General features: G+C 40.1%; 4 protein-coding genes across 4 annotated transcripts; 3 read left to right on the top strand and 1 right to left on the bottom strand.

Annotated features, from left to right (window-relative positions):
• The first annotated feature begins 45184 nt into the window (after positions 1-45184).
• LOC118235395 (insulin-like) lies at positions 45185-47554 on the top strand. The gene is made up of 3 exons (XM_035432654.1): positions 45185-45217; positions 45861-46062; positions 47292-47554. The coding sequence occupies exons 2-3, from the start codon at positions 45879-45881 to the stop codon at positions 47501-47503; spliced, it is 396 nt and encodes a 131-aa protein (XP_035288545.1). The 5' UTR covers positions 45185-45217; positions 45861-45878; the 3' UTR covers positions 47504-47554.
• Positions 47555-49089: 1535 nt separating this feature from the next.
• Positions 49090-53542, top strand: LOC118235397 (insulin-like). Its single transcript, XM_035432657.1, has 3 exons — positions 49090-49139; positions 49802-49997; positions 53263-53542. Exons 2-3 carry the CDS (start codon positions 49814-49816, stop codon positions 53409-53411), a joined length of 333 nt encoding a protein of 110 aa, XP_035288548.1. The 5' UTR covers positions 49090-49139; positions 49802-49813; the 3' UTR covers positions 53412-53542.
• A 2459-nt stretch (positions 53543-56001) lies between these two features.
• On the top strand, positions 56002-57682 carry LOC118235396 (insulin-like). The gene is made up of 3 exons (XM_035432655.1): positions 56002-56049; positions 56744-56939; positions 57375-57682. Exons 2-3 carry the CDS (start codon positions 56756-56758, stop codon positions 57521-57523), a joined length of 333 nt encoding a protein of 110 aa, XP_035288546.1. The 5' UTR covers positions 56002-56049; positions 56744-56755; the 3' UTR covers positions 57524-57682.
• Positions 57683-59268: 1586 nt separating this feature from the next.
• On the bottom strand, positions 59269-67416 carry nipal4 (NIPA like domain containing 4). The gene is made up of 6 exons (XM_035432053.1): positions 67110-67416; positions 65692-65943; positions 65079-65135; positions 64311-64401; positions 62919-63079; positions 59269-61263 (listed from the first exon to the last, which is right to left on the bottom strand). Exons 1-6 carry the CDS (start codon positions 67156-67158, stop codon positions 60644-60646), a joined length of 1230 nt encoding a protein of 409 aa, XP_035287944.1. The 5' UTR covers positions 67159-67416; the 3' UTR covers positions 59269-60643.
• Positions 67417-72089: the final 4673 nt, after the last annotated feature.

Below are 72089 nucleotides of genomic sequence, written 5' to 3'. Positions count from 1 at the left end.
AGTGTGTGTTAGTGAATGACTGCGTGAGTGTGTGTGTGTGTGAGTGAGTGAGTGAGTGAGTGAGTGAGTGTGTGTGAGAGAGAGAGAGAGGGAGGGAGCGATTAGGCCATTTATGGCTAGCTTATACAACGCACTCATAGTGTGTGCTGTTTACTGTGCATTTCTCCATTTCATCTTTCCTTCCAGTAAAATGAACTGCGCTCAAGATGTAATGGCATAAAAGCATCCAATCAATACTCCCCAAAAGGCAGACCCCTTTATTATTCTGATGGAGAAATCAAACGCGCAAACAGCTTAAGTGGTTGCATTAAACAAACGATAAAACTGACACCGTGTTCTATATTTTCAAAATCACTCCTCAGACTAACTGTGCAATTCCGTGTCTGCAATATAACGCTTTCAAAATTGGTCAGTGATGAAGACCATTTCCATTACATATCTTGTTAAAACCTATGACAATTTATTTCCTTGATTCCCTCAGCAAGCCCAAGCTTCCAATCTAAAACAACAAGAAAGCCAGAATCACTTGCCTTTCAGTAGGAGCTGTGGAATAGACAGAACATGACCAGTCCAGAGAAGTATCCATCCATCCATCCATCCATCCATCCATTATCTAACCCGCATATTGTAGTTCATGGTCATTAAGGGACTGAATATTATCATAGCATGCACTGGGTAAAAGGCAGGAATGCACCCTGGACAGGTCACCAATCCATTGCGGGGCACACACACCATTCACTCACACATTCATGCCTACAGGCAATTTAGAGTCTCCAATTACTCAGAAGAGCATTGCCTTGAAAATTCATTATTTCAAAGTTTTACTTCTCCCATTTGATCCATGCTTGTGAGAAATGTACAGAAATTCACTGGATTTCAAACACAACAAGCCCTCAAAATGCCATGTGCAGTAGTTTAAATTCAGTACGTACTACATTGTTTATGACATGAAATTACAGTTGTTGTTTTTTTTCTAATAGTATTAAGTATTTATGATATTTTGTTCGGTTTGATAGTTTGTTTTGAACATCAGATGAGGCAGTTATAAAACTGGAGCTGCTTCAACATCATAGAAAGAAATAAAGATTTTATACTATCGTTGGAGTTGGAGACTGTTTGAGTCAGACTTTTATAAGCTCAGTTAAAAAAAACTGGCCTTATGTCTGGTATTATCATGTCCAGCAGGGCTACCGGCCTTTTGTCGAGATACCATGCTGCCTTACCCTCAGAAAGGAGCCATTTTGCTTTTACCTTTTTCTCATTACACGTTCAAAACCACACCATCTACATGGGCTCGATCTGTGAACACAGCAGGAGGGGGGTTGAAGAATGACCTTTTAAAGTCTATTGGCTTCCTCTAGCTGCACTGCTCTGTATTTGAACCAGAAGCTACCCTATCCTCTGGTTGCAAGTGACCTTTTTTGAAAGCCATTGCTGTCACAGTGAATCAGGGATTCACTCCGGCGACTCACTATCGCTAAAAACCATGTTAGGGAACCTCTGTGAAACTTCTCTTGCCGGGATCCGATAAAACCGCTCCCTGAAGGATTTCTGTGTGAATTATTGAGATCGCCCGAGCGGGATTAGCATTATAGCGGGATTAGCATTAGCATTGGAGTCAGCGTTATAACTATCGTATTTGCTGCCTTGAATTGCCTTCCTGTGCACAGCTCATTGCAAGAAAAGAGAGAGAAGCCTGGATAGCTATCCATGAGTTATTGGCTGGTTTGAAATAAAGACTCATAAGTACCGCTAAAAAAAGAAAAGCTACTTAAGAGGTACCAGCCCACCAATCCAGTCTATTTGTGAGTGAATGAGTCAGAGAGTGTGTGAGTGAGTCAGTGAATTTGTCCGTTTCAGGAGCCGTGGAGCTTCAAGCGTCGAGGGCGAGGCGACAAAGGAAGTGGTGATGATTAAGGAGAACTGAAAGTACAGCATTTTTTTTTAAAGCTTTGGAAATAGTGTTCAGCATCTAGAGGAGTGATCTTTGATGCGGGTATCTGAGGAAGGGGTGTCTTGGGAGAGACTAACTGGGGCAGCAAGGAGAAAGTTCAGACCAGAAACCATCAAAGGACTGAGAACAGAAAACCCTTTCTGCTCACATTCACTGAGCAGAAGAAAAACAAAACAAAACCACCAACTGTTCTGAAGAAACCTGCGTAAGCGTTACCATAAACCACGGTGGCAGTGAACACTATTCAGCTTATCTAAATTTCCTCAGAACACATTAAGTTCAGGCTCAGGACAGGCAATTACATTCAGATAAGATACTGGTGGAAAATGAATCCTTGCGATTAGTCGTGCAAAGATGGTTTGACAGCCTTGGCTGCCTGTCCTCCCATTAGTGGACCATCTTTATGTTTATCTCTCCTTGTCTGTCTGTCTGTCTGTCTGTCTCTCCGTCCATCTGTCTGTCTGTCTCCCACTCTTTCTCAGCTGCCCTGCCACACCCTAATTTAAGATCTGAAGATTGCTCACAAGTCTGTAAGGCCTGGTTTCCCCAGAGCTCTAGCTCTCTCCACACCCTGGAAGGCAGATTCCCAGGCACCATTTTGGTTTGGTTTACTCAACACCCGCTCACTCCTTGCTATTGTCAGTGAACCCATGTACACACACAAACATAGACATACATTTCATATCCTTTTTTTTCTTGATTATTTATATAAATTGGATTAACCATTGCTTACTGTGTGGACTTGCTTTATGAACTACAGCAGCCATAGCAACAGGTGCAGATGTTTGGCTAATAGGTGGAGCTTCCTAACAAGACATCGCTTCTATATGTGGTAACACTCTGTAGAAGGGTTTTAAATTTAGACCAGGCCCTCAACTCCAGGCCCTGTGGGTCACAGTGTCTGCAGGTATTCGCTCCAAGCATGCACTGCTCCACCTGATTTCGCTAATGAGCTCACTTCCTGAACCAAGGAGGTAGAATAACTTGTGAAATCAGGTGGTGCTCTGCAGGGCAGTTGGCCTGCAGGATCTGGAGTTGAGTAGCACTGATGTACACCAGCAAGGCAGTCTAAAGCCAGGCTCCCCATCCAACCCCCCCCCCCCCCCCACCCAGGGCGGCAAATGATTGGCTATAGCATCATCCAGGGAGGAAGGGTTTCGGTCATCTCCTTACACAGCAGTGGCCTCCTCCGGCTCCCGCTGTCTGTCTGTGCCGGCTGCACATTAAATTACTTTCCGGCACAATGAGTGTGCGGATCGAGCCTGCAGCCCGCTGAGCGTAAAGAAGCCAAGGCTTACAGAGACGGCCCTTTGGAGGAAACCGGGAGGCTGTGCTGATTATACATGGGCCGACAAACACAACTGGATATGGAACATTGGGAGAAATGGAAAAAAAAAAAGAAACAGGGATTAACAAAAAAAAAAAAAAAAAACAAGTTCTAAGTAAAAAAGAGATATATACCACCGGCTATAACCAGTGCACAGGTACGTGCAGTGCAGGATGATAAAAACACAAAATGATCAGAAGTGTTGCAGAATATGTGATGCCATGCGGCAGCTGAATTGATTGAAAAATGCTTGACCCGCTGAGTTGTCTATTGATCAATAAATAGCTGATACTGAGAGTATGCTTCGTACAGTAGCTTGTGTTTCAGAAGCACCCCGATGCATTCAGAAACATGAAACGCCTCAATTATTTATTCAGCAGTCAGCTTACCTATAATCAGCAATTCCGTCTGTGTTCAGGCCCACAGTTGTATTCTGTCGCAATCTTCAGAAACAACTTTTCAGGGGAAGATTGTTTTGATCCTGCTTCTTTTCTTCCCACCTCCACTCATCTTTTCTTCTCTTTTCTTTCTGTTTTATTTGCCAAAGAATACATCTTTAAAGCGTATCTCGAGTCTGGGATTGTGAAAATGTATTGGTAATTTCCTCTTAGATAGGTCTGGAATGACTTTTTTGGTAGACCACGTTTCCGAACTATGCCCAACTATGGTCACCAAAAACATTGCAGAAAGTCACACATCAATAACATCATTCTCTGAGTCTGCTCTCGCGTCTTGGTTATATAAATTGCCATGCCCTGTTTTCCATTCAGGAGAAAAAAAATTACGTAAATGTTGAAAAATAAATATATTTGAACATGAAGTAACAACATATTTTATCCCTGCCTGATCTTCACTGATACAGTATGTCATAACAAAGAGACTTCTTCGTTTATAGTTATGCTATATTACAGCATGCTTGAAAATAACAAATTGACAGAGTCCCTTATATAGCAGCAGCATCAGGGGTTAATGTTTTGGGGTAAATAGAAAAAAAAAAAGAATGAGAAGATGAGAAAGAAGGAAATCATCTTAAACGTATCCTGGAAAATAACATACAATTGGCGATACAGGAAACAGCAGTTCAGACAATTTTAACATGATCCCATCCCTAAACCTTTAAAATTATATACCTGTTCTTGAAATAGCATACCTATTCTTTTTAGTTTAAATGCATTGCTGAAATGTAATGCCTATGCCTGATACTATATATCAGTTTTCAGAAATATATGTAAGGATACGGAAAGTTACGGATACGGATACTTCTATATCAGACAAAATGAAAACCTTTTTCATCAAGGATACAAAGCTGTTGAATCCTGGATTCAGCCAACCTGTGTCCCTAACTTTGCAAATATATAAAATCTTTAAAGTTTTTTTTTCTTTTCTCTTTACAAATGCACACTCTGATTTATTCATGAGTCAAATATTAAGGACAAATATGGATTTAGTCTATAGTCCATTCCTTGATCAATACCCCTATCCTTGACTCTGAACACTCAGAGGTAATTCTTTATGCTTATTTCTCTGCCTGTATTTGCAGACCCATACAGAAGGGAATTTTGCTTGTGCGTGCATGTGTGTGTGTGTGTGTGTGAGAGTGTGAGCGCGTGTTTTACAATGAGACTGATGAAACGGGAGCATTCACATCTCATTTTGGCAAGATTAGAGACAGAGAAGCACGACTCACCTCAAATCAGCCTTTAAAAAATAAATAGCACTTAAAAAAAAAAAACCCAGAAGTGACCTTCATCTTCAAATGTACTGCATAATTTACTGATTCATTCTTGTGGCTTTTCAAAGAGAGAAATGCTCAGCAAACAGTTATTGGTAGAACACAATGAGACATGTTGGCACATCCTCCTGAATGATAATGAATAATAATAACACTAATTTAAAAAAAAACCAAAAAAAAAAAAACACAAACTTCCAATCAAATTTGTTTGATTTTTGTAGCGGCCATACACTGCAGATAGTACTATCAAGTCATGCTGTTCTTAGTGTAGCAGGTTAATATTTCACAACAGCAACAACAATAATAATAATAATAATAATAATAATAATAATAATAATAAGAAGAAGAAGAAGAAGAAGAAAAGATTTCACAAGAAGAAGAAGAATTGGAAGAAGAAATTTTAAGATTCTTATCTGGGGTCGTATAAAAAACATCTGGGGTGACACAGAAAACAGGATAATAAAATAGGGCTGTGAGTGATGTGCATTTATTTTCGCCAAAATATTTTGTGAACAACGTGAAAACAGAAGCAAACCCAAAACCTTTATTCAACAGCAGAGCCCCTCCTTGAACTGTGGCTGAGGATGAGTTCCACAAGCCCAACTTTTTTCTTATTTTTTTTTTTACTGACATGCCCAAAAGTGCAAGAAGAGTTTGGCCTTCTGTTTTATTGGCACCACAAATCCAAACTTCCATTTGACGAGCTCCTCGCCATCGCTCAGCCTGCGATTTCCCATGAGCGCCGGCTTCTGCAAGGTAATTGCCGCAGAAACCAGAGCCGTTTAGAGCAGTTTTGGGGTGCATTACTTAGGCGCTGAGGCTTAAAAAAACAATTTAGACAGCAGGTTGTTAAATGGTGCGGTGATGAGCCCCCAGGGCTGGATCGCTACATAGTAATCTGATCCTTAAAGGACTGCTACACATACATCTGCTTGCTGCGATGCTGCCTACATCAGCATAATATAATCACGCTGCACTATATTTACATGTCACAGATCGCTTTAACTTATTCCACCAGTTTGCGCTCGAGACCTGAGAGAGAGAGAGAGAGAGAGAGAGAGAAAGTATGAGAGAGAGAGAGAGAGAGAGAGAGAGAGAGAGTATGAGAGAGAGAGAGAGAGAGAGAGAAAGAATTAACTTTACATAGGCCTACTAATTTTCTGTCTTTTCATTAAAACCCCATTTCTATAAATTGAGGTTTTATTTGAACTGGAAATTCAAGAAATTTGAGCTTCAGATTCTAGACATCGCAAGAGCGAGCGACATGAATTCATTTCTCTCATCACTCCGTGAACGATCTTGTTTAGAAAATTGAACATGTACTACAGTAGCCAGTGGTAAATGGCTTGGATATGCCCATGGTATTTAAAGTATGATATAATTATTTCTATGATAGTGTTACAATTTTATTCACCAGTTCTCAGAATGTATATAATGATAAATGTTGAATGGACACGTAATGGAGAATGTTTCATGTTCGCAATTTAGCACAATTCATGAAGCAATGAGTTAATTTAACACTTAGACAGATTTGCAGGGTATTGCTTTCTCGAGACTGCCCACTGCATCTCAAACGTCTGATTCTGGTGAATCATGGAGAGTCCAGTACGTGATGCACACTGAGACACGCAACTGAAACCTGACACAGGAATCCTCAAACTCCCACAGTAATTTAACAGGCTTGATATCGGTCTGTCCATCACCGCTGTCCCCAATTTCACACAGAGGTCTTTTTTACACGGCTTTTAAAAGCAATCGCTGCCCTTCTCCTTCACACCCAACTAACACAGCAGTAAATTTTAAATTATACCTGTCACTCTCTCTTACATATACAGCTGTTCCTTTAACACGGATCGCACCCCAACACTTCGGGGGGAAAAAAAAACAAAGATTTTAAATCCATTTTCTGGACAGGCCTGTTGAAAATATACAGATGAGGGCAGGGGTACAGCCAGGACCTAAAAAAATACTGAGGTCAAGTGACTCAGCGGGGGTGGGGGTTAGGCCGAGGCATGCTCTATTTTCCCCTTTAATTTGTTCGTTTAATTGAGATTCCTTTTTCAGTGTAAACGCTGTAGCCTACATGTGCCTCTGGATTAGCCTTAAATTAAAGAAAATACTAACGACCATTCATTCCCATCATAAAGGAATTGCAGCTGATTCTGTAGTGTTGCTCACTAAATAATTCAATCAAATATATGCTCTAGAAATGGACATGAAATAAAAAAAATACTGAGGACACAACCTCGGTATCCTCAATGGATGACAGCCTTTAGATTTGAATGTGTAGTATTTATTTATTTATTTATTTACTTATTGTTAATTTATAAAATAATGGATTATTTTTGATTGCCCTAGTCTCATGAATACTTTTTAACTTCAATTCGCACACATACCATGGTACATGGTACAGTCACTACTCACAGGATTCAGTATCAGACCGAAGAGCTCATTTCTACAGATTATGCTGACCTGGTATGATACTATAAAGAGAAACATGAACTTAATATATTTAATCATGTTCCCTGAATGCCTTAATTCCAAGCTGATCCATGCTTGTTTAAAGATAACATGCAGCTTGTGTCATGTGCAACACGAACAGCCATCTTACTGTACCACTCTCACACTTCTCCAAACCACAGGGCTGATTAAATTCTAAGAATTTTTTATTAAGGAGGCACTTTAGAAACGGACTTGCTGACTAAACCGGCAGCGTAGGAATGAGAAAAAAATGAGAGAGGCGGTTAAGATAGAGGTATGTGCCTCACAGCAGTGTCAGAATTCCACACCACGTTCCACTTGCACAAAAAAGCCCACCTCCACCTCCTGCACCAGATAATGAATATGCCAGAAACAGTCGAGATCCGGAGGAAACAGCCGCAGCCTGTCTGAGCTGGCCTGTCCTTTATCTCAGGGCTAAGTGGCCAGTGGTCTTTGTTAACTGCAGACACAGGGCAGCCCATTGGCCCCGTGTCTCTCTTAGTCTGGTCTGAAGGTAGCCCGCAATTCTGCGGTACCGTGATTTTAACACCTGCACGCTCATCCTTTCCCATCCCACAATGCACCTCACCGCCCAGGGAGTGCGTGACTGCCGCTTGTGAACCCGTGGGAGAAGGAGCGCGAGAGAGGGAAAGAGAGGGAGATGTGGAAAGAGAGAAACAATGACAGGGAGAAAGAAACAGCAGTGAAGGGAGAATAATAATCAAGGAGATGGGGAAGGAGGAGAAAGAGAGGGAAAAGGAAAGAGAAAGAGACAGAGAAGGAAATGGGCCTAAATCAGGGTTGTGGATAAGACAGTGCTGGAGCGATTACAGCAGAGGAAGACACTGAGAGACAGTGTGTGACAGAGAGAGAGATTTTTGTAATACTGTGACCCCACGTTTCAATCACGGACTTGTACAACGGTAGAAAAAAATGGCATTGAGCATTGTTTTTTTCTCATGTTCTTTGGCTGAAATAGCTACCCCCAAACCAGCCCAACTTGAAGTCCAGATGCTGGTGATCTCCCATTTGGATAACTCCAACTCCCTCCTGGCCAGTCTCCCTGCTTCCACAATCAGACCTCTGCAGCTGATCCAGTACATTGCCATTTTAGGGGTTTCTGACCTACACCTCTCCCCTCCTCACAAACCCCCACCTGCACATCCAGGGCACGTCTCCTGTTTGCTCTGGTCCTGGGCGGTAGGATAGAGCTACTGTGGTCAGGACAACGGAAGCCCCGCCCATCGTCTGACGCAGACGGTTGCAAACACCACCTCTTCAGACTGCACCACGTCTCCACTGACCCTCCTCAGGGATCCTCTTTATTTTTTAGGGGTTTTGTTTTGGGTTAATCATGTTCTAGGAATAGCTTTTGTGGAGGTATGAAAAAACAGAACACTTGTTTGTGCTAATATGCCTGGGTGCGGGGGATTTTGAGATAGAAAACTTGGCGGCATGCCCAGAGTCAGCCGGCACTTCACGCTAGTCCACTGTTTCTGCTTTGCCATGTATTCAGAAAAAAAATAATAAATAAAATAAAAAATTGCCATCGAGCCTTGCTACAGCAAGAAAATGTGCTAACAAATGGTGTATTAAATAAATACTTGCATAAAAAAATCACTGGAATGAGTAAAATGAATGCCTGTATTGTCTTCAGCTGAACTCTGAATGCTGTAGAAATCCTTTGTGAGTGTGTTCACCTCAGGCATATAATTTAATAAATGTGATTCTTCTGAATGGACCTCCAAAACAGAGAGTGAAAACTGAGATTTCTTCTACGCTGTAAAGATCAGCTGCATAGTGTTAATATTTTTTGCTTACAATGCTACATGGTTTGTTTGGCTAACTTTTATTGTTACAGATTGTAAATGGGACGTCCGTAGTCATATCATACTTTAATTCTTATGAGAGTCTTATGTTAGTCTGGTGTTCTCCAATTTGTTGTTCTCCAGTCCAGTCCAATCCAATTGATGTACTCCAGCTCATTGATTGTATTGTAATATAAATGCAAATGAAATCGTATGATGTTGGCATGCATATTGCTATGGACTATAGATTATAGTCTTTAGTACTATCTGTGACATAAACTGTGCATTGTGCTGTGCATTTGGCTACTTTGAAAAATGAACAGATGTTATAGTTAGCTGAAGTGTGTTGGTTTTGGTTGAAGTGGATATTAGGAAGGAAAATTAAAGAAGACAAATTAGAAGCAGAAATGGAAGATTAAGAAGAAGATAATTCTATTTGGGAGAATCTAATCTGTGACATGCTGGATATGTCTAAGGCATTTATTCTGGAATTTGGTTTTGTTTCATTACACTACGGATATTTGAGGGCTGCTGGGTGGCTTATTCTGTTCAGGCCAAAAAACCAGACACAAAATGTCGTTGGTCTGGTTCAGAGTCAGAAATAGCAGTTCCATGCATAGAGAACTGCTCTCATTCAGTGTAATATAAATGCAAATACCATCCATCGAAAAACACAATTTTATGGTCTCTGTGTCAAATTGTCATTGAATTGGTCTGGTCTCAGTCATTTTGACCCTCCTTCTTGACTCTGGCTCAAAATACCATTGACTTGGCCAGCAGTTGGACTCAACCAAACCGACCTTTACTACAGCCCTGCCAGTTTCCGCGACTTTGTGCGAGCCTGGTGGCTTTCCCGTCTCCCGGGATTGGGGAACGGTCCTGGTCAGTGTGTCTTGGAGGAAACTGCTTAGATAACATAAGATAATGGTAGAAGGATTGTCCTCTGATACTACGGTGGCCCTGAAGGAGAATCCTTGCCTTCTGAGAGCTGCACGCTCTGTTGAAAACTGTCAGCCCCACAGGATTACCCTTCAGGAAGAACCCAGACAGGGTGGGTGGAGAAATGATTTTGTTTATGGCACACATGTAATAGCTGTCCTCTCATAACATTTTATTTTGAGTATAAAATAAAATCTGTGTTATTTGCAAGCTCAGCTTAACTTCCCAGGATACCCTGGTTTGCATGTACGTGGGTTTCCAACGGCTGGTTGTAAGGGGTAGGCGATTGGTTCTGGAACGGAGGATGGGCTTGCTGTATCCGTGCTTAGAGGCTGGGTGTTCTTACAATCATTGACTCTAATATTCCTGGTATTTTTCTTTAGAGTGAAAATATTGGAATCAAGATATTTTGATTGTAATTGGTTTTACTTAGCTTCCCATTGCATTTTAATGAAGGTCTCTCTTTCTCTTTCTTTCTATATATATATATATATATATATATATATAAAGCGAGAGAGGGAGAGAGAGAGAGAGAGAGAAGACTTTCGACTGTAATAAGCCATTGATCTCCAAGGTAACATGTTTATTGAAATTATTAAATAAAGACTCCTGAAACACAGCTGAATTTGAATTACCCGCTCGTTCCCCCCCTTTATTGATTACATTGTACATGAGTTATCGCACTTAGAGAAGAGATCACGCAATTATGCTAATTTTGTGCTGTTTGGCACCAGTTTTCATTTGATTGTCTTGCCCTCCTGGGACCCCCATAGTCTCAACAGCAATGCTAACCTGTCAGAGGAAGTGATATATCACATATACTTTATTCATAAAACAATTACTAACAAAAATGATACATTTCATTCAATATAATAACAGTGCTACTCTACAGAGTGAAATGTTCAGCTGCAGGAGGAACATACTGAATAAAAAGAACAGCTCAATTTGCTAATAACTTTTATTGATTCCTGGCAATAATGTACATATGCTGTTTATTTATTATTATTTTCTTTTTCAATTTTTATATTGTATGAACACTGAAGATTTGAATGTATCATCATCGGCTTTTTAACACATTTGTAAATGTCTGAAAAGTGAGCTGTGATCTTTCTCAGCTTATCTTAAATAATTCCTCTACATATAAAATCAGGCAATAGGTTGCCATTTAAAATAAGGTTTATGAATCACTTGGCTTGGAATTAGGCCCTGCAATTTCATGACACATCTGATAAATCACTTAACCATCCCACATGCATTGTTATGGCATGAATTTCAAATCCTGGGCATTGCTAAGAAATATTAGTCAGGCACTTTGTGAAAATGTGAATTTTCAGTAAGATAGAAAATGCATTCATTGAATATTTGTCCTTGCATCAATAATAAATGCAAGTGTCACCTCTTTTCTCAGTGCAAACACATTTTGTTCAATAATGTTGGTGATTGCTGACCTCCCCAAACTGTGTGAATGAAATACAAAATAATTTAATTCTGATTTAAGTCTGGAAAATCACCTGGAATTAATTGGAATTTATGACAGTGAACTACATGGGTACTGTATGTAAACCTAAAACGCCAAGCTTTTTACCCAGCTCACCCACTCACTCGCTCGCTCACTCGCTTTCTCCTTCTTCCTGGCTTCTAAATGAAAACTTTTTAAAACTATACACCAACATTTTTCATGTGGGGTCTACATAATAAAACACATTTATTAACTTAACTTAAGGACAGAGGTGTGGAATAACCATGAGACCAGTCATCATAACAGTCCTCTACTCAGATCTGAAGAACCCTCTAAAGGCATTTATTATCAATGGGGTTATTTTACAGCTACAGCAATATACTTATATGCTACAGCATCTTCCCAATATGTATGTTAATGTATGCAAATAAATTTAGATTTACAGAACAATCTCAATGGCACTGTGCCATGTTGATTTACTCTCAGAAATGAATTATTAATGATCTTGGAAAGTGCAGCACTTGATGATAAAACACTACCATTTTATTTGTATTGAGATTATATATTATTGTCACTTGCATGCTTGGCAAAGAAAATGCTTCACGGAAATGTTAATTGAGTTCCACAGCTTTGAGGTCTATGCAATTTATTTGAGAAATACATGTTCAATCTATAGTTATGGAAATTACGCCATGTATCCCAATGTGTATTATGCCTGCCTGATAATCTAAACCAAAACTCATTGAGGTTGCCGTTGCTTCTAGAAAATAAATAAATAAAAACTGTGTGTGTGTGTGCGCACGCACGCGTGTGTGTGTGTGCGTGTGTGCGCGTGTGTGTGTGTGTGTGTGTGTGTGTGTGTGTGTGAAGACAAGGCAAATTATTTAATTAAAAAATATAGGATGCTATCAGCAAAATTTTAATCCAGACACACAGAATCACAATGTTAATGAATGAGTCTGTTCTTGACTTACACCTACCAATACAGGTGCAGCAAACTCTGTACTGAAACTAAAAATTTGAAGACTTAATTCAAAGGTCACATTCAGAGATGTTTGTGACTGAATAATTTTGCCTCCAAATGACTTTTCTGTTTATCCTTTCCTCATCTCATTAGACTCAACACTGCTCTGCAAATTGACAATATCTTCGACATTGACCTTTCCAATTAATGTGACACAAATACTGAAGACAGCGTTCATCAAATGTGACTAAGAAGAACACATCTGTGAATTGCAAAGAAGCTTTTGGGTTGGTTCAAAACTACAGGAGAAAAAAGTTTCACAATCATCTGCAAAATTTGGAGAGAGAAACGTACACAATAGGCTTCCATTAAAAGCCTTTTATTAAGAAATATTGATCATCTGACACAACTGGGCTAAAAGGTTAGGTTTGGGATCACTCCTTCCTGTAAAAAAAAAAACATCATCATTTGGCCTAGTTTAGGGTTTTCATTTCAAGCCCAAATGATTTTTTACAAACCATTCAGCAGATGAGAAAAAGTAAATTTCACTTCACCAGTATGACATTCTCCCCCTACCCTCCCCCTTCCTTCTGTCTTGCCATAAAACTTGCACATGACAAATTATATATTTCTTGTCGGGTAACTTTTATGGTGACCAGATGCCAGCAGCTTGGTGTGCAACGGCGATGGCTTTTTATTAAAATACATTTTAAATGTCAGTCATATTAAATGAGGCAAAGGTGGGAGGCAATTAAAAACAGACAGCTTCTAAATCTATAATCAATTTTGGAACGAAGAGAGAGGGTTTTTTTTTCTGTCTGCTCTATGTCGTGCCAACTGTAGTTTGAGGGATGTGTGCGCAAGTTGTGTGTGACGAAGATTGATCCAGATGGATCCTGATCTTTCTTTGCCTGAAAAACAGCACAAAGAGTAATCTTCCTTTAAACACTTTCTTTGTGGCACGTTATCAACAATCACACACAGCTGTGACACACACTCAGCCTCTTCACAGAGTAAGCCACCAAACACATGAATAGTAATCTTCATTAACATGCTTAGTGTTGTTCCAAGATAAAAAATAAATAAATAAAAAAGAAACTGGAAAATTAATTAGAAACATAATATTCAATGCATAAATTTTTGAAGTACAAATTAAAATATTGACCTTAGCAGTTCAAAGTACTGACTGTTGAATCTTCACAAAAACCAATTAAATGAAAACAAGATCAGTCCTTTCAAAGTACCACTGCCCAATTTTAAAGTGGTCACTTCAACAGACTAATAATACTGAATTGCTCAAATTGTTGTGAATTTTTTTCCCCTCTGCTGTGTAGAAGGGATCAATACATTGGCTTTGTCACATCAAGTATGTCTCGCAAATTTAAGCCAACAGGTAGAGCTACAATTTCCCGTCAAACACTTACTTGATTGGACCAATCAAAAAAACATTTAAACCTGCCGCAAGTCACTTTGATTGGTTAAAATCAGTGAGTTGCTTTGCAAAACCCCACAAGTCCATCGCTATGACTACCATTGTGTCAACAGCAAAAGCCCTGCAGCAAATGTAACCTGATTGCAATGCATGTGGCCATAGTTACCCAAGAACTGATCTGCTTGATTGACAAGACTTTAAATAAACAGCCGACACATTACCGTATTCACATAATTTGGCCTAAGAAGGCAATCCAAACCTTTCGAAATTGGGTGATTTGTACTGGATACCAATCGTTTCGGTCATTACTCTGTGACAGTTGCATTTTCAGCGGTAATGAAAACCAACAAAGACGCCCCAGGTTCCAGTCTAGCCAGTCCTGCCGTGGAGAATTTCACCCTTATCAAGTGGCCAATGGCAATGCAAAATTTAAACAAGGTTGCCGTAGTGACTGATTTGTTGTGGCTGCATTTTTTTTTTAAAACCTCCTTGGCTGTTTCTGTCTGACCTCTGTCTGACCTTGTCTCACATTCACCTCATCAGCTCCAGAACTGATGGAGGTGTTCCTGGGATGTGTCCTGCTTATGAATAATACGGGGCATTTCCATATAGGGGGACATGATAAAATAAAACAGCATAACATAATATAACATAATGACGAGAATGGGCCAAACCATGCTCTCGCCATTTTCCTGCTAAATTGTATCTAGTGCTCTGATTACCTACAAACTAGATAGGTATCTTTGAATATAAATAAATAAATAAAATTGAATGACATGCAGGTTAGGATTCTTGGAGGGAGAGAACTAAGAGGGCGTTGCTGTAAGGGCATGCACGCTCAGTCAAACTACCCTGTATAAATCAAAAATAATGTCAATAATAAATAACAATTTTTTAAAAATATGGCAGGTAAAAACAACCGTAGTATCCCCTTCACTTTGACCACCACTGTCATTCCTGAGGACTCATTTGTGCTGAAATAAGTGTCAGGCTGAACATTACGGAAAGCGACTCTACCCTGTGTGCACAACACAGTGTCTGATTGGCCTGATGTACCTGCGCAGGTGTCCTTCTTTCCTATCATCTTTCATCTTTCATCTCATTTCGACTCGCCCTGCCGCAAACCCGCAGCGGCGCAAATCACAGCGTCCGCATCGTTCATCCTTCTATCTTCCTTTTCCTTTAGCAACCAAAGAAAATAAGACAAACTGCTGCAAACCCCTTACAGCTACACAAATCAAATAGCATGGTCTTCTGTCTCCTGTCCTTTTACCTGTCTTGCAGCATTAGCTGTCATTTCCAATAAAATTGGAAACGAGACATAGTGGGGGGGGGGGCGGGGGCGATCGGTGGGCGGAAGGGGCAAGTGACCAGTTATTTTTAATAAAAAATTTTTTTTTTTTTTTTTGGGGGGGGGGGGGGGGGGGGGGGGGTTGGGGTATAGACACAGTTATCACTCCTCTTCTTCATTCCCTGAGCTTTCTTAGACATACACTGATTCCCCCCCCCCCCCCCCCCACCACTGTGGCTGGCGGTCCCTCCCACTGAAAACACAGGTTGAGACATAGCTCAGGAAAAAAAAAATCCTGCCCCAAAATCAAATGCTCCATAATACCCATGTGTATACAGCACCTTAACCCCCCCCCCCCACCCCCACGTTCTTTCAAATAATGGCCCGCTGGGTGCTAGTGCTGATGGCATTCTCTCCCTAGGTGTGCTACACTACAATACAAATGCTACTCATATCTCTCTTTATCACCCCCTCCCCTTCCCATCATGCAGGCCTGCCTATTGACCACCCCCCGCCCCCCCACCCCTCTCCCCACACAGAGATCGCGAGTGGGTTATGACCGCACATATCCAATCCCAAGGAATTTTCACCCGATTATCGTTCTGCCACCAGAACCCCCTGCATTTTCAACATTTGCATTGAGGTAAATTCCTGCCTGATGCACAGGAACGTGTCACATGGGAGGTGTATTGCTGTGATGCCTGGCCAAGAACAGAACAAAGATATGGGGGGTGGGGGGGGGGGGGATTGAATGCACCCACACACTGTTTCAATGCCCCTGTGATTCATTAACAAATTATTGATATCTCAACCAACACTGTAGCAATAACTGTGCAAGCCAACATGCAGAAACTCCGAGTGGCTCCATGTTTATTTTTATCTTTTATTTATTTCATGGACTCTCTTTTGCACTTTGTTGTATTTCTTTTACTTTTATTTCCCTTTTATCTTCTTAATTTATCTGTTTAATTTATTGTGAAGCGCTTTGTGTTACACTAAGGTGTATGACGTGCTATATATAAAGGATTAGATAGATAGATAGATAGATAGATAGATAGACAGATTGATGCTATGTAACACAGAGTGGTGCAGGCTGTACTTCCACACTGGTTAACTGAATGACGGTTCCTCTTGCTCCCCGGTGCATCAGCGCTTTGGTTCATTCCAAACTTACTTTTTTTAGTAATAGCGTATTTAGCCATGTGGAACAATATAGCAGTTTCACAGCACTTGATTTGCAATTAAATAGCACTGGGACATTAAAATATACAGTCTGATAAGATAAATGTCAATTTAATATACAATGTGATTGCTGTCTCGGTGGAACTGTATCTTTATCTGACTAAACAAAGATTTTTAAAAAGGCTTCCAGAAATTGGTTATTAAACACATGAAAGTGTCATTTTTTTAATGATACCCGTGTGACAGGATATGACCTGGTAGCAACCCCCTGTGAAGGGCCTTCTAATTAAGCAAAGATCAGAAATTCTCTCTTAAATATTTAATAAATTTCTGAATCCTGGACAAAATTCCTTACCATTTAGCGTGGCCTAAAGTTACATGAAACATTTTTTTTCACGTTTGAATTCATAATTGAAACTACTTTTCATTCATATTTGATGTTAGTGCTTATTGTAAACATTTTAGGTCATGACTTTGCATAGATGGCAAGACAATTGCATCGTATTTGTTTACGTGAGGAAAGACAGTCAGTGTAACCAAAATGATTAATTTGCATAATCAGAAAATTCACCTCCAAAGTACACCTCTAACAAGTCTATATTTTCAATGTCTTAGGTAATTTATTTAAGTGATACTGGATTTGGATTTATCAATATGAAATTAATAGACCAGATTTTAATGGGATTAACCATCTGTATGAGGAAACACAAATACAATACAAAACACTACAAAATGGCTGCACATTAATAACCTTCTCTACAGTACAACCACTGTACTGTGCAGGACTGGAAACTGGCTTATGGAGGTACGCTCTGAAACTCGCCGTGAAAGATGCGTTTATTCACGGTGCGGTGGGGGGAGTTGAGCTCAGCTTGTTAAGAGTATTAAATGTCCAAGAGGAGCACAAATTAAACCCCGATCCGGTAAATCAAGTCGCGGGATACCATCCCAGTTCGCTCCCAGAACCCCCCTCTCCATTCATCAGCAACTCCGTCCGCTCATTTGTGTCGCCACGGTGACTGTTCCATAGATCACTATCTCACCAGGTCAGTTCCGGAACCATAGATGGAGATGGAGAGAGACAGACCTCTGCACTCAGCCAGTGGGTCTGCTCTTGGTTTGATAGTCTGGCATTTCAGATGGGCATTTGTCTCCGATACAGCGCAGGGTAAAACTGTCAGAGGGGAGGGAAAGGTATGGTACCACATTGAGAAATATGCCCTCTCTCTGCCTTGTTTCTGCAGTCTCTAACACTTTGAAGAGTAGGTTTGTAGGTTTGTAGGAATATTAAGTCAGTGTTCTAGAACTCCACTTATTTCCCAGTATTTACCAGTAGTGATTGTTACATCAGCATTAGAATGTTCAGTTAAGAATATTCTAATCACATATTTGTAATCTTACACCTTAAAGAGTTAATAAAAGTTTAAACATATAGTGGAGCATTGGTATTGGTTAACACTTAAATAATGTGTTCTCCCCGAATGTTTTCTCCTGCCGAATTTGGCCACTATTATTCGGATTCAGATCTTTTTTGATAAGATTTGCTCAGAAGTCAGCACCGAGTTTCTCAATTAGACACACATACACACCTGCAGACAGACAGCGAGTGAGAGTTTCCCTTTGCCATCACACTGTGGTGACTTTATAATTGAAATGACTCTACCGCCAGCTTCTGGGTTAAACACCTCCCATTTCCAGTTTACGCCATGCCCACTTATGGTTTTTAATCCGAATACAAATACAAATAGTTTTCTTGGTTGAACAAAAACAGACACAAATACAAATAGTGCATCTGTGTATTGATATTGGCAATGTATAATAATTGATATTAGCATCATTAATGGAAGGACATTTCATTGTAAAATGGCACCTTCGCTGGTAAATTAGGACCCTGCATTTGTCCTGCACCAGCTATGAATCATGGGAACTCCTCTGCCGCCATGACCGCTGCTTAGCAGAAAGAAACACAGAAAGGAAGGAAGTGGAAACTGACAGGAAGGGCTTCAGAGGAAGAGTGTCCTGGTCACACAATCTCACAAACTGACGTGAAATGTTTCCATGACGAGATGGGTATACATATAGTTTTCGGCATTGCAAATTGCGAGACAGATTTGTGGTCTCTGTAAAGCTTGACAGTGTATCTGTAGAAAGGGCTATACAAATGAAATTGAATTTTCATTGAACAGACATAAGTGAAAAAGAAAAGTTGAACTAACCTTTACTTATCTCACATTATCTTACACGTGGCACAGCCAGCCATAGCTTGACCTGCTTAGGCAGTGGAGCATAGTTGGAGTAAGATTGGCACTATCCTGCAGTGGAAGTGTGGGCCTCATTTGGGTAGCATTTCTCAGGGGTGGTTGGCAAACGATAAGCATAGCACAATGGACGTGGCATATCCCTACTAAGAAAATATGCAACGCTTTAACATACAGCCTTCTTTCCTGAAATGGGTTAAGCAGGGCCCAGTTCCACCTTTTTTATGGTTTATAAGAACATTATTAAATGAAAATAAAGCTAAATTGCACTGTATTGTGTGATCATCCATACTTTTTTAGTGAGCTGATTTTAGAACAGTTTCCAAGGCTGCCACCTGTATGCCCTCAGACGTGGGTTCACACTTGACAGCATCCCAAGGGGAGCGTTTCCACAGCAACGGAGCAGGAGTGGACCCGGGCTCGCCTAGGTTCGACTCACTTGATTTTAAGCACAAGCTGCGCGGCGCTTGCACTGAATCCGGCTCTAATCTTCAGAGGTGACCTTGAGTCACTTCTCATCACTGCTATCGCGTACAGCACAATAATTATGGTAATTCAAGGGAATTGTCCTAATGATTTATTTGGTGCCTGTTCGACTGTAGCCCAAGATGCCCGGGGTTCTGCAATAATTCCACGGAATCATCTCTAATTGTGTGCCGAGCATCGCTCCCTCATCAGGGAGACGTTATTAATTCTCATCAGAATCATTCATCAAAATGCATAAGCGTTTAGCTGCACCCTTCCTCATCTTTTTATCATGAAAACAGGCTGAACTGACACCTGGGCTAGAGAGAAAGAGAGAGGTGGCAGTGGGGTGGGGGGGGGGATCATTCGGGGGATTAACGTAGTTTATTGATGCCATTGACACAAATATTCCCCATACAGCCTAAATACCACATCCCTCAATATTCCCCCAGGTCAGCAGACAATTAGCATATTGTGTGGACAACACACATTTATGAATACTAAAGACCCTTTGTGTTGCGCGTTATGGGGCCGTTTTGAATCGATACAGTAGATATTTATTCCTCATCAGGCCTGCACCTCCGCGTGTAACTCCATTCAAATGCGGGGTGTATTTTGAATGTGAAAGCAAAAAGACAGATTCTCAAGGTCAGACAGCCACAGTTCATAAATGAACATGAGAAAGTTTCACAATAGGCCAAGTTGTGATGCTTTCACATAACAAATAGCATTACTCTTTCCCAAAATAATACATATAATTCTCACTCAGCATAATCAAACTTTATACATTTTAATACTTCATACAGTATAATGTATTTTTGGATTCTACCCACCTTTAATAGTCAAATGGCATCAGTATCTCAGTAGCCTTGCCAACGGTGCATGTGTGTGTGTGTGTGTGTGTGTGTGCGATTGCATTTGTGTGTGTGTGCATGTGTGTTTGTGTGTGCATGTGTGAATGCATGTGTGCTTGTGTTTGTGTGTGCATGTTCATGTTTTATCTTGCTAGGTAAGATACTTGCTTATTCGTGAAGCATTACTGCGTTAATTAACCAGCCACTCCTTAGGGAATTAACATAATCAAAAATATACTTTCTCTAATTGTACTCTTCGCTGTTTGATAAGGCTTATTTTCACTGTTTGTACATTTAACAGCTCAGTGATTGTAGTTCTGTTAAAGCACTAAGCACTTCCCTTCCCTTGATTGCTGCAGTTCAAGTTCAACCCACCGATGTGGTTGAGCATTTAACCAATGCTAATAGCTGATCCCAGAACAGAACTGCATAGGGAATCGATAACAGGCCTCATTCTTCAAAAAAAAGAGGAAAAAACAACAGGATTTATTCTTATGTTTCTAATAATAATGACTACCACTAGCCTCTAGGGGAGATAGACATCCATTTCCCTCAACCCCAGATTTAAAGGCTGAGTCAAGCCAAACAGGTTAGTAGCATACACACTCAGAAAAAAAGGGTCTTTGGCTTGGCTTCAAAGGGGTACCCTTTTTAGCTCTTTATTTTATGGAACCATGTATGGCAGGTGTGAAAACTGTCAAAGCTCCCTGATTGAACCATTTTGGCCGACAAAGAACCCTTAAAGAAGATACGGATTCCTCCGTGGAGACCCAGAGGAGCCTTTTAGAACCCTTTCTTCTGGCAGTGTTCTCCCCATCCCCTCTTTGTACAGATTTGACTGCTGACCTCCCCTCATAACGAGACTCCCCATCTTTTCTATCCCCAAACGAAGCCGATACACACAACAAAGAGTGCCACATTTTTTTTTTTTAAGTTTCTTATCTTGTAATTAATCCAGACCGATTTTGGCTTTTCTCCACTTTATAATCAGTAGCTCCTGTCACAGTTGGGGGCTCCATCCACCCAAGTTGCTGACAGAGCGAAGCACTTTTACCCTCACTTTCTTTCCGGAACTTTTGGCACGAAATTCACTAACCAGGGTGACTAAAATTTTTATGCTTTCTTTTTTCAAATCCCGATTAAGTAATTACCTGTGTTCCTTCCGTCCCAGTCCATCATGTCCGAATGTATCTTAGGCCCGTACTGTCTCCGCTAACACAAGTGCTGACAGCTCCCATTTGTTCTAATATTATAGCCCACCAGAAGAGCCAAGCAGTCATTGCATCACAGTGGAGCAAATGGCACAGAAGATTCATTGGGTGTTTGATGAGATATGGACACCTTGCTGATGGAGACCCTCTTTCCTTGGTCAACACTACTGTATTAGCCATAGCATGATCCACCCAGCAGTCCTCTTCTTATCCATTTACATTTGTTATACATTCAGGGCCTGATTTACTAAGACCTTTAGCATGTGCAAGTGTAACCCACACATGGAATTGTGGTGCTGTTAGTAATATACCTTTACGGATTTCCATTTCTACTTCCATTCAGACACGTATGACACACACAATACTGATAATTATGTACGTATAGTGTTCCTGAAACAGACCAGCAACACGTCAGGCCTGCTTATGGAAACAGCAGCAGCATAAGTAACACCGTAACATAGGGAACACTGCTGTAAAGCACTGACAACTGCTGTGAAACAAAAGGGAGTGTCCTGCGTGTCTGAATAGAAGCAGTAAAAGGAATTCATAAAGGTATACCACAAACTGCACGGCGATTCTATGCATGAGTTACACAAGCATCTTTCAACATAGGCCAAAACCAATAACATGATCAACGACTGGTCATGGTACTCATTTTACAACAATCGTTGGTTTTGTTATTCATTTTGCATGTGTTAAAGGACTTAATAAATCAGGTCCATTCAGTTTTTCTAAAATGTCACACTCAAAAAATGTTTTCCAGGCATGCAAAGATCACTCTCTGTTCGCCAACCACAACATAAAAAGCCATGTTTAATTAAGGAAATAGCAGCGAACATATCAGATCTTATATAGCAGTATGAACAGGTCCTTAAATGAAAGCTCATTTGGAAATGTGCAGTTTATTTCCTGTTCTCTACACCCTTTGAACACACACCCACCATTTGGAACAAAGCAAGGAAGTGTGATTGAAATACCGAATCTGAACACTTCAGCCATTCCTTTTGAAAAACAAAAAGGTCATGGAACGGCCCCTCCATTTGCGGCAAATCACTTTCAGATTGATCTGTCAGATAAATCAATTGATCATCGCCATCAACTTCCACATATTTTATGCATATCTCTAGCCATATCTCTCTCTCTCCCCCCCCTCTCTCTGTTTACACAGAATTATAATGTATTAATGTAAATGCCTTCCAAGAACAAAACTAAAATAAATAAATAAAAAACTAAACTAACTACCATTTAATTACGGACAAAAAAAAATCTTGATTGTGAGGTAATTGTGTGCTTGACCGTTTTTAAATGACTAAGACACGGCAAACAGCTGCCAGGCGGACTGGTTATGACTTTGGGAGGCGGTGTCAGGTCCGCGGATAAGCGGAGAGGTTGTAAGTCTGCACACGCTCAGAGTAATTATATTCCTAAGAAGCAATCTCCCCGCTCTTTGTTCACGCTCGCGCCGCCGTACATATTAAACACTCGTATTGTGCGTTCCCCCTGCAAGGATGATCGCGCCACTGGGAAACCAGCACAGAGGGAAACGGGGGTGTCACATTGTGATGTTCTTTCATATTTGTCCTAATGTTTGGAACGGCTACTTGCACTAATTACGCCCTGAAAAAAAGGATTAAACGGCATTGCTCGCTTCCGCTTTTTGAAACAGCACCGGCTGCAAGAGGTAAAACCTCGCTTCGTTACAAACAATTAACAAAGCGATTGATTTAAACAGACATTTGTCTACTAGCAGGCTAGCTTGTCAAACCCAATCACAGGTCATCCTCTAAATCACACAGTTTGTAAATTTACTATTACTGTACAGGCAAACAGCATTTCCAATTAATGTCCAATTTAGCCACTTTTGTCAACAAGTAAATCAGGAGAATGCCATTGAAATGCTGAGGAAAAGTAGCACTGTTATTTTACAGAATGCAGAAGACCTTTATACAAGTGGCCCATTATGACAATTGAGGTAACAGCACACATCCAACTGGTGTTCTGGAATGTCTGATACTCTGAAAACAATGATTTCAGAAAAAATATGTGTACTAGAGTTCTAGAATTTTTGGAACTGGGCAATCACTATATTTTATATTTCCTAAATTCTCAAGGACAGTACAATTCAGGATTGAAGGACATTTCAATTTTTTGGCGATCAAAGTGTTGGGTCGGGGGGGTGGGGGGGGGTGAGTTTGGAGCCTGTTTATGTGATGTGATCGGGAGATTGTAAATGCGAGTAAAATGTATCATACCCATTGTACAGTGTGTTGCAGAAACAACCCCACAGCTTCTAGCTCAGCTATACTGTAAATGCACCACAGACTTCATATGCTGACCTTGTTCATATCTCACTGGGCATACAGTACTATTTTGAATTTCTAAAAAGTTTAGCTGGTGCTCGTGAGCCTTATGCTAATAGCTCTAGCCTTGATACAATGCACGATTGCGTGTAACTGCTTTGTGCTGCAGTTTAAAAAAATTCACATCAAATAGATGGTGAACAAATTAGCAGAACACCCAGCATTCTTGTCTTGCACTTTTACACAATGTATTACAGCCACAAAATCGACCGGCCTCAGTTTGTCGAGAGACAAGAGGGCTAGCAAGTATCCTACAGGCCCCCAGGCATTCAGAGCTGTGTGGAGCTCACCCATGTTATGCTGCCTTGTGTTGATCGGCATGACTTTCCGAGACATTTTTGCAGTTTTGAACAGGTGCATCGATCCAGCCTGGTCACCTCCTAGTGCCGACGCCGGCTTCACGGTACACCGTGCGCCCGGAGGACTGAGGCTGACAAGGCCTCTGATTCAGGAGGCGGATGTTCACGTAACTGATCACAAGATGGCCGGAAGGACGAGGAGGTGGGGAGAGGTGCGCTTAATCTCTTCCTAAACCCCCTGCGGGGCTTTCGCACTGCCAAAGTTTTCCTCTTCATCTCTCCTCTGTTCTTCCCCTCTTCACTCTTCTCTCCGCCGTCAGCGAGCACTTTAAAGATTTACACGCTTAAAGATTTCAGCTTTCCTCCGAGGTGCTTTCTCAAAGGGCGATTCTGTTCTGAGGTGTTGCCGGGGAACGCTGGCCGAAAATAGATCAAAGGAAAGGGAAGGGAAAAGAATGAACTCAACCACACGAACCAAAGAGCATACGAATGGAGCATACCTCACATAGGACATTGCTATCATTGCTTTATACCCAACAGCAATCTATTGATCAGCAAGAACATTATGGACAAACATATATATTTTTAAATGGAATGTTTAACCTCATTTTCATATTTACAGAAACCAAGGAAGAGAAATGTATCGGAAATTTGTTTGGTGCAGACAACCAAACGCTTTCAGCGGGTTATCCTTTCTCATTGAACAAACATTTATTACGTGTGGGCATAATCCAAAGTTGTTGCTCTGGAAACACAATGTCATTGTTGTTGGAAATTCAGGTGATGCTTTTTATTATAGGCTATATTTCCACCAATGTGAGACTTTTCAAGGACTGTAATGAATATAGAATGCTGTATGAATGCGCTACGAGAATGAACAAGTGCTGACGCTTCCTTATAACCGCCCACAAACACAATATGCAATCCAAAGATCTGACACCCTGGTGCTGCCGAGCGAAAAGGGGTGTTGCTCGGAACTTCAGTGATCAGTTAAAGCAGTTCATCACAGATAACGCACCTCGTCTGGTTACTTCGGTGTGAAAGAGTTGCTGATTTTATGGTGAAAAGCAACGATCAGTGGACCCTGTGGCTCACTGGTACAAGGGTTGCAGACCAGTGGCGACACTAGGGTTGGTGACACCCGGTGCGGTCGACCGTTGGGGGTTTGTATCAGTGGCAGTAATGATAAGACGATTGTGAGATCTCGCTATTCAGTACAGACTCCAGTCAACACAACTAAAAAATATATCATTAAAACTCACCAAACTGTGCTGTGAATGCTATATTTGTGAATGTTAAAGATTAATATTAATTGTATTCAGGCTCTGTGTCATTAACATTGTATATAATTTCCACAAGAAATACCTTTGTGGTCCACTGGTTTTTTGTTTGGAAACACTTTCTTTGATGATATTGCCTGTAGTGGTTGTAAACGATGATGATATCTAAATGATGATGATAATACTGATGATGATGATGATGATGATGATGATGATGATGATAATAATAATAATAATAATAATAATAATAATAATAATAATAATAATAATAATTGCCTGAAGGCAGAATGATCAGAGCTTTCCATTTATTTGTGCGAAAAAGGCAAGAATAATGATAAAAAATAAACAAATGAGAAGTTGGAAGAATATTGTTGTTATTCGTCCAGCCATGAATAACACATTTAGGATAATTACACTTGAGGAGTCTTCCTGTTAACTCCACTGTTGTGATTATGTCCACCCTCACGGCTGCCTTATTAACTGCAGTTTAGACAAAAAGAGACTTACTTTAAAGATTATTGCTACTTATTTATTTAATTTTTTGTTTAATATAATGACTTAACTTTTCCCTGGAATCTCATTAAACCTCTAAATTAAGTACTTATGTGCTTCCTTCTCAACACTCTCATTTTTTATTTAATTGCACTTCAATAATTGCACTTTCCCCTTTCATGAAATTGATTTTTCGGAAACTAAGATATTCCCCTTTATCATGATCTGGGAATGTTGCTGCATATTATAATTTTTTTAATGATAATCTTTTAATGAAATTTATTGCAAAACATATGCTTTCAGTGCAGTATACAGGTATAATATCGAACTTTAAGCAGCAGATCATTTGAGATGCATTTAGTGTATTTGCATAGGATATATATATTATCGTTCAGTAAAATTCCGATTCATGCTTTGATAAACAGAAAAGGTCTTTTTGAATGATCAAAAAGAATGAGAAATCATAGCAAATTTGAAATGTAAAAAAAAAAAAAGAAGCTATACAGTACGTGGGTGGAATTCACGTCTGAGTTTTGTTCAGACCCAAGGGTCCTGTTGCTCTCGGACTTGAGAGCTGGAGCTGTTTCTTCCACACGGTCACCTGCCTTTGAGCTCATCACAGGTTTGTGCAGATTGATGATGTCTCACACGTAATGTCTCACACAGCTTGCCTCCATGCACAAAATATGTTTTCAGACCTGGAGGCCAGTCCACTGAAAACAGAGATGCCCTATAATACCCAAGAGAAGTTTTGAGGGGAAATGTATTTTTATCAGAGCGTTTGAAATGCCACAAATTCTGCTGTTCTGCTATGGAGAGACAACAGTATATGTCTTTTCAAAATAAAATGTTCCCGGAGATTAAGACTGATACCAAACCCCATTTGGCTGTCGGGCTGAACATACAATTTCAGCTTAATAAATTACTTCTGAGTTCAACTGAACATCGCTGCAGATTCAAATCGCAGAGATGCCAATTCTAATTGAATCCAACTCAGCGGGAGCGTTTGACAAAACGCCAAGAAAACAGGACCTCCGAGAGCAGTTTACCTGCTGGAATAGAGATGGATAACCCTGAATATGTCGAAATTCTCTGTAATTTAACAGTAAAACAAAACAAAACGAGTGCTATTTTTATTACTGTCTCAAATTAAGCATGGTATGAAATAAAAACTGATGTTACTAAAAAAAACAAATAGAGAAGACATTTAGAGCGAAGAACACACAGTAGTCTCCTGAAGATTATATTTTATAAGGGCAGTTTTCTCGTACCTTAAGCTTGAAGCATTCTTTCTATATTCCATCATGCCAAGTGCAGATGGCTGACATAGATATATCACTGAGTGTTTTGCTCCATCTTTTATCTTATATTGTTTCCGGCCAATCACTCTCCAAGTGCAATGATCCAAACAGGTGACTGCTCTACCTTTGATAAAGACCTGAGCATCTTTTAACATAAATCGCCACAGGACAATAAATATTGACGTGTCCGTCCTTCAATGAAATATGGTTCAAATACCTCTTCAGTTCTCTCAGCCAAGGCAGAACTGGCAAATACTCTGAACTTTCTTCACCATTTTATAAACAAATACATCAATATTAAAAGATTGGCCATGGCAGAGGGATGGAATTTTAGTGCAATATTACCACCTATAGGTGAAGAACAGAATTTCCACAGTGTGGAGTATTTTGCAATGTAAGGCAATGAGCATTCAATACAAAAACATAAAATTAAACCGAACGGACATTTCATTCCAAAGTAAGGGTAAAACTACACAGGTTTTTATAGTACGAGCATGACAAAGCATGACATATGCATTTAAGGTCACTAAGAATCACCTGAACCTGTTAAATCTAATTTGATATTTCTATACTATATTTAAAATACTCTAGGAGCTTGATCCATAAAAACTGACAGAAGTATTCCCAAATTCAATACAAGGGCATGATGCTTTAGTATAAGTTTTATGGAACAGTTTATAATTGTTCTAAGGTTGAAAACCTAAAAATCTGGTTAGGGTTCAATCAAAAATGACAAATAATAATAATAATAATAATAATAATAATAATTATTATTATTATTATTATTATTATTATTATTATATATATATACAGTATATGTGTGTGTGTGCATACGTGTGTGTGTGTTTGCAACAAATACAGTTGATCAGTTCAGCAATCACTGAAACTCACTGAACTGAGGCTGTGACAAAAAATGTGTAATGCAAAGCTGAAGACACATATTGAGTGAATACAAGCCTCTTTGTCTATATCATTGTCTTTAATTTCCATAAATAGCTTTGGGGTCCGCTGGTTTTCATTTTGAAGCACTGTTCTGAGGTGTGTTTCCACAACACATCTTGACAGAACTTGGACAGACCCGTTCAACACAGATTGTAAAAAGCCTGCTGTTCATTTAATCAAACTCTATTAAGAAAACAGCGACAAGCGATGTGACAAACAAAATGAATTAGCGAACGTCTGTTGCAGAAGTTAACATCACCCCGTAGAGCCTGAACAAGAGCAAGATTAGCTGTCATAGCTGGGAACCAGAATCTTCATCTCGACAAACTGATTATATCACTTATTTATTCCAAATGGACACGGAGAGCTGCGGTTCGAAAGCCCCCACAGCCATAAATTGCATGAGCAATGGACTATGTGCATTTGAAATGTGATAATTAATGACATCGAAAGCATCCTGTATTTTTGTAATGGTCCTCTAATGAATGCAAATCAGGCCGGACAGAAACAGGCTCACAGTCAGTGTGCTAAGGGATGGAATTTCCTTCAAGCACACTTTTCATCTTCGCAGAAGAAGAAAATGGGGGCAGCGATTCTTATTCAGCATAGGTCTCCCACCCTGTTGAATAAGCAACAATGGGCGCAACCAAAAACAGAAAGATTTCAGTTGCTTTTTTTTAAACTTTGTTTAGTAATTCGGGTGATTTCTGGCAGGGGAAAAAAAATGGGCTCGTCTAAATTTTGTCAGTCCTTGTTTTATGAAGAGCATTATGTAATCTTCCCTGGTTACACAAACTCTCCAAACATTGTCCTTTGTAAGTGTTGTTTAAAAAAAAAAAGAAAAAAAAAAAGATAACTCGGGGGTCAGCCATAACGGGTTTTAGGTTTGTTTGGACATTATTAAAAATGATAACTCGAGGTCGACCATTATGGGACCCGGGCTGCCCCGTCATTATTAAAAATGATAACTTGGGGTTGGTCATTATGGGACCCGAGTCACCCTGTCATTCTTTCAAATGACAACAGCGAATGTAATTTTAAGTGGACTGTCACCCTATCATTCTTAAAAATTATGATTAAGAGTCTGCTTTTTATGGGACCTCAGTGGCACAGGCATTCTTAAAAATGAGAACTGAGAGTCATTTTTCTGGACCTAGGTCACCAAGAGACCACTTCATTTCTTTTTCTTTTTTCACTTACAAACTGTTGACTTTCTCTCCTTCTACATTTTGTTTTTCTGTCTCTTAAGTTGTATTTATTTCTCTATTTTTAATCCATCTAGTTTTTACTGGAGTGTAACTGTTTTCCAGGTTTTAAGTTATATATTTTACTCTTTTTATTTTTTCCCCAGCATTTTCCGGTGGGTAATTGTGTTTAAATGCATCAATGATTGCAATGGGCACTAAGCCAAATAAAGATTGATTGACAGATTGATTCTATGACACTCTCTGATGGGGTCTCATGTGGTTTACTCAGGAAAGGATCTGGGATTCTCCTCCCTGAATGGATGCTAGGCTACAACATGGCAGGTGTGAATGACATGGTGCTAACTACGAGGAGGAATGAACTGTGTGCCACACTTTAAACAAAGTGTTTCTCCTAAAGGCTTCATATAGCATATTTAATGCCTTTGTAAAACATGACATAATGGCTTCATAAATCATACATAACCAAATGCCATGTTTCATAAAGGGTGATCTAACACCTTCTTATGCAACATGTTGCACCAAATGTGACATAACCAACAACTGTATTTCAAAGTATAAGAAACAGATCTCCTCAGGGTGTTCAGGGAACTGTTTCACTGGGAATTACATGGCAGCCGACACCTTTGTGGTGTTCAAAACCAGGACTGACACAGTATCAGATGGCCAAATAAAAAGCTTACGGGGGTTGAAGGCATGCTATCTCAACATGAAACATTCATTTTTCGTAGGTTTGAGGGCAGGATTTCGAGGTATAATCAAGACCGAGACTAGGGAGGGTCAAGAGCATTCGAGACCAAGTCCAGAGCAATCTGCAGGTTTGTGACCATTCAGGAGGTTGAGCAGTCGTCTGGCAACTGGGAGTTTGACAGTTTGATGTCCTTGAAGTGTCCTTGAGCAAGACACCTAACCCCCTATTGCTCCCAATGAGCCGGTTGGCGCCTGGCATGTCTGCCTTGTGAGTTTGTGTGTGTGTGTGTGTGTGTGTGAATGGGTGACTGAGACGTATTCTTTGTAAAGAGCTTTGTGCGATTGTTGCTAGAAGACATGCAATAGGAATGCAGTCCATGTATACTGAGCCACACGAATGGCATTTTGTTTCTGGGTAATCAGATGTTTCAACATTCCCTTTACTTCCTATTGGAATGTAAGGTGAAAAGTGTTACGTCTCCATCGGTTTTTAGGCGCAAAGCCAAATAGTATGCATTCAATATGTCGCAGGTCATACCTCAAAGCAAAGGAACATCTTTGGTTTGAGAGCAAAAATTAATAAATATGACTGATCTTATCAATACTGGAAAACTGACAATTGCCTTGCCAATTGAATTAAATCTTGCATGGGCACTCAGTTCAGCTTGGTAACAGCTGTTTATATATATATATATATATATATATATATTCTCCTTTCTTTAAGTATAAAATAAAAACCTACCCAATATTTGGCTGGCATCCAAAGTTCTGCCGATGCAATGTTCTGCCGATCACTATTAAATTTTTTTGGTCTTCTTCATTATTCAGTGTTTATTGATGTAATGTTGCCTAAGCTAGTAGAGTCTTATTCATCATCAAATTATTGTCCTAATGGTAACTTTAGCAAGGCAGACTAAACTGGCTTAAAAAGGTTATTAAAAAGTAACATAACTTTATTGAAGGCCTTCATATTACAGTAAAAAGACCTATTAGATGACATACACATTTCAGAACAGATAGTTGATACGTTTATAGTTTATTAAGATGAAATGTTTTAGACCACACAATTGTCATATTTATAGTTTTTTGGTCACAGCTTTACAGCCAAGACCAATTCCAAGACTAAGAAAAATTAAAAAAATCAGACTACCAAGCAAGACCGAGACCATCAAAAAGAGTAGACCATTGTCTTGAGACTGGTCTTGAGTGCTGCAGCCCTGGGGGGGAGTATCAGAGGTAAAGAGAAAACTCACGGAAAGCAGAGAAATTTTGATGAGCACCTTGTCCCACCACCCCTGCATACAGCTTCTTTGCTCCGTCTACACAAAGCGCAGCCATGGAAACGGAAATGCAATGAGACAGATGCACTGCATGAGAGGCAGAGGAAGATTTTGGAAGATATGTGATCTTCAAAACAGAAAGTGAAGAATGTGAGAAATCAAAAAAAGGGGAAAAAATAATGGTCACAATCATGGAATCCTATTATTACCATTAGTGTTATATCTTTGCACACATACACACATACTGTATACACACACACATATGCTCATGTACACACACACACACACACACATGCTCACACACACACACACATACACAAGCTCACACACACATGCACACATATATATGCTCACACATGCACGCACACACACACACACACAAACACAGAGCTTTTGATGATATTTGCGAGGAAGAAAAATAAATCCATTTTTCTCAAAAGATGCCCCTGGTCTTCACTGCAATTAAGTTGTGCACATAGCAGTGTGCTGTTTGTCATTCCGACAAACGCAGTAATTCTCGATGATGAACACATCAGCGGTGTGTACCTGCGGTAAACAGCCAAAGACAATTCCCTGTTTCCCCCTGGGGTGACTAATACCATAGATGGAGAAAAACAAGCAGACTTTTTTTCAAAATCTAGGAAGCCAATCAATTATTGGTTGGCCTGCTCTTTTGAGCCAAGTCCCAATCAAAATGGAGTCTTTCCAAAGTCTCGGCACTTTCACTGTTCAAAGTGCCGAACTCTCAGATGATAAAACCGCAGTGTAATCCATCGCTGACTGTAAAGAGATGACTCTCCTGAGCACTATTCCCCAGTGGATCCAAACAATTTCTAATCTTCTTATGAAGTCAACAGCTGAAAGGACGATTACTAGACTTACAGGGAATGAAAAAGAGCCATTTTGCCTAGTCAGGACTTTTCGTTTCTTTCATTTCCCCGTAGAGTTTATACTTTATAAGTATACGTATCAGCATTAAAATAACTAGCACGATGCTGAAGTACTTGAGTGGAGTATTGTCTATTAACCTTTAAACAATGAGTCCCCTCCCATTCAGGATTATCACATTGGGAACAGTCATTTATGTATTCATTTACACTTCTTGGTGTCTGCATGCCATGGTTCAGAAGGCTGCATTGTACACAAGCATGCTTGATACAGTGCAGGTCATAAAAGAGACCACTGGCACCTTGCAGGTGGGTTGACTCAAACACAGTTGTCAATAAAGAGAGAGAGAGAGACAGAAAGAGAGACAGACAAACAGAGACAGACAGAGAGAGAGAGAGAGAGAGAGAGAGACAGACAGACAGAGAGAGAGAACAAACAAAATGCAGACTCAGTATTACCGAACCGTGGGGGGTGGGGTGGTGTGTGTGTGTGTGTGGGGCGGGTGTTCTGCCTGCCTGCCTGTTCCAGATTAACACCATCAGACAGGCGCCACTGTAATGGCATCTTATTAGAGAGTGTCCCAGAAAGGCCACGTTCCGCAGTCTCCCTCTATCCCCCTTGAGCTCTCCTCTACCGCTCACCAGAGAAAGGCTGCAGTGCTTTATCACAAGGTCTTCAGCAGCAAAACGCACAAAATAAATATACGATCAGGAGGATGACTTTCATAGTAACAATAACCACAGTCAGCATCGTCATCGAAAGGTTCCGCTGCATTATCACACAAGGTCTTCCTGCATGTGTTTTCGCAGACTTCATTGTGCTGCTGCCATTTTGTACCATATCAAGGCCTCAGCAACATAAACAAAATGCACACAATAAATAGACAATCACGATGATGACTTCATAGTAACAGTAACCATTGTCATCATCATCAGCACCGTTACTGACATCAGCATCAACACAAACCTCATAGCATTCATCATTGACATTAAGAGACATGGACACGTCCCATCTCTCTTCTCTCCATGCAGTCCTCAGACTCACATACTAAAAAAACTGACTCTCAACAGTGCAACCCACAGGTCCTGTGCAGAAATTACAAGCGTAAATGCTTCAAGACGAATTATATCTTAAGAGATGAAAAAAGAAGAAAAGAAGCCTGTTTCCTTATAGGTGAGACAGGTGAATTGATTCGATGATTATCCCGGCACATCGTGTCGCCGACTCATGTTTATTGCGCTGTCCAATCTTCTTTATGCTCTTCATTACGGGGCATAAATAATGTACATAAATATGTTGGCACTGTCTGACACATTGTAATATTGCCAAATAATGTCCCTGGAGACTGCAGTTATCCATTTCTTCCGTGAATGATGGTCTAAGTTTTCTCCCGCAGCCTCCCTCCCCAGTAGCACTCTCTCTCTCTCTCTGTGAGGACGGCAGCATTAATTTTTGAGCTCACTGTATCTTTCCTTACCCAACACATAAACATTCATCTGCTTAATGGCCAAAATGACCCCGTTCATCACATAACGGTAAAATGAATTCGGTAATAAAACACTAATAAAAGCATTTATTTTACAGTCTGATTTAACAAATCCTGGTGACAAAAATGGAACGCATGCCCCCCTAGAGTTTAATCTATTTTGTCGATCAGTATTTCCTACTTCTTTACCTTCTATTTTTATCATAGTTGCAGGATAATAATGTAGATTCGTACTCCTCAGATGAATGATCTTTTTGTCATTTTACACATAGGACTCATAAAAGACATTAGAATTGCAAAAGCTCTCAATAAAAAGACAAACAAGGCTAGAGCTTATAAAATATTTGAAATACCGGGCAAATCTCATTTCGTAAAAGGCAGTCATTTATTAATTTGCTGATGGAACAATTACCACTGAATCGTTAAATGTTTTGCCGAGTTCCATTTTATAAAGCGTCTTACTTTTTAAAACTTTTGTTAACCCTTGTGTTTCTATAGGCTGGTTTTCCCATCGTTTGCACAATCACACACTCTTACTAATTTATGCTATGTTGCATCTAGGATCGACTATCATTTCCTCTTTTAGATATGACTATTTGGATATTCTGACTCTTCTCACACTCTCAGCACACCAACATTCAGCAGTCCTGATTCTCCAAATAATATATCCCAGAAAGTGTGGGTGTGTACACAGTAAAATGTCCAGTGTTAAATCAATTCCTGCAGACTAGACATGGTCCCAAATCAACTCATCTGTACTCTGTTAGAGTTGAATTAATACTAGTCATTTTACTGTGTATATTCATAAAGGGTTGGTTTTAGGTGGCCTAGAGCCTGTCTGAATAGAACGATAAGCTGATTCAGAATACGTTTCTCAGACCTGCTGAAGATCTGTTTGCTCACACGGGTGGGCAGGAGTCACAGTGATCCTGCTGAGCTTGATGGTAGTTAAGCTGTTTTATATGTTTCATATGTGAAAAATCCGGCTTCTGAGAGACTCATCCTCACGTTTCTCCTCTGTGTGGACACACACACACACACACACACACACACTATGGGATGCAAAACAAGAAATATATGATACCAAATGTAGATTAATAATAGCACAGGCATTTATTTGGGCATCCCTTTTAGTGTTCATTGAGACATACTTAATGCAATCCAAATTAAATTCTAATCATATCAAATCTGATTTGTTTATTTATTTTTATTATATTAATACCTCGATAGATTGGCGGCCTGTCCAGGGTGTATTCCTGCCTCTCGCCCAATGCACACTGGGATAGGCTCCAGCACCCCCCGCAACCCTGCTCAGGATAAGCGGGTATAGATAATGGATGGATGGATGGATGGATACTAATACCTTTGATGTGAATATAAGCAGTGACATATTTAAATATAGGTGCCAGACCAGTTTTAGTACAGGCATGTGTTAGGTCAGCTTCCTGTGCTGTGCTACAAAACAACAATGTGCATTTCAGAATACACTGCGCCTCTGTTAGTTTAGGAACCCGCTGTGAGGGCTGTTTTCCTCATCTCTGTCTCCATCACAGAATGATCAAATTAAAGCAAGATTCCCCAGAACACATTCTTCATCCTGCCTTGCCCTTGAAAAATATGTTTACAAGTAAATGAAGTCGCAACAGGACTTAATCCATTTCGGAAATTACACAGCGGAAGAACACACCAGCCCCCTCAGGAGACTTGAACAAAGACTGTTCTGTTGAATAAAACTCTGAAACAAATAAGTGGTCTGACTGAATCCAAATCCAAATAGACACAATGAAATGAAGCTCAATAGCCTCTTTCACGTCCTGGGCAGTTTAATGACAGTAAATCTCTACAATTAAGGTTGTCCTGAAAGTAGACAGAAAGGTAACTGAGGACAGTGTTAGAATGCCATTTTAATGACAATTTCCCTAAGTTATAGGGCAGAAGATGTATTAAGAGTGAATCGACTTTTGTAAGTGGAAGGTTTCTATCACTTTATATGGATTTGTACCAAGTTACTCACCATTAGTGAAATTCAAGGTCAAATATGTCTGTTTTAGGCCTTCATTTGTTATATTTGATAATAATACATGGCCTGAGAGGTCAGGAAGGCTTCTAGCTTTCCTTTCACTTGAGAGCACGGTTATCATCTCGATTTCTCCTGGTTTCCCCGATCTGAAGTTCTTAACTCTCACCTTGATCTTCAGCAGAGGATACAGACATATAGCCTTTAAATACAGGCCTGCAGGGCCCAATGACAAAAAGGTCATCAAGCCCTGACTACTACACAGTTACACAACAAATAATCCCGGGGACCTGGGGATCGATGGGTAAGTCACGCGCTGATACGGCAGTGAAATTGGCTGAAAAACGGAAAACATTACTCCCAGGTCAGATGTTTTTCCTTCATCGCGCTGTTGTCAGTAAAGGTTTCGAGAAGGGGCCTGGCTACTGCATCACCTAAATGGCAAACGTCAAATAAAATGAAAGAGAAAAATGTATTATGTAGCACACTTTGCTAAGTTTTTTGGCAGAATGTGCTTTATTGAATTTCTGGGCCTAAACCCCCCACAAAAACACGCCAGGCCTGGCAGTGGTAAGACAATAGCAAGAAACCCTGAAGGTAACCAGACTAGACTTCATTTTATTTCCATATGGGACAGTAAACAGAAGCTAAATTGCTTTCCAGGGCATGGTGGTCCATCAGCAGAGCAGCGTGATAGGCTAATAACCTGTCGTACCGGTTAGCAGCGATCAAGCACTGTACACATTCAGTTTTTTTTGGCTGGCTTACCAGTCCTGCTTGCTTTAGCCTACATATCTCACTAGTGCCTTCGCTGCCAGCAAAGTTTCTGCTATTTCTTGGATGGTGTCTCTAAGTTCATTGAGATCAGTCTTCTTGAAATCATAGGTCAAAACAACATTGCAATCCCACAGTATGCGACCAGTGAGCTTTTTATCTGTTGCCAGAACGAGGTCATAATATTTCCACAACAAAGCCATTCCTGACTCATTTAGAATTTGAAGAAGTTGAAGTTGAAGTTGAAATTTTCATTTAATTTCATCCACTGCAAAGTTAGACACAGACTAGAAAGAAAGGGCGCGTGTGCAAAACAAATTAAAAGAAGTTTGTTTCTTCAAACAAAAATGCATTTAATACATAAAATAATAATTCATTTTCAACGTAGTAGAAAACGAACCCAAACCCAAACCAAGCCGGAAGTTGTATGTGATAAAAACGACCTGAACCCGGCCTGAAACCAGACGCTCTGTCGGGCACAGTCACTTTCGCATCATCTTGAAGACCTTTAGGGGAGCCTGTCCTCCACTGGCCAGCTGAGGGTGTTGGGTTTCCCAGACAACAGCATGGTCAAGTTCTCTTGGGGCATGTCTGCTGCAAGGCCAGAAATGTCATGCTTTCTATCACTTCTTCTCAATGTACGGCTTGGTCCACCCGCATGGGCATGCACTGCCACCAACAGGATAAGAACAACGGGGGTCATGAGGGAAATATGCAGTGCTCAGTCATTTGTAAAATACTGAATCTGACTGAAACATATATTAAGATTATGGCTGTATGAGCTGCTATCTTTAAACACTGCACAACGCAAGAGAAATGTGAATAATTAATTGAGCTGTAAATCTACAATGATACATTGCACAAAATGTTCTGGTTACATGTTTTAATGATCGTCACATATTTATTAATGATGCCAACAATTAACTTTAGAAGGAAAGACTAACAGGGGTGTGACATTATTAAATAGGCTACGTGATGAAAATATGAAGGAGCACAGAACTCGTGGTGTGATGATCGTCATAATGTCAGATTTGCAATTTAGGTGTAGTGGCGGGGGTTTGTAACACACATGGGAAATCATTAAGGACAAATTGTCTTTAGCGAAACCGATGCTGGCTGCCACGGGAGAACAATAAAGGGTTCAATAGTGACACCTTTACGGGAGTGTGCCTGTGAAGATGCCGTCAGGGACATATGGCGGATCTGGCGACTGAGCCGCTGTCAGTACCCGCCGTGCCAGGATGCCGAGGATGGGCCACAGCGGTGCCAGCTCAAATCCTCCACCCTCGCCACCGCCAGAGAGGAAGAGGAGGCAACCATGAGACACGCCCCTCACCTGCAGGACCAATCAAGAAGTGGAGGACTGACAATGGACAGGCGAGACTCCCATGGGACTGTGGTGACTTGGAATTCACAGTGTAATAGTTTGGAACCCACCATATTAGCTTTGCTGTGAACGGTGGGTTTACCTTGGCAACAATAGCAAGGCTTCAGCTCTATGTGTGACAGTGTAGTATAACGGGTCACTGCCGTTGTACCCTTGAGCAAGGTACTTAACCTGCATTTCTTCAGCATATATCCAAATGTATAAATGGATGCCATGTAAGAGTTGTGTAAGTCGCTCTGGATAAGAGTGTCTGCTAAATGCCTGTAACGTATGTGTTGACTGCAACTTCACAAAGACGTCTTGCGACAAAGGGAGAAAAAGTGCTACTTAAAGGAAATTATAGAACAGATTCATTAGGCACGTCTGTGTAGTTTATATTAGCTAGCTAGTTATTATCATTAATGGCGTGAGTCAATAAAGTGCTCATTTATGTATGTGGAAATGTAATTAAATGAAAAGCCGGAATGCGGCCTGTGTTGTATGGAAGTTGAATATGCTTTATTACTTTAAGCTCATCTTTAAAAAATTATGGTGCCGTACAAATGTGAATTCAAACAAATGTAAACAATAGGATGTGCCATTGACATAGCCCTTTCATAGCTCATAGATAGGGTATCTGTTTTGTCTGTATCACATGACGTACAGCAATTTAAACTTGTATTTCAATTCTTATCTTGTAGGGGGCTTTGTAGGCAGGGGCACTGGGGCGTGTAAATGGCCACCCGCCACCCACCTTCGAATCCCTCCCTTTTGTTTTAAGATTAGTAAGTCTCTCTGTTTAGCTCTGATAAATCACTGTCATAAATAAACTATTTCTGAATGAATTGTGTCATGTGACCACCCACCCACCTGATCTACTTTAACCTTTAACCCACCCCCCCCCCCCCCCCCCCCCCAATAGTCACACTGCACACAGGCAGACTTTTAATTTATTTTATACAACTTGAAATTCAACAATAAATTACACAAAGGAAATAATAATAGACCGGCTATTAGCAAACGAACAACCATCAATTAAAGTCTGAGCTTGACATTGAGAGGGAAAAGATTCAAAATTTAACAGATTCATTCTTAAGTGTAAATATTCCACGAGAAAAAGTGGATAATCCCCAAATACTTGCATTTGTAAAGCTTATAATAAAAGGCAATTCCAAATAAAGTTCTTCTTAGGGCCCCCAAATGCTATGATAAAACTCAAAGGGGTAGTTGTTGTTTTACTACAGAGTAAGATTCAAAGTAAATCAGTATTTAAGCCCCAATTTGTGGAAATGGAGATGAATTTGAGACCATGATGCTAACAGAGCTCAAGGTATTCTTCGGGAATTGGAGGGTTTGGCGATATAGTTGCCACAAAAGTCCAGTTGACACAAATGGGTGGTTTAAAAGTCTTGATGTCAGACCCCAGGAAACCAACAATGAAAACTGAAGAGCACACAATGCACTGGTAGTACAGCCTGAATCTACTCAGAAATAAGACACATTTCTGTCATCCAGCTCACAAATTTCTTTTGTCAGAAAGACAGTCAGAACTGAAATGTTATGTAATCGCTGTCATTTTTATTGCACGTATTTCCGACTGCTCCAAACAAAAGCTAACCCCTCCCAGTACAACATTTCAAATTACTGCGGTGCGTCCATCTGACGAAAAGGCTGTTAACATTTTGTAGGTCGAGGTGGAGATTGAGTATTTGTATGTTCATGGAGTACAGGAAAGAATATGAACAAAAACAAACTGGGGGCCATAATTATAATGCAGCTATGTATGAAGCTATACCCTATATTTGATCACAGTATAGAATATCTTATTGGAATAGTTCATGCTAACAGCTAACTTGATTTTTGTCTAAATCTGTGGTGAGCAAAATAAGCTAATTCTGGCAGCACTATAGTTTCTAGGCTATACACAGATGTAATGTATCTTATCAATGCAGACATTTTTACTAAAGGTTATATGGATCCTTAATTATGTGATCCTAGCAAGCCATACATTCAGAAGAAGAAGAAGTGGTTGTAATGTCTAATTTTCTGATTTGCAGCAGACATCCCCTACAGTGCATTTCTGCTACTTAGATGACTGTGTGGTCATGGTAAAAACCCTTTTTATCTCCTTGGATCCTCTTTAAAACCCTCATGGATGTCCATGTCACACCCAAAAAATCCAGTGTAAACTGTGAGTGTTTATCTGAGGGAATGGGAGCGGGTCCAGTGATGCTCCCGCTGATCTCTGCCTATCGACAGACTGGCGCTTGATGCCTCCCACATCGATCAACCGACCCACCTTCCTTGCCCCTATCCCCCAACCCCCCAAGCTGCAAAACCCATTAATCTCCGCTTGATCCACATCCCACTAATCCCTCAAACCGTCAGCCTTCCCCTCTGCCAGCGACGTCCCATTCAAAACAGCCCAATGCAAAAACAGTTCTGAGGGTCGAAGACCTGGCTTCACCCCACTCCCAATTCCTCTTGACCAATCGCCATCACAGTGTCAAAAAAAAAAAAAAAACCAGAAACCCCCCTTGAGAGTGCCATTCAGTCTCAGCTTCCTTCCACACTGGCGCACAGCACAGGCAGTTTCCGCCAGGTTTTGAATAATAAATAAATAAAGTTTTGTTCAATTACTGTACAATCGATGGTGTCTTGCACACCACCTCCCCGGTGGTGCCTTGCCACTTTGCCCTGATCGCTCTGCTTGGTCTGATCTCTGCCGTGGTCCATTAGCCATTTTTGTCCTCCCAGGGTAGAAATCTATCAAAAACCCTTTTGCGTCAAAGCAGCTTGGCCCAAAAAAATCACATGCGGCCATTTTGGCTCTTAGGAGTGAATTGTTACTGGCTCTGCTCTGTTTCTGTTTAGGCCATGTTGACATGTTAGGCCCAGCTCTATTCTTCTTTTCCAGGAATATGATTTGACATTGCTGAGACAGAATGCAAAGCTTTCCTGCTGTAGTTTAGACTTTGCCAGCAACGTTTGCTCCTAGACAATGAGCAAGCAATGCACATGTACGTATGAAATCGTTTTCAATATCCGATAGAATTCATTTCCTGTCACAGTTTATGTCATAACAAACAGAGAAAAGTGAAAATTCCGGGAGTCGGAAAGTACATGTAAAAGTCCCACCCTGGGTTTCTTCCGCCCATGAAATCAGCCAGCTGATTTCACTAATTAGTTCTAAATTCCTGGCAATAAAATTGTACTAATTAACAAATCTAAATGATTGGAACAAAATACCGTGGAGGACTTTCACTTTCTGAACTTGCATTTTCTACCTTTGTAAAGAACAATTACAAAAGACAATGTACCCTCTCTAGTTACTTACTGGAATCTTTAGATGACAGATAAGTTACATCACATTTTTTTTGGCAGATGTTTTTTATCCAAAGCAACGTACAATAAGTGCATACCAAAGGTCATTGGAACAGCTACAGAGCACAGGTCCGATAAGATACAATTCTCATTAAGTATCAGTTATCCATAGCCATGAACATCAGGTCTAGTTCATGCAGTAAGCACAGGCTAAGTCAGTAAAGTTACAGCAAATCAAACTAGAACTGAGGCACAATTGCAAGAGATATGATAAAGAGTTATAACATCAAGATGATAGTACAAGTACAACACAAAAGTGTTAGATGAAACACAAGTATGACATGAAAGTGCTAGAAGATCAAGATACAAGAGATATAAGACAGTTATCTGGGATTGGGTGTACCCCTGCGGCAGAGTAGTGTTTAAATTAGTCAAGGTACAGTCAGAAGAGATGTGGAAAGAAAATGGGGTTCATAGAGGAGCTCATTCCACCACTGGGGAGCTAGGGTCGAGAAGCTCCGTGACCGAGACGAGCGAGAGCCATTCACCCAGATGGCAGGAAGTGTAAATCGCCTCGCTGCAGCAGAGCAGAGTGGTCGAGCCGGCTTGTATGGTTGAAGTATGACTTGTAGGCAGGCGGGGGCTTTCCTGTTGGCTGCTGTGTAGCCCAGATTTAAGAATTTGAGCCTGATCCTGATGGTGACCAGTAGCCAGTGGAGTGACCGCAGCAGGGGATTGACTTGCGAGAACTTAGGAAGGTTGAAGACAAGTCTTGCAGCAGCGTTCTGGACAAGTTGTAGGCAGCTGACCCTAAAGGAAAAAGTTAGTATAATGTTTTGCTTGTAAACAAGAATGGATCTTCTCCCTGCTACTTCTGGGCTCTGGTCCAGCCCTACAGCCTAGCACAGACACTCTGTTCAGTCAATGCAGGTTACCTCACAACTCCACCTGTGCAGGGATCCAGTGGAGACTCAGAATCACAGGTCCTTTCTGTTCTGGCACCAACATGGTGGAACTACGGCCCTCTGCCACAACCAAAACAGCAGAGCGACTCACCCTCGCCCACCACAGACTGGAGACCCATCTTTTCAGAGACTGCCTGGACTAAACACTTACCTTACCCGGCTGTAATCCTCCAATAAAATTAAAACCTCCCTAACCTTTACTTACCCGGCTCTGATTGCATTCACCTTAGCGCTGATTGTGTGGACAGCAGTCGTTTCTCTGAAGAGTTTTGAAGTTCAAAGCACTTTTGTAAATTGCTCTGAATAAAAGAACCTTCTGAATCATGGAAATTCTATCTTAGCCTGACATTCGTACTGTTGCAGCCCACCGTGAGATGTGAAATGTGTTTATTCTTAATGTCACTTTCCTGTTCGTGTTACGGCCTGTAGCTGAGATACAGCTCTGAGAAATTGCATATTAGAGAAACATGTACCCAAGTAAAGAGTCAGGAATAAAGAGGTTAACGTGACCGTTTAAACGCTGCATTAGTACAGAAGTTTTAGCACCGAATTAGTGATGTATATGCCAAACACACGTTCTCCATGAATTGCATCTTTATAGCTTGTACAGGAGGAGATCCGACAAGCTCCACACACAGACTTGTATATACCAGTAGATCACACACACACACTCACACACACCCATTCACATGTGCACACACACACACGTGTGCTCACACGCTCACACACACACACACACACACATTAACCACCCTCTCCTTACTGCCCTCCAACCCAGACACACACACACTCTCTGCAGTTTAATGATTACTAAAGATTACTCCGTAAATCAGCTGGGATTTCACAGTGAAATAAAAAGTTGTGTTCTAAAGGCAGTGTGTGTGTGTGGGGGGGGGGGGGGGAGGGGGCGGTTAGTGCTGTCAAATCGTCCTTTCTTATTTCTATTTGTTGTTTTTGGGTCAATCTGGATGGTCTGAGACCCAATGTCATGACATTACACCCTTTGATACAACCATTACAATCTTTGATGAGCACTTTCATGATTGACAGCTCATAAGTCACAGTTTGCTTGTTCAATATTCACTTATCTAGATAGTTATTCCTGTCTCTCAATTGTCAGTTTTAATGTTTGTTTTTTTTTTTTTTTTTTTAACTATAAAACTCATTAACTTCCTCACTTTCCCTTGCATTTTCAGTCTAACAGTCACTGGAGCTAAAATTAAAATTGACCTTTATGCACCTTCTACGTACTGTTCTGTGCCTTTGTAAACTTAAGCAACCATTAAAAATTCTTATCCAATAATTTTAATAAATTTCAGCGGCTAATAAATGAATAATGTTGTATCTGTGTGTAAATTGAAAAAATACCTGTTAAATGTCATCACTCTAGATTAAGTGCTAATTCTTTATGGTTGAATTGTATAGCCTAGGTCTGACCTAAAAAGAATAATGGTATCCTAGTTTCCTGCAATAAATTATCACAACTCGTGGGTCCTTTTGCTCAAGAAATGTTTTAACGAATGGCCCATTGAACCCCATCCATCAGCAGATGTACCTGATAGTGAAGTGGAGAATGTGACTGAATGATCATGTGGAGCAAGGGGGACGCCTGCTGGTGATTCATGTCACTACACACAGGTAATTTGGTGCTTTTGGATTTCAACATTAGCACTTGAATGGGGAGAAATATTGCCCTGCGCTAGGCTTGGTGTATTACACGTGCCACAGATTTTTCCTCACTCCAGTGAAACATCAGGTTAAAGTAGGCCTACTCCACATTCAAGTTGTTTCAACTGCATGGTAACACACAAATTTTCATTTGACAGCAGTTGGAAAGGAAATACTAAATCAAAGGAAATGTTCCCCTGAAACTCAAAAATGTGATAAAGTGATTTGATTTTAGACAACATTTTACAGGTAATTACAGGTATGAAGATTTTAAGAAAAAAAAGGTTGAACCTATTTAACTCCAGATGTGAGTATCACAGAGACCTGGAACATTTCTTCAATGCAATTGAACCAAGACAGTTGTATGATTTAGGATGCTAACTTATATTATATTCAAATTTTGGTAAGAATAAAGTGCCACATGCTCAGACTCGAGCATGTAGACAGTGCTCTACAGGCTACGCTGCGAGACACCCCCTCACGTTTTATTTCGGTTACTCTATGTCATGCAATCTATGAGCTGGGCTAAACCGTAAACCAATTGCTTTCAATTTTATGCTGGCAAGTGTTTGTCATTGCAACACGAAGAGCTTAGGGTGAGGGAGAGTGGTAAGGCTGCAGCAACAGCATGACTAATTGCGGACCCAGTTCCTTCACGTATTTGTTCTCCAACGTTGCCACTGCTTTCAGTTTAATTCTTCCTGTTGTATTTTCTCAGATTTGTTACGTCAGTTCGCTAAAATGCCCATGTCCCTATCTTACGCTTCCTGCAGAGATTTATGACGTCTCCGGTCGAATGCTTAATCTTGAGTTTTACTTCTCTGACCTCGTTTCTGAAATCCACTTCAGCAATTTTCATTGTGTTTCTTTCTTCTTATAGGTAGTCTCATTATTAGGATATTACGTATTTCTAAAGAGCAGTAGTTGCATTTTACATGAGAACAACATGTCCCTGGCTAACCTCTAGGCCTACTAAAAAAAAAGCAAAACATTTTGTAATCAGTAAACAAGATAATGTTTTCAAGGCAACCAAGACTTTTCAAGAAAGTATCTGAAGAAACGTCAGATTCCCTCTTCTGCAAACACTCCCCGGTATTAAGCAAGACAAATTTACTTAGAACACACTCACTAGCCATATGCTGCTACACACAGCCCACTTAAATTGTTGAGCACCATTTACTTTTTTTGTGGCTAATTCTAGGTGGCCACAGTGCACGATGGTCGGTGTCCAGCATGCTTGTGTCTTCTGGTCTGGTGCTCTCCAATGGTGACGACAACCGTTAATATGACTGAGCAGTGCAAACAGGTTTAACGAAGCGTGGGATTGGATCGCGACTTTCTGCTTTTGATTTTGCTTCTTCATTCTTCCCCCCACCCTTTTTTTTTGTTTTCCGCTGACCGAGTCAAAAACTGTATCGCCAGAGATGGAGGGAGGGGTATAAAAATGGTACGTCCTAGCAGTTAGGTCCTCACCATCTTCTCTACCAACATCTACCCACCTTCCACCAACTCTGCAGGCACAGGTACATTTCAGGAACCTCTGTGTGTTGAGTCTCTGTTTTCTGTGGTTAAACAGGACTTTTGTTTTGCAAGTTTACAAGATGGGCTTTAAACTCCAGCTAGTCATCATTGTGCTGGTCTTGGATCAGGTGCATATTTCAGCCTGGATAAGATTAATTTCTGGACAAGAGGAAATCTGATAAGTACTCCTACTCCGAGGCACTTTTACAAATATGGGCCCATATCTTGAATTTTTGAGATTTGACATCCTGGTTTTCTGTCAGCTAGTTCACATCAAGAGACCTGTTCCGTTGCTGTAATGCTACAGTGCTGCCTTTGAAAATGCCTAAAGCCCAAATCACAGCCCCACTCAGGAAGAAGAAAAATCTTGGTGCAAATGGAAGCAGAGCTTCCAGAAATGGAAAAAAATATTTTCCCTCTTAAAATGTGCTGTTTATATTCCCATGTCTAATATTGATCAATGATATAATGAAATAATGACATGTTACCGTATGTGTCCATGTACTAGTATGTGAAACCGTCACTAGTCTGTAGTCTGTTATACATGCTGAATTGAGGAAAGTAAATGGCTGTGTTTTGGCCATTTGAGCATTGGCTAGTCATTTTAGGAGGACTTGAGATATAGTGTGCCCCCCCCCCCCCCAGCTCCAGCTGTCCGTCATCATGGCATCCTGCCTGCCAGTAATCTCTCTACTGGTGCTGCTCATCCTGTCCAGTCCCGGGGTCCATGTCGCGTCAACCCAACACCTGTGTGGGTCTCACCTGGTTGAAGCCCTCTACCTGGTGTGCGGAGATAATGGGTTCTTCTTCAACCCCAAGACCAAGCGGCACCTGGACCCTCTGCTGGGTAAGCTGGGAGGGGTCCAAAAACAGGCGTCCATGATAAAGTGACTGTGTCTGAATTTTTAATCTGTGATGGGCAGTATGCGTAAAAATATGCTTCATGCTATATTCCAACCAAACTGCGGGATTGTCTTAAGATACTCCACCCTCGCAGCCACGCTCATGTGTCATTTTTGCTGTTGAAGGAAGACACAAGCAAAGTTGTGCCTCGTTTTTAAAGCAAAGCCACAAAATGTTTGTCCGCTTTCTGAAATATTTGCTCCAGAATATACTCAGCTAGAAGTCAAGTATAATTTCCTTGGATTTTAAGTACACTACATTTATATTAGAGAAAAATGCCTACTAAAAAACTTTATTATGGAATGTACTCAACGAGCCTACTCAATAGTTGGAAATTGAAAGCACTGGACTTCTGGAACACTGACTTAGAATAAAAAACATTCCAAAATACTCTTTAAAGAGTTTTAAAAAAACAACTACTTGTTAACTGTTTGGAATGCCCATGTGTGATTGCCTGTCTGACCACTGCACTGCATTGCATCAATTGTGAAAAGCATGTGGCAGCATGCAAGGCTGCCAAAAACTCCACTGCAGCCCTCAATCCACCAACTGAGCTGCAGCTGTCCCGTCAGAGGACTGCACAACTTATACAGCCACCGCAAACAGATTCCCAGCCAATCAAAGGAGTCGACACTACAGAGTGACATTGGGGGATAACCCTGAGGATCAAAACAGTCCATCCTTGGCTGAAATCATGGAATCTTTTGGTCAAACCAAACCTCGACACCCCCATCCTCAACCTTAACTCTATCCTAACCCTCCTAGGCTGACACCATGGCCAGTTATTTTGTCTAAACCAACACCACTACACCCCCACCACTCCTTTTAAATTCTTTCCACAGTCATTGAGGGTTGAACTCCAAAATTTGTATGCATCACTGGAATATAGCTGGATGTACCAGTGACCAAGGCAGGAATCTAGATGTCTAGAGAGGTGGAAATCTAGGTTGAGACATAAGCAGACTAGGATAACCCCAAGGTAGCTCAGGCTTTACTCATATTTAGCCTGGCTACATTCTAGTTGGCTAGAAAACTTTCAGTGTTCAACTAAATGTATCAGGGTTCTCACCTGAATGCCTAGACAACGTTTCACCTAGTAGACTTTTTCCTTTTATATCATTTTTCCCCCTAATAACTCTGGAGATCAATTAGTGTTTTATTTTCTCCCTGCAGGATTCCTCTCTCCAAAATCAGGCCAGGAGAATGAGGTGGACGATTTCCCCTACAAAGGCCAGGGGGAACTGAAGGTGAAGAGGGGCATCGTGGAGCAGTGCTGTCACAAGCCCTGCAACATCTTCGACTTACAGAATTACTGCAACCTCCGGCCCTCAGCAACCAAAGCCACGCTATTAAACCAAGAGCCTCTTCTTTCTGAAAGCATTTAATGTCAATCACTTTGTGTTACATGAAAAGAAAGAAACAAAAAAAGCTAAATATTTTCCCAGTTTCTCTTTTGCAAAAAAAAATAAAATAAAGTATCATTAAATTAATTTTTAAGAACATTTTTTATTTTACTTCATTTCATTTGTTACCTGAGTGAACGTTACAATGTCGCAAAGCTGAATCATCGACACAAACTCCACATCTATGACTTTCCATCACACCTGAATTACAGACCCAGGCCATCCAGTGGAATCGCTTTAACAGGCTTCATTGTAGTGAGCAAAACAAGAAACCACGCTATTTCCACCACAGTAACCTCCACCAGGATCTGACTGAAGGCTACAGTGCTGATGTATACGCCTATTTTTCAGTCAAGCATTTAAACATCATGTGATTAAATGCAATTTAATTACCTCACAGGCAGCAATATTCTACCATCTTCTGACAATTGGTTGGATGTGGGATACACTGATGAATGCATAAAATGTAAAATAATAATAATAATAATAATAATAATAATAATAATAATAATAAAAATAATAATAATAATAAAGAATCTAATTGTAGATTATTTCCAAAGCGGCAACTATCTGTGTTCCGAGGGCAGCTAGTTGGCTTTTTGACACAGCAAGGCCTTATGGACAACAGCTTGGCACAAATGGCGGCTAGTTTGGGAAATGTGGTAGCTAGCTAAGTCATATGGCCAATTAGCTGGAAAAATGGGCAGCTAGTTAGGATGACTTAATAGCTGGCTACAAAAAAGGATTAAATGGCTTGCCATACACGTCCCAATCCTACGTTTCCTGCTGAGATTTATGACAATTCCAGTTGAATGCTTGACCTTGCGTATTTACCTTCTTTGAAATCCACTTCTGCAATTTTCACTATATTCTCATACATAAAATGGTTTATTTCTTCTCTTATGAAATCTCATTCTTAGGATATCCTGTATTTAAAAATAGCTGCATTTTACATGAGATGTGAACAACATCTAGCATACTTCTCCTTGACTAACCTCTACAATATATATATATATATATATATATATATATTTTATTTATTTTTTTTAATTTAATTTTATTTATTATTATAATCTTTTTTGTATATAATCACCAAAAACAGAAAATGTCTGGAAGGCAGCCAAGACTTTGCAAGAAAGTGTCAGACGTGCTTTTCTGCAAACACTCCCCGGTATTGAGCAAGACACATTTACTTAGACACACCCATTAGCCATCTGCTGCTACAGACAGCCCACTTAAAGTGCTGAGCACCATTTGCTCTAATGTGGCTAATTCTAGGGGCGGGTGGCCAAAGTGTACGAAGGTCGGTGTCCAGCGTGCTTGTGCCGTCTGGTTCAGTGCTCACCAATGGCGATGACATCCATTAATACCACTTAGCAGTGTAAACAGGTTCAACAAGGCATGGGATTGGATCGCAACTTTATGCTCTTGATTTCGGTTTTTCTTCATTCGCCCCCCCCCCGCTTTTTTTGCTTTATACCGATAGAGTAAAAAAAATAAAAAAGATTCAGCACCAGTGATGGAGAGAGGGGTATAAAAATGGTACATCTTGGCAGTTAGGTCCTAACCACCATTTCTACCAACATCTACCCACCTTCCACAAACTCTGCAGGCACAGGTATGTTCCATAACCTCTGTGCATTGTGTCTCTGTTTTCTGGGGTTAAACAGGACTCTTTCGTTTAGCAAGTATTACAAGATGTGATTTAAACTCCAGCTAGTCATCAGCAGCTGTATTGACAAAGTGCTGGTCTTGGACCAGGTTAGTATTTTAGCCTGGATAAGATTCATTTGTGAACAGAAGGAAACCAGACCCAAGATAAGCACTCCAATTCCAAGAAACTTTTATAAAACTGGACCCAGATCTTGTGTTATTGAGATTTCACATTGAGGTTTTCTGTTAGCTAGTTCACATTAAGTCCTCTTGTTATTTGTGTAGCACTACACTGCAGCCCTTGTAAATGCTGTCTCTGTGCCTAAAATCTGGTGCCTAATTGCTGTATAGAGAGGGCTGCTAATATGCGGTTTATATTCCCATGTCTAATATTGATCAATGATACAATGAAATAATATATGTTACTGTTTGTGTCCATGTGCTAGTATGTTAAAACTCCTCTGATCTGCAGCCTGTCATACTTGCTGCAGCATGGTATCTAGGCAGTGCCTTATTGAATGGATAGGTCCTTGGTCACTAGCCAGCCATTTACAAGGCCTTGGGATTAAAAAGCTTGGAAATCCTTGTAATTTAGTATGACCCCCCCCCCCCCCCCCCCCCCCCCAGCTGTCCGTCGTTATGGCATCCTGGCTGCCGGTAATCTCTCTACTGGTGCTGCTCGTCCTGTCCAGTCCTGGGGTCGATGCCGCGTCAACCCAACACCTGTGTGGGTCTCACCTGGTTGAAGCCCTCTACCTGGTGTGCGGAAGTAATGGGTTCTTCTTCAACCCCAAGGACAAGCGGGATCTGGAGCCTCTGCTGGGTAAGACAGGATGGGTCCCAGGAACAGGCGTCCATGATGAAGTGGCTGTGTCTGAATCAGCCTCCTAACTACTGTTTCCTCAAAGTATGTGCTGTCTACTAAGCAAGGAATCTAGATGTCTACAGTGGTGTAAATCTTGGTGACATAAACAGACCAGGTTAACCCAAAAATGAATGAATGAATGAATGAATGAATGAATATAGTTTATTTCGGTCACACATTATAAGGAACAAAAGTTGACAAGTTGTGTGGATATGGAACAGACAATACATCATCATACATGTTTACACTAATCCATTTCACACAATAAAATTCACACAATCAATGACCGAAAAAGGAATAAGCTGAAGCTTTTACTCCTGACTCGAAAAAGTATTTCCAATGTTTTTAAATACACAATATCTAAAATATTTAAGGTGTAGGACCCTGTGAATAATGGATTAGTAGATTCATGGTTACAAGCTTTGTTTATTATTCTAATAGCTCTTTTCGGGAGTTCAATTATAGGGTCTATATTTGTTTTATAAGCATGTCCTCAGACCTCAACACAGTATGACATATATGGCATTATTAGTGAACAATACAATATAGGCAGACATTTCTTATTCAACAGATCTCTGGTTTTGTAAAGAATAGCAATAGATTGAGATAATTTCAGTTTGATATGTTCTATATGTGGGTTCGAACAGAGTTTATTTATAATCACTCCCAAGAATTTTGTTTCATATACTCTTTCAATTTCAACTCCATTTAAATCCATTTTTATTTCACAATTATCCCTAAAACCACCGAACACCATAAATTTTGTTTTATTTTCATTTAGTGATAAAACTTATTCGTATCAAACCATTTTTTAAAACATTATCAGTTCCCTTTCTACTGTTTTCAATAACTCTTTCATGCCCTCCCCTGAAAAAAATAAGTTTGTATCATCAGCAAAAGTAACATATTAAACATATTAGATACTTTAAAAATGTCATTTAAATAAAGTATAAATAACTTAGGTCCCAATACCGAACCTTGTGGAACACCACAGGTTACTCTTCTAGAATGTGGTTCAGTATTATTAATTTTTACATATTGAAACCTATTATTTAAATAACTTCTTAACCAGTGCTGTGTGACACCTCTTATACCATAGCGTTCCAATTTCTGCAGAAGTAATGATTGATTGAGTCAAACGCTTTACATAAATCAATAAATACACCTACAGTGTTTTGTTTCTTTTCTACTGCTGTCGCAATATTTTCTATAAGATCCATCACCACTAAAGATGTCAATTGATTACTCCTAAACCCATATTGATGGTCACTCAGTAACTGATTTCTCAATAAAGTCATCAAGTCTATTTACAAATAATTGTTCAAGTATTTTAGAAAATTGAGGTAGCAAAGACACAGGTCTATAATTTGATGCTATATATGTGTCACCATTTTTGTAGATTGGAACCACCTTAGTCATTTTATTAGGAAAAATACCTGTTTGAAAGGATTAATTACATACAAGTATATGGCTTGAGTACACAGTCAATTACTTGTTTTAGCAGTGACATATCAATAGAATTACCATCAAAGGATTTTTTATTCTTAAACTTTCTGACCACTTCTAACACATCGCTCTCACAAACTCCACCAAGGAACATTGAATTGCTGTTGTCAAATGCAAAATCGAAATTATTGTCTTCATCTGTAGGAAGGTTCATTTCCTTTGCCAAATTTGGGCCTACATTAACAAAATAATCATTAAACTCATTAACGATTTCCTCTATATTTTCAATAATTGAATTATCACATTTTACAAAATATGTTGGAAAATCCTTTTTACTACTATTTTTGATCATGTCATTAAGCACACTCCAGGTAGCCTTAATATTATTTTTATGATGTTGCAACAACTGATTATAATAATCTTTTTGTTGCAATCTCAGAATAAATGTCAATCTTTTTTGTATTTTTTATGTGTCCTCCTTTTCCTTTGTTCAATGTTTTATAAATTCCCTAGAGAGCCTATTTTTCTTTTTACAAGCTTTTCCTCAACCCCTTTGTAAACCATGGTTTTCCCCACTTTCTAGGATTTTGTCTATATGCGTTCAATGGACAATGTTGGTCATAAAGTGTCAAAAATGTTTTTAAAAATGCATCATATGATTCATTAGTATCCTGTACATAAACTTTAGTCTGCCTATTTGTTTTTAATTTTAACTTATTGTTATTTTCTAAAACTGCAAAAACAGGCAAATGATCACTTACATCAGCCACTAATAGTTCACTTTTTATCTTCCCATCAATTACATTTATAAAAATATTGTCAATCAAAGTAGCACTATCCTTTGTTATTCTGCTAGGTTTTTCAACTAACGGATAGAAACTCAAACTAAACACAGTTACACATCTCATCAAAATGTCAATAACAGTTGTCATATTACCAATAACCTTACATTTAAGAGCAGACATCACAAACTGGGCAACACCCCCTCCCCTTTTATTGACCCTGTTTTGCCAAAATATTTCATAGCCCTCTAATCCATCCTGCAGTTCTTTATTATCACTCAGCCAAGTCTCTGAAATTGCTATGACACTGAACCTTTGCTGAAACTGTTTAAGGTAGCCTTTAATTTTGGAGAGGTTACTATAGAGACTCCTACTGTTAAAATGAATCACTGAAAACCCCTCCATTTTCACATTGTCTTCAGAATAATATTCACAATTCATGTTAATGTTCTGGTAGAAGTGGCTCTCCGGATCAATGCCATTTTCTAGCTCATAAAGTTTGTGATCTCTAAAGTCAAAAGACTTGAAATCTGTGTATTTACACATTTTCTTATACCAGAGTTGTCACCCCCATTGGCACAGTCTTAACAAAGAAGAATTTTAAACAAAAGGGACACAAACAACATTTCACCTTATGTTTCACAACACAACTAAAATAAAAGTATTTCCCCGCTATTCCAACTCTCTACCATAATATTCATCATTTTTATTTATATTGGTCAAGATCTTTTATGTCTCTGATGGCTATTACTTTAGCCTGTTCTGGTGTACCATTCAGTCTTATCATTACATCAGATCGGTTTTAGCCGTACATAGCCTGGCTACATCCTAGTCGACTGGTTAACTTTCAGTTTTCGGTCAAATGTAATTAGGGGTTTCAGCTTAATGCCCAAACTGTTTTTCCACTCACTTTTCGTCACAAAATGTTCACCGGCTGTCATCATTTTTCCCATATAAGTCGGGGGATCAATTAGTACTTTATTTTCTCCCTACAGGATTGCAATCTCCCAGATCAGGCCAGGAGAACGAGGTGGATGATTTTTCCTACAAAGGCCAGGGGGAACTGAAGGTGAAGAGGGGCATTGTGGAGCAGTGCTGTCATAAGCCCTGCAGCATCTTTGACCTACAGAATTACTGCAACTGAGGCCTCCTGCCCTCAGCAACCAAAGCCATGCTATAAAACCAAGAGCTTTGTCTTTCTGAAAGCATTTCACCATTTAATTTCAGTCATTTTGTGTTACATGCAAAGAAACAAACAAATAAAGCTAAATATTTTCCCTGTTTATCTTTTGCAAAAAATAAATAAATAAAGTTTCATTAAATTAATTTTGAGGAACATTTTTTTTATTTCATTTTATTTTTTACTTGAATGAGTATCACAAAGATACAATGCTGAAACACCGACACAAACTTCATATCTATGATTTTCAATCACACCTGAGTTAAAGATCCAGGCAATCCAGTCAAAGGCTTCATTATAGTGAGCAAAACAGGAAATTACGCTTTTTCCACCACAGTAACCTCCACCAGGATCTAAATGAAGCGCACAGTCAGCACGACTCCATGGACATCCACCAGAATTATCGCCTCAGATAATTCAGGGTGCACTGTATTCTCGGGTGTCCCATAAACATGGAGGCATGAGCCCACTGCAGGACCTGGGGACGGGCACCTGTGGGGACAAACAGACGAATACAAGGCCCATTATCCGGATCTGATTTGGCTCTTTGCTCATCTTTGATCGCGGCCTCGTTTCCCCACGTAACAGGTGCTCCTCTACAGGAGCTGGGCAGTACGGGGTCTGGTTCTGCATCCACCTCAGAGACATCAAACTTTCTAGAAAGGGTGTCAGGCTTAGTGTTCCTAGTTCCTGGATGGTATGAGATAGTGAAAGAGAAATGGAAAAACAAACAGAGACTATGTTGCCTGGTGGGCATTTAGGCTTTTGACTTCCTGAACCCATGACAGTTCTACCCCAACCCCCCAATCCCCCACCGTGGATGGCTCCTGACGTTCAATTGAGGCTGGTTTGACTGGTGGCGCCCTAACTCCTGAATGAGCTTGGGATCTAGATTATAGGATCTAGGGGAGCTTGTGACAATTAGTCACTGGAGCTAAAATTTAAATTGACCTTTATGCACTTTCCATGTACTTTTCTGTGCCTTTTGAAAACCTAAGCAACCCTTTAAAATTCTTCTCCAATTATTTTTTAAAAATACATTTCAGCAGCTAATAAATGAATAATGTTGTATCTGTGTGTAAATTGAAAAAGTACTTGTTAAATGTCATCACTCTAAATTAAGTGCTAATTCTTTATGTTAGGTTAGTGTTAGGTTAGGTTAAATTGTATAGCCTAGGTCTGACCTAAAAAGAATAATTTTATCCTAGTTTCCTGCAATAAATTATTGTACCTCATTGGTTCTTTCCCACAAAAAATGTTTTAATTAATGGCCCATTGAACCCCATCCATCAGCAAATGTACCTGATACTGAAGTGGAAACTGTGACTGAATCATCACGTGGAATAAGGGGTGTGCCTGCTGGTGATTTATGTAACTGCTCACAGATAATTTGGTGCGTTCAGGGCGTTTGGATTTCATGATTAGCGCATCAATGGGGAGAAGTACGTCAGCACTAACAGTATTGCAACATCGATCCAATCTGCCCTGTGCTAGGCTTGGTGTAATACACGTGCCACAGACTTGTCCTTACTTCAATGAAACATCAGATAAAAGTACTCATTTTGAGTTGTTTCAACTGCATTACAACATACAAATGTACATTTGACAAAATCAAAGGAAAAGTTCCACTGAAACTCAAAAATGTGATGAAAAATGTGATAAGTTTTAGATTAAATTTTATGGTAATTACAGGCATGAAGACTAATAAAAAAAAACTTTAAGACCAGAGGTCTGAGGGAAGATGTGATTTCCCAGGTTGAGAAACAAATCTCATCCTGTTGTATTTTTCTGAGGTTTGTTACATGTCAGATACCCACGTCTCAATCTTGTGCTTCCTGCTGAGATATATGATGTTTCCGGTTGAGTGCTTAGTCTGACATCATATCTGAAATCCGCTTCTGCAATTTTCACCACATTCTCATACATAAAAAGGCGTCTTTCTTCTTTTATGAAGTTTCATTCTTAGGATATCCTGTATTTAAAAATAGCAGCATTTTACATAAGACGTGAACAACTTCTAGAAAACTTGTCCCTGACTAATTTCTACTAAAAACAGGACAAAAAAGAAAAGATGTTCCACATAATCAGAGAAAAAAAGATAAATGTTTGCAAGGCAACCAAGACTTCGCAAGGAGGTATCTGAAGAAACATCAGATCCCCCCTGCAAACACTCCCCGGTATTGAGCAAGACACATTTACTTAGACACACCCATTAGCCATCTGCTGCTACAGACAGCCCACTTAAAGTGTTGAGCACCATTTGCTCTAATGTGGCTAATTCTAGGGGCGGGTGGCCAAAGTGTACGATGGTCGGTGTCCAGCGTGCTTGTGCCGTCTGGTTCAGTGCTCACCAATGGCGATGACATCCATTAATACCACTTAGCAGTGTAAACAGGTTCAACAAGGCATGGGATTGGATGGCGACATCATACTCTTGATTTTGGTTCTTCATTCTTAAACCCATTTTTAGTTTTCCGCTGACAAGTCAAAAGCCACATCGGCGATGGAGGGAGGGGTATAAAAATGGGTTGTCCTGGCTGTTAGGTCCCAACCACCCTCTCTACCAACATCTGCCCACCTTCCACCAACTCTGCAGGCACAGGTATGTTCCAGAACGTGTGTATTGTGTCTCTGTTTTCTGTGGTTGAACAGCACTCTTTTGTTTAGCAAGTTTACAAGATGGGCTTCAGCTAGTTATCAGCAGCTATATTCACAAAGTGCTCATCTTTGATCAGGTTAGTATTTTAGCCTGAATAAGATTAATATGTGGACAGGAGGAAACTTGACCCAAGATAAGTACTCTTCCGTCGAGGCACTTTTACGAATATGGACCTACATCTTGTGTTTTTGGGATTTCACATCCAGGTTTTCTGTAAGTTAGTTCACATTAAGAGGCTTGCTATTTTGCTGTACTGCACTGCAACCCTTGTAGATGCTGTCTCTGCCTAAAATCCATATCACAGCCCCACTCAGAAGAAAAATCTTGGTGCAAATGGATGTATAGAGCACAGCTTCTAGAAATGGGAAAAATATTTCCCCATTTAAAATATGCTTTATTTTCCCATGTCTAATATTGATGAATGACATAATGAAATAATATATTTACTGTGTGTCCTTGTGCTAGTATGTTAAATTGTTACTGGTCTGCAGCCTGTCATACTTGCTGAAGCATGGTATCTAGGCAGTGTCTTATTGAATGGAAAGGTCCTTCGGTCACTAGCCAGCCATACGAGGCCTTCAGATTAAAAAGCTTGAAAACACTTGTAATGTAATGTGCTGCCCCCCTTGTCCCCCAGCTGTTCGTCGTCATGGCATCCTGCCTGCCGGTAATCTCCCTACTGGTGCTGCTCGTCCTATCCAGTCCTGGGGCTGATGCCGGGTCAACCCAACACCTGTGTGGGTCTCACCTGGTCGACGCCCTCTACCTGGTGTGCGGAGATAAAGGGTTCTTCTTCAACCCCAAGACCAAGCGGGACGTGGAGCCTCTGCTGGGTAAGACGGGACAGGTCTAAAAATAGGCGTCCATGTCCATGATACAATGGCTGTGTCCGAATCAGCCTCCTAACTACTGTGTCCTCAAAGTGTGTGCTGTCTACTAAGGATACTGCATACCGTTTTGTGCATATTCTGAGCACGCAATGGGCAATATTCACAAAAATATACTCCATACTATAGAGTGAAATCATGGCCAGGTATTTTCCCAATGTGGCTCAGGTTTTACCCGTATATAGCCTGGCTACATTCTAGTTGGCTAGAATACTTTCACTTTCCAACCAAATGTATCTGGGATTTCACCTGTATGCCTAGAGGATGTTTCACAGACTTTTCACCAGGAAGTGTCCAAGGGGTGTCCCTGGGTAGGTTTCTTTCATTTATATAATTTTTCTTAGTCTGGAGATCAATTAGTATTTTCTTTTCCCCCTGCAGGATTCCTCTCTCCAAAATCAGGCCAGGAGAACGAGGTGGATGATTTCCCCTACAAAGGTCAGGGGGAACTGAAGGTGAAGAGGGGCATTGTGGAGCAGTGCTGTCACAAGCCCTGCAACATCTTCGACCTACAGAATTACTGCAACTGAGGCCTCCTGCCCTCAGCAACCAAAGCCATGCTTTTAAACCAAGAGCTTCTTCTTTCTGAAAGCATTTCATGTCTTTGTTTTACATGAAAGAAACAAACAAAAAAGCTAAATATTTTCCCTGTTTATCTTTTGCAAAAAAATAAAGTTTCATTAAATGAATGTTGAGGAAGATTTTTATTTCTTATATTTAATTTTAATTGTTACCTGTCTGAACACTACAAAGTCGCAATGCTGAAACACCAACAGAAACTCCATATTTATGACTTTTCATCACTTCCATCACTGGTTAAAGATCCAGGCGATCCAGTGGAATCACTTTCAAAGGCTTCATTGTGGTGAGCAGAACAGGAAATTTATAACACAGTAACAAAGCCATTTCTAAGGGTCTGGGACACCACTGAGCCACAGTGAGAGCCATTATCTCCAAATGAAGAAGACTTGGAACAGTGGTGAATCTTTCCAATAGTAGCCAGCCTATCACAATTTCTCCAATGGTACATCGACAACTCATCCAGTATGTCACAAAAGATCCGAGAAGAACATTCAAAGAACCTAAGGCCTCTCTAGTCTCAGCTAAGTGTTTATGACTCCCACTCCAATGAGATTCATAGGAGAGTAACCTTTTGGGATAATGTTCTATGGATAGATCAGTCAAAAGAGGAACGGTTTGGATAACATGGGTCCCATTGTGTCTGACGGAAAGCAAATACAGCATTTCAAATTAAGAACATCATACCAGCAATGACAATTTGCCTTTTTTTTCTCCCCAATTTAGTCGTTATACCAATTCCCCGTGTGTCACGGTCCTGGTTGATGCGCTATCCTCTGTCGGTCTGGGGAGGGTGTAGACCACCGCATGCCTCCTCCGATACATGTGGAGTCGCCAGCCGCTTCTTTTCACCTGACAGCGAGGAGTTTCACTGGGAGAGCGTAATGCATGCGGAGGTTCATGCTATCTCCCCCAGATCCCCTCTGTGCTGAACCAGTACGATCAGGACTCATACCCTCACCGTCTTCCCACCCGCGAACACAGCCAATTCTGTTCGTAGGAACAGAAGTACCACTGCCTGGGATTGAACACCGGTCTCTGCGGTGGTAGGCGCACTAGTATAGTATACCTCTACACTACCGCTACAATTTGCCTTTTTTGAAGGAATGAATTCTGCTCTGTACCAGAAAATTCTTTAGGAGAATGTCCAGTCATCTGTCCGTGAGCTGAAGCCTAATTGGTTTACGGAGGACACTGATCCAAATCACAAAAGCATGTCAACATCTAAATGGCTGAAAAGAAACAAAATTAAAGTTTTGGAGCGTCCTAGTCAAAGTCCTGACTTGAGCCCAATAGAGATGCTATGGCAGGACCTGAAACAGGACCTGAAGCTGTTCATGCTCAAAAACCTACCAATTAAAGCACCTGTCTGAATTAAAGCAGTTCCGCAAAGAAGAGTTTCTCCAGAGTGAGTTGAAAGACTGATACCAAATTATAGGAAGTATTTGATTGCAATTATTGCTGCTAAAGGTGGCATAATCAGTTATTAAGTTTAAGGGGGCTAATTTCTTTTTCACATGGGTGACATGGGTTTTTGATAAATATTTTCATAAAATAAATGAATTTTTTATTTTTGTAAATGTGTTTTGTGCTTACTCAGGTACACTTTGTCTAATATTGCATTTTGTCTAAAGATCTTAAGTCATTCAGTATGAGAAATATGCAATAATAGAGGAAATCAGGAAGGGGGCAAATATGTTTTCAGGGCACTGTATACATTTATTTTTCAGTCAAGCATTTAAACATCATATCATTAAATGTGATACTGTTGGTTTCCTTACAGGCAGCAATATTCTACCATCTTCTGAATATTGTTTGGATGAGGGATACACTTTTTATATTGAAATGGAAAAACAAATAAACACTATTATGTCACAATTATTACCCAACATTACCTGATAAGGGTAGCATATGTATGTACATTCCTTGTATTCTGTGTAATTTGTAAAAATGTTCTTAAAAATGTCAGAATATTTTAAGGGCTGAATTAAAAAATTAGTATGTGGTACATGGTTATTGGAAGTCCTATTTTACAATAAGAAATGTTAAAGACAAATAACAGTACATTTAGCATATCAGAATTATAAATCAGAATTATAAAAGCTAATATTTCAATGTTTTTAATAATAACTTTGTATGATCCATCTCTCAATTATCTCATAATTGGTTGATTATACAGAAGGGAAATTTTTTTGTGAACTGATACATGAAGCGCCATTCGAAGAACCACAAAGGATTTTTAAAAACTATTTAAATAGTTTTTACTCACATAAATTATGACCTGGGGTGCACTTGTATAATTGAAAGATATATACTGAAATAATGCAATTTGAAATGCTTAAAATGTAAATATTAAAATACAGTGTGACTGGTCACAAATGTGGGTTTTTTGGATATTTTTCAAAAAATAAAAAAAATAATAATTACTTTGTATGTAAAAACAGCAGAAACATTTAAATATAACATATTTTTATCTTACACCATGGCTACCGCCTAGTTTTTGTAAGTTGCAGAGAAGTTGATTTCATTATGAAGATGGACCCCTCCCCACTTACTTTGATGCAGGGGTCCATGACTCTGTTTTCGGAGAGCCACAGTTTCTGGTTTGTGTTTTCACCTTTAAATCTGCAACCCAAAAACGGAAGCTCAGTCAACTGTGTAATGTGCTGTTTCAGCAAAGGGCTGATAAATGTAAACCAGGAGACAGATGTGGCTCTCCAGGACCCCTGTTTTTCATGGACTGGCATCTGGGAAAAGGCAAATGTATTTTTGTCTGAAATTTGAATTCCAGCTTGTTTGTGAGAAATAAAGACGACTGGAAAAAAGAGATTGGGTATCTTTGGAATAGGTAACCTAGAATTAATGATCAAATGTACTAGTGAAAGACTAAGGACCGTACTGCATGTGAAACTGTACCTACACCTGTGTAACTACAGTAGGCCTCACTGCTTGCCGTGTCATCAAAGGGAATACTCAACGGCAGCAGTTCAAAGGTCATGTCACATATATCTGGAGTAAAAATGTTAACACTACACATATACATATGTACAACATCCATTATCCAATGACCCTCAGCTGATAATGAAGACTCTGGGCCCGTCCTCCCTCATCGGTGGCAGGCACTCCATGTTCTCGATGAGGATGTGCTTGTCTTCTACCCTCCTCCTCTCCTCCTCCAGCTCCGCCTCAGACCGTGGGCTGAAAGACTGGGTCAGGCTGGCGAGTGACACCTGGATGTCCCTGAACAGGTGCAGCATGCCCACGCCCAGGACAATAACCAGGAAGCCGCAGACGGTGCCCACCACGTCCACGCCTGACATGGAGCCCCACTCCTTGAAGAGGATGATGGAGGTGGCCAGCACCACGGTGGTGAAGAAGACGTAGTAGATGGGGTACACCAGCAGGGTGTTGAAGACGTCCAGGGACTTGTTCAGGTAGTTGACCTGCGTGACGATGGAGGCCACCAGGGTGATCAGCAGGACCCAGGTGAGGGGCTGCTGCACCACGGAGGCGTCGGTGAAGAAGGTGCGGATGGCAATGCCCAGGCCCTTGACGGAGGACACCGTGAAGGCCCCGAGCAGGGAGCAGATGCCGATGTACACCAGGATGTTGGTCGCTCCCACTCGCGGGGAGAAGTAGAAGATCAGAACCAGGCAGGCCACCAGGAGGATGCTGGCGTACACCAGGAAGCCTGGAGAAGCACAACAGAGACACGTCTGGCTAAATTACCACTTCAGACCCAAAGTCCAGACACAATTCAATCAGAATATGTCCTTAACTTTAGCTTTGAGTCAAGTCCTTAAAGTTTGCTTACACTTTAATGGAAGATTTTGCTTTCTATTTCTTTTTTGCAAGTGGCATTTTTAAAATTATTTTGCATTTAGTAATCACCAAAACAAATTTACCACACTATATTTGTGAAGGACAAAATTTCCAAAATAGTTTTTTTTAATCTTTTTTTTTTTAAACCAAATCAGACAGTCTGCCCTCCTTTATTATCATTATTTGTTGTGTATTTATTTATTTTTTTACTTTAGACAGGGAAAGAAGGCTACAAATACAGATGAGATGACAGTACATAAAGTGCCATGGAGAGTAATCGAGCCGAGGGCCACACAGGGAGACTGAGCCACATGATCACCCTTAAATACTTTCCACGTATTAAAATGTGATAGAGTGATTTTATCCCTCTAACTGGCACACCAAGATAATACCCATAGAAACACCATACAGCTCAGTTCAACAGTTCAGCAGACCATTGAAGGATTATTTATAAAATATGCCTGTCTGACAACTTCCTTTGGTCTGTCTCTTCTGCTTTTCACAGATGAAGATCACAACGACACACCCTTCAACTTTTCTGCCTTTCTGCCAGAACATTTTAATGTATGTACTTTAATATCATCCTAGAGTTGTTCAAGTGAGGATCTGGCTGTAAATGTGTTTGGACTTAAAAAATGAACTCAAGTCAAATCAAATTAGATCGGTACCATTCCCTAAGGTCTTTCTCCAGTAAGTCTGCAGTAGCCTGGAGTGGTTTTGAATCCAAGGGTTTCTAGATTCCCACTATTTCAAATAAACTTCTAACTGATGACTGGTGTAATTGTTTCATTTTCGCAAAAGTTCACGAGCATGAAATTAATAAAAAAGTGAGGCTGCACACAATAAAAAATCATTAAATCCAATTGCCTCATTTGTGTTTTGATGGACGCAAACCACTGAAACAGTTTTGCTGTGAAGGACACATTTTTCCAAAAATTACAGCAAAATGAACTCTTCAATCGGTAAACATGCGGGAACAGTAATAATGGGGAATCTGCAACTCTAATGAGTAGAAACCCTGTCACTGAAAAAATCAAACATAAAAACACCCTACTGTTGATGTTTTATAAATTAAGTAATCAGTGTGCTCGTGGAATTTAATATATGCAACTAACAAAGTTAGCAAACAGCTTCAACATAATGCTTTTGGTGTCAGTAGAAAATTAGCGTTGCTTTTTCAGTTTGAACCTTGCTTGCCAATATTATCATAGAAGTGACCAACAAATCTCCCATTCGACTGAATTGAAGAACTGCAATTCATGGATGATCAGATTAGCAATTTATCCCTGCTTGTTATTCCTTTTTTAATGAATGGTAACCAAACAGATGAGAAAAATGTGTCCTGTTTATTACTAGGATGTCATTCCTATGATTTACTGCATTTGGTTTTCAAACACAGGTGAACACAGCAATAAACAATACTACTACTACTACTACTACTACTAATAATAATAATAATAACAATGAAAATTGTAATAATAATAATAATAATAATAATAATAATAATAATAATACATGTATAACCTGGATCGAGCAGTTTCTCAGCCATCAGCTGAAGGGTGGTCACCTCCTCCTCTTCGGGAGCATGGATCACCATGATGGTGCTGCCCAGGAGACTGAGCACACAACCCAGCTTGCCCAGCAAGTTGAGAGACTCCCCCAACAGGAAGGAAGACAGTACTGCACTGCAACCGCATCACACAATCACATTGTGAGATCACAAATAAATCAAGATTGTTCTCAACAGTACATTCTAATGATGATGTAACAATCACTACTGGTAACTGAAAGCAATGGAGTTCTAGAATGCTGACTTTCCAACTTTCCAAAAAGTTGAAAATGTTGAATAAACGTTGAAGAAATCTTCCAAAAAACCTACTCTAAGGGTTAAATACACAGCACTTCACACACAGAACAAATGCATGACCTCCTAACTAAATAAGCAGCACTAAACTGCAAACTGCCACATCACCATCTGATTAACACACAGTGCTGCACTAAGCAAATCGACCTCATTACCATCAATATATACCATCAATATATTCACAGTATTGCATTGTGCAAAGCAGCCGAATCGTTGCCTAACTGTATTGCCTGCACTGCACAAGAACAATCCACAAATCAGCACTGAACATACCACCCTCAAAACATCAGTCAATTAAATAATGAACACAGAACACACCGACTGACCATAGCCCACAGCATCAATATTTTACAAGTGACCAACACTGATTATACCAATCAACCACAGCACACAACAGAGATCTATTAAGTAATCAACACTGAAAGCATCCATCAACCATAGCTTGTAATATAAAATAAAAACAAAGTAAGCACAGCATCATTTGATTACATAAGCGGTAGTGTTTTGGGCTTTTGCTAAATTGTCACAAAATTGAATGACAGGTTCATTGCTATGCTCAACTGCTAAAGCCTTTCACTGTTAATGTTGAGCAATGAATTTAAACACGCATTACACGGGTGTTTTAAGGCTTACATAATAAATTGCTTCTCATTAAAGGCTGCCAAATGAATATGTGTGTCAAAGACTAAAACAAGAACAGGGAAATTACTGAGTGATATTTGAGTGAAAGGTAGTGCACCCCAGTGGTTGGTTTAATAAATACAGAAGCATGGAAACCACACAGTAAATTTACCATTTTACCATTTACCATTCCTGCATCCTCCACAGTGGAGAGTGAAAAGCGGGCAGTTAACCCTTTAGGTGTAAGCTCACAAATGTGTGAATGGAATGTTCTGTAACTGAACATTCTAATGCTGATGTAACAATCACTGACGGTAATTGAAAGCAATGCAGTTCTAGAACACTGACCTAGAATTCTGAAAAAACAAACCAAAAAACAAACAAACAAACCAAAAAAAAAAAATGCTGCTCTCTAAATGGGTTATACAGACCTGATCAAGACGCTGAGTGCTCCAAGGGGGGTGACCACGGTGGCCGGGGCGAACATGTAGGCCGCAAAGTTTGCCCCCTCGCCCGCCCCCACTGAGATAAAGATAAAACAAGCACGTGAACACAAGAAGAACATCAAGCCTGAGGTATAATCAACTCACATGGCACAAAGGAGGAAAAACATCAGGAAGAATACTGCAATCCCATGGGTTCCTGGGCTGATATGAGTAAATGTGTTAACAGTTGTTCTGTGTGGAATACGGCTGTGCAGCTGCTGAGCAGCTGGACTGAGCGCCACCCTAGATGGTTTCTCCTTTTAATCATGCATCTGTGTTCTTTAATATAGCAGACAGCTACACAAGATTTATTTATTCTATTAACAAACACTTACTGATGAGTTAAGGTTTGCTAGTGTGAGTTTTTTGTACCCGAAATGTTCAGCATGGACAGGGGAAAATAAGTTATTATTATTAATAATAACTAATATAAATATAAATAAATAATAATAATGATAATAATAATAATAAATTGAACAAATCATGCTCTATCTGTGCAGCAGTTAATGACTTATTCGTGATAACTAAGACATTGAATAATGTTAATAGACACTTATGGTAAAGTGTTACAATTAATAGACAGTTTACCGTTGTGTTAGGGATGAATGCTAATACATATGCGCTGTGCTTAAATGTGCTCTGTGGCATAAATGAGAGCTTTCTCTGAGATGTAAACTGTGTTCTGATGCGAGCCGAGTCCTCGGGGAAACTCACTGGTTAGAAGGCCACCCCACCACATCCAGTCTTTCAAGTATCCATGGCCTCCTTCACCTACAGTTGAACACAGATTTTCCTTATAAACCTCCTCCTTGTTACAACAGAGAGAAAAAGTCACCTGTGATATTTTGAAAGGGAGCAGCAGGTAAAAATGAGAACATGAAACTTGAATTGTAATTAATTGATTACTACAGACCCGGGTTTCTCCGTTAACCTTTCCTATAGTCAACTGACACTTTACTTTGTCCAAACATCAGCGTAAGTGCTGACTTAGAACATCTGACAGTCACCTACAGGGCCCACAGGTAGGTTCTGTTTCACATTGCCATAATTAAGCAGACACACTTGCATTCTAACTCTAAATAGCCTGGTATTTTAGGTATTATTTTGGGGATCCCTAGCTGTCTTGCATGAAAGGATTAATACACCGTGTTATCTCATTAGATTCCAAATGATAGGTTAACTCTTTTAAGGTGTAAGATCACAAACATCTGATTAGAATTTTCTTAACTGAACATTTTAATACGGATCACTACAATCACTACAGGTGATGAAAAGGAATGGGGGTTCTACAACACCGACTTTGAATGTCGACAAAAAGTTCACGCACCTGCTCTGGTCTCCCCTTTATCCGCCAGGCGGAGCAAAGCCTTCTTTTTCAGAATGACGCTCCCACCAATCAGGAAGGCCGAGAGCACAGCGAGCGAGAGGCCGATCCAAAAGTTGTAGTTGCTCCATTTGTCTATAGAGAGCGCTGTCACCGTGCCGTTGTGGCTTTCGTTGAGAGTGGAATTTTGTGATATCCCCTCTACGACCTTGCACACAACGGTTCGGGAGGAACAGAGAAAACGGACAAGTGAGCCTGCGAATAGAGTAAAAAGAAATTGAGGTTTTCATTTTCGCAGTGACAAAAACGCTTCGAGTGCGCGCCCAAGCTGACGCCCACTGTCAACGGCATGACAACAATTGGCGGTGTTCTTGTATACAGGTAAACAAAAGTGCTGCTGGGGGAAACGAACCTATTTCATAGTGAAATGGAAATGGAATTGCTATTCTAACACTCTATACTCAAAACTGTCACTTAAATGAGAGGAAAAAGTGAAAACATGTCCACCATCCCCACTAAAATATTCCAGTTGGTTTATTAAGCACTAGATCTATGAAAAATGTTACCATGCACTTGCTTTCACAACACAGCCGGCTTTGATATAAAACAGCACGTGTGGCCACTGGTAACTAAGTAAAAATTATATACGCGCTTTATGCTCACATTCGTCGAAATACATAAAACCTCAGGGCCACAGTAAAAATGCTTGAAATATACCGTTGACAATGATTTAATGCATTGGTTTCATCTCTGAACGACCAGATACTGTCTTGACTTAGCACATGTAGGCCTATATGACAGTGTGCATTATTAGTATATTTTACATTGTATAAACATATTTTCCTCGCGTATGCTTAAAAACCCCAGCTATGGACACAGCACCGGACGCTAAATAAAGCTTCTCCAGGTGAACGTATTGCACGCCTATGTTTACAGTGTAAACAGCGATGCTAGTAAAACAGCAGTGCTTATTCTCTTGAGAGAGGGCGGACAAAATGTTGAATGAAGGTCAATAAAATAACTTATGGCCTGATAGACTGTGAAATTTTCAACTAATTCACCTGAACGCAAACGCAACGATCGTGCAAAACACGAAAATTGTTACATATCTTTGAAATAGCAAGACAGACGGCTTGGTACCAACGAATATACCCTTTTTTCAAATGCTGATATTAAACATGTCCTGAGTAAAATTCAAATATAACATAACATTTTACGCTAATGTTTCAGTTGCGTTATGCTTTTCATGTTCCAGTTATTTGCACCTCGTCGAAATATGTTCAGAAAAGATGCTGGGCGAGCCCAACTCTAAATGGGTGGACCCATTACACACAAATGCGTATGTTACTGTACTGTACGCCAGTAGGCAAAGTGCGCGGCCTAATACCGCTCTGGAAGGATACCTGATATTAATAACTCACCGTTTGTGCACGAATCGTCGCTTATATAGCCATATCGCATCATTCCCATTAGTGTAAACTGGTCTGCAGTAAAATAAAACGGCTATGCCGCTGGGGACAAAATACAAGAGAGACGAAATTTCAAGGGAGGGATAAAATAAATATTTTTTTTTAAAAATCGATCGTCCAAAGTTTCCTCTTTCCAGTCCTGGTTTAGGGAGAAGGTAATTTGTAATCCCGAATCACCAACAAAAATCGTTTTGTAATTTCCTAGTGGTGTTCATCAGAACAATTGGCGTGAGCGAAAACAACCCAACCTGTTCAGGTGTGCCTGAAGACACACCTTGCTTTGCGCTCATTGGTTGGAATCCGTTACGCAATTGATAAAACCGACTTCATTTATTTTTTCATCTTTCGCCCTATGATGAGCGACTATATATTACGTAGAAAACTGCTGAGTGGTTGCACATGACATTTTAAGTTTGGCAGTTTTCCACATGGATCATTGTTTCCTTAGCATTCGGCACTTCATCAACCAGCGTGTTCGGTCATGACATGTTACGTCCCCCTCCTAGGGCGTTTCACAGTTTGCTGTCTAAACCAAGGGGCACAGCTACCTTGGGAAAGAATGCGACCCAACCTGTTATTCCTCTGAGAGCGTTGGGAACACTGATGCAAAACCCGCACGTTTCGGTCCATCTAGTGTTTTACTGTTCCGTTAGTCAGAACGTTATTGATGACGTAACTCGGATTATGATCGCGTTGTTTGAAAGGCTAATGAAATCTGAGAATAAAAAAGAGAGAAAAATTATACGACTTCGGGTTGCAGCTCTAAGGACCTTAATTGGAGTGTTGTGGTAGTTAATTTAAGTGTTGGCCCCTAGAATAGCTAAATCCCGCAGAGACTATTTGCGCAATGCACTCACGTGGAGCAAATAAAATTGAACTTTGGATTGTATCTTAAATCAGGTTAACATTAATTGTCATAACTGCACTCTCCCGGGAAGGCAATCCATTATTAATACTCACTAAAAATTTACAGCTGCACAAAAAGAGTAGTATTTTAGAAACTTAGAGGAAACTGTAGTGATTTTCTTCCCCCTCTCAGGTGCAAATAAAACTACAGTGTCAACTGAAGGGCCAGAGAACAAAACGTGGAACAGAGACTTCCTCAAATGTGTAAGGTTCCCTGCTGTGTGAAACCCAGCTTCTCTTGTTCCCCCCGCTCCTCTCTTTTCAGCAATGTAAACCACTTAAACCAGTATTGTGAAATGCTGGAGATTCATACATAGAAGGTATTAGAACATGCTATTACAAGAACATACAAGAACATATTATTACTTGAACATACTATATGCGTGTGAGTGTGTGCACAAGCTTGTGCATGTGGGTGTGTGTGCATGCCATGGGTTAATACTTGATTCTAATTGAATAAAAAGCCGGCTTTATAGTTGTATATTTGTGCATGCCATATTTTGAGTGCATTTTGGCACATTGCTATGCTTAAACATTACATAATCCCACGTTACCCAAACATCAAAGGTAAAAACAGGAGAAAGAAAAAAGGAAGAAAAAAAAACTAGAGAGAAAATGTTTTAGCCCAGTGCTTTCATCAGGGCCCAGAGATTTCAGTGTTTGGATTGCAGAGAGGGCACACGCTCTGCTTCAGGCCTACTCCGCACACCAGTGAGCACCAGCCTGAATCTAGACGGAACCTAGGCATCTAGAGGGGCGGAAATATAGGTTGAGAGATGCTTTGACATAAACTAGACTACGCTAGCTTAGGTTAGCTCCAGTTTATCGCAGATTTTACCCAGATATAGCCTGCACTTTTCAACCAAATGTAGCTGGGTTTTCACAGAATGTCTAGATGGTATATACTAGGACATAGCCAGGCTATATCTGGGTAAAACATGAGCTAAATTGAAGTTATCCTGAGCTAACCTAGACCCGTTTATGTCATCTCTCAACCTAGATTTCCACCCCCCTAGACCTCTAGATTCTGTATAGACTTGTGCTCGCTGGGATACCAGCCTCTGTGAGAGCGGGAAGAACACAGTAAAATGTCCAGTGTTCATTCATCTCTAACATAAGACATATGAGTCCAATAGAGACAATATGTACTTTGTGAGAATTGACTTAACACTGACCATTTTACTGTGTAGGGAAGTGAAAATTAATCTCTACATCAGACCTTTAGCAGTGTTGCTAATCCAGAAATACTGGGGACTTTCAATGGCTTGTTTGTTTTATTATGCTAGTATTTTTTCTTCAGTACCTTTTGTATAATGAAGGTTTTTAATGAAGGCTTGTAATGAATAAAGATGTCTTGGATGCAAAAGAAAAAAACAAAAGCAAATGCAAATTAAGAGTGCTGGTATTCCTATTACCAGAGACACTACATGTTAGACTTGTATTGCAATCTGAATTATTCCTAACATAGCCTATGCAATGTGCCTCCTACCCTGTAATAATAATAATAATAATAATAATGTTTATTATTCATATTATTATTTTTTCATGTATTGTAATAATAATAATAGTAATAATAATATTAAAGGTGCAGTATGTAAGAATTTTTTAACACTGTTGTAAAATTTCCTTCATGTTTTGACAGATTTCAATAAATTATCAGCCCTAAGAAAAAACTCTCTCTTACTGCCCCTGGCACTGAAATGGGCCACTCTAAAGTTCACCGTGCCTGAATCTTAACTGCCAATCAGGACAGCTCTCTGGGGCCAATCAGGACAGCTCTCAGCCTGACAAACATGTTGCGAGTAGCAGGCTACACAGTTAAGAGCAGAGCAGAGATACCGCAGAGACAGCGCTATACCTATCTTGTTGCCTAGAAAACAAAACAAGAATGGCAGAGAAAAATCTGCCAAAATAACCAGTTCTGCCTTTGACTGTGACAGTGTATACTGATAAAAAAGAAAAGAAAGACTGTCGAAGAAAAGATTATGACCAAAAAGACTGAACTGAGCGAGAGACAAGACTCGAGTGCACATTTATATAATAATACATAAATGACAAACTCTGTATTTAATCATAAATAAGGAACTTACCGCTGTGTAGTGCACTGGAATTATAGTTAACAAAACTCTAATTATAACGTATAAAAGAACACATTGTCTGCAAGTGTCTCCTGTTATTAGGTGTTTTTTATGTCATCTGTTCCTTTACCTCATGCTTAGCTTCTTTGCACGGGGTAATTTTCTTTGTTTGCAGAATTGCAGGTGCACTCCCTGCCACTGTTGGGGACTTCCATTGTGTGTGTGGAGCCACAGGTGTTAGGACAATGGGGTCTGATTTCCGGAAAGGACAGAGACAGACTGAGTGCGTTGGTTCCTGCCTACGTGTTGTGTAGATGACAACGCGTTTTCCACAAGTGATAGACACATCCCGTTTGAAATTAGTAGTAATTACAAGATGTTAGAAATGGCACTCCTTTGACACGTCGCCTAGTTTCACTGCTCCTCCCTAGAAACACAACCATGTGTGCTGGGGGCCCGAAGGTCAGCCTACAAGTGTATATCCAAAATGATTAATCTGGGTACTTTTTGGTTTGATGTGTGAGAAGCAGAAAGGTACAAAGATTAAAAAACGTCAGAACAAAGCGATCTTGTGCAAGACTCAGCTAATTAGGGAGGGTTCAAGTCTGACGTTTAGGTGTACGCAGGAACCCCATTGTGTCATAATGATTGTGAAGAGGAATTTATGTTGGAGGGTTTGTGAAAATTATTAAGGTGCACACATACGTGTGCGTGTGCGTATGTGTATGAACGCACACAAACACACATAATACTCATTCCAAGGATTTAGAAAGGGTGTGAGCACCTTTGATCCTGTAGATTAGGGTGCATTAAATTGTAAATCTGATGGTACAGCATTTACTTGTGGAGGCTTTTGCTACGGCCTTCATTGAAGATACATGCAGAGGAGCGTCAGTATTACCCAGGAATCTACAGTAGCTGTCCACAGTGCTCTCCGCTATGAGGAAAGTAATTATTCTTATGAGCAATTGCTGATTGCGCACCCAGAGACATACAGTAAGTGGACGAGGGTGGAATTATCAGATTATACCTGTCTGATCAGACTTTCCCTCCATAGATCACAGTGCCCGTTCTTCATTTTTCCCAAATACAGCTGCACTTTTAAATATGCTGATGTAACTTTAAGCCAGCACATTAAAATTTCTGATTTTATTTTATTTATTTATTTTTTGTTTTTTTTGTTTATATGAATGCAGGTCTGCAGTATTTGGATGCAGTATTTTAGACCCTATGATGATTTAGAGAACAAATAAAGAAAAGAAAAACATACTGCCATACTACTTTCTAGTGCTGTTAAGCCCTGCTGCATTATTGTTCATGAATTCCAGGTCCAGAAAATTCCTGAGAATAAAATGTTGGCTGTGCCTTGTGATTGTGGCATAATTTATTTAAATTGCACCACAACTTAATTTTTTTGAAACAGAAATGAGAAGCTGTCTAGAATGAATATTTTAACAACGTGTCCAGTAAATGGCAGCTTTTAACTGATCTTTGGAAAGGAGGTGACTGTAATAACAACCACACAAGCCAGGAGATTCTCCCACTGGATCTCCTGTCAGCACTGATCATGGGAATGTCAATTCTATCATTGACATAACAAAGACCGCTTGTATGAAATGCAGTTCTGCTATCCTCACCCCCTCACCCCGCCCCCCCCCCCCCCCACACACACCCCGCCCCAACATACAGTAGCTCGGAGAGTGCCAGCAATCAGCGTCCTGTTTGGCGTTGTGCCCACAACATGGAGATCAAACAGTCACCTGCTTCACTTCATGCCATTGCTGTTACAGTCACGTTTAGCCCTCTCTGAGGTAAACAAAACATGATTATGTGCGTGTGTGTGTGTGTGTGTGTGTGTGTGTGTGTGTGTGATATGTAGAAAGTATAATGTGATGTATGCACAGAGACCACAAGGGATTACAAAAATATTTTCAAAATGTATATATTA

Source organism: Anguilla anguilla, chromosome 9 (genome assembly GCF_013347855.1).
Source record: "Anguilla anguilla isolate fAngAng1 chromosome 9, fAngAng1.pri, whole genome shotgun sequence".
NCBI classification, from domain to species: Eukaryota; Metazoa; Chordata; class Actinopteri; order Anguilliformes; family Anguillidae; genus Anguilla; species Anguilla anguilla.
This window is presented reverse-complemented; position numbering and strand designations above follow the sequence as displayed.

What these genes read in the sequence shown, in the direction of transcription:
- LOC118235395 (XM_035432654.1), top strand. Translation starts at nt 45,879, where the DNA reads ATGGCATCCTGCCTGCCAGTAATCTCTCTACTGGTGCTGCTCATCCTG. An exon ending in GCACCTGGACCCTCTGCTGG is followed by an intron (nt 46,063 to 47,291) that starts GTAAGCTGGGAG and finishes TTCTCCCTGCAG; the next exon opens with GATTCCTCTCTCCAAAATCA.
- LOC118235397 (XM_035432657.1), top strand. Translation starts at nt 49,814, where the DNA reads ATGGCATCCTGGCTGCCGGTAATCTCTCTACTGGTGCTGCTCGTCCTG. An exon ending in GGATCTGGAGCCTCTGCTGG is followed by an intron (nt 49,998 to 53,262) that starts GTAAGACAGGAT and finishes TTCTCCCTACAG; the next exon opens with GATTGCAATCTCCCAGATCA.
- LOC118235396 (XM_035432655.1), top strand. Translation starts at nt 56,756, where the DNA reads ATGGCATCCTGCCTGCCGGTAATCTCCCTACTGGTGCTGCTCGTCCTA. An exon ending in GGACGTGGAGCCTCTGCTGG is followed by an intron (nt 56,940 to 57,374) that starts GTAAGACGGGAC and finishes TTCCCCCTGCAG; the next exon opens with GATTCCTCTCTCCAAAATCA.
- nipal4 (XM_035432053.1), bottom strand. Translation starts at nt 67,158, where the DNA reads ATGGGAATGATGCGATATGGCTATATAAGCGACGATTCGTGCACAAAC. An exon ending in TAAAGGGGAGACCAGAGCAG is followed by an intron (nt 65,136 to 65,691) that starts GTGCGTGAACTT and finishes GTTCAACTGTAG; the next exon opens with GTGAAGGAGGCCATGGATAC. An exon ending in TGAGAAACTGCTCGATCCAG is followed by an intron (nt 61,264 to 62,918) that starts GTTATACATGTA and finishes GTGCTTCTCCAG; the next exon opens with GCTTCCTGGTGTACGCCAGC.